Raw genomic sequence first — 72,089 nt, 5'->3', positions numbered from 1 at the left:
AATACATAACCAATATGTTGACCGAAATATATAATCATCGATCAAAAATGACAATCAACCTAAATTGGTTGGGCTCATTCAAGACATATAGGGTGATACATGTATTTTTATGAGAGATACTAGGTTGTAATACGTTTCATTGAGTCGTATGGGGCCCCGTTGTGTTTATGTACGACAATTTAACCACCATCGACCATAGCTTGTCATCCTCGATAGCAATTGAGTATCGTTAATGATAACTAACCATCATTGGCCCTAATTAATCATCATTACCAAAATTCATATTAGTCGATCTTCACAAATCAATATGGGTAGTTATTTGTCCTTATTAACCCTAATTAAAACATTAACCACGATTCATCCTCAACAACTTCAATTACCAATATTGCTAATCATTAACCACCGTAACTATTCATAATTTACCATCATTAATGGTAGTGATACTAGACACTAATCACCCTAATTTCATACAACAACCAATATTGACCCTAATTTGTCGTAGTTGACCAATGGTATCCAACATATACTGTAACTGAGCATAACTACCGCTAACTAACCTTAATTGGTTATCATTAACCGATAATAATCATAGTGGATAGCATTAAGACAGTATTGACCGTCGGTCACCATGAGTTGGTACTAGTTGATCCGTTATTGACCAATTATGACCCCCCCTTTTTTTTACTTCGGATCAATTTCTAAGAGTGTTGTTCATTAATGGTTGTACATTATGTTTTGTTAATATTTTGTTATTTTTTTTTCATTTTTTGGTTACTTTTAACCCCTATACTTTTCATGTTTTACAAATTTGTCAATAAGCATTTTTCATTTTACCCAAATACTTTTTCACTATCAACTTTTGGTCTCCTATATTTTTCATCTTTTACGAATATTTTGGTTAACGTTTTCGTCTAAATTTTGAAAGTTGTCACACCGCAACGCGCCAATGCATGAAACAAATTACATAAACACTTGAAACAACACTTTATTCAACAAACAAAATGATAAAAATATTATTTCCAATTCCATCGGCTTTTGAGTTTCGTTATGACTTCATACGTGTCATTATCACGAGCGTTAATTTGTCTTACCGTATTTTACCATTTCGAGCACACTTGGTCATCTGTATGATCGCCTGATCCTCCAGCTAAAACAAAATAGTTACAAACTCATGGCCAAAAACCAAACGTTCGTTGTTGTTCCATAGGGTCAAGTGTTCAGAAACATAGACCCAAGCATTTACTAACGCTATCTCTTCTTCATGGGTCCATATTCGTGACCCTACCCTAATTATCGGTTGGGGATGTAATTACTCTATATAAAGTGATAGTTTGAAGAGAAATTGATGTTGAAAGCGGTGCATATTAATATTACTAAATTCATAATATTGTCATCAACAACTTTTACTATTAAAAATAAACATAACCAACAACAATATAATAATAATTTATATATATAACAAAAGGTTGTAATTAGCTGTTCCTTAAAATTGAGTTGGATAGTTCCTACACAATTCCAACGAAATCTATTACTTATATTTTTTTTGTTTTCTTTGTTACGCAATTCTCACGAAAGGTTACATAAAAGCGTACAACTAATTTTTTTGTTGGAAATGTGTTGGAATCTTTGCTACGCATTTCTAACACAATTTTTTTTTGGTCATTATCTTCCTTTTGCGTAAGAAATTCGTTGGAAAGTGTTGGAAATAGCGTTTGTAAGAAATGTGTTGGAAATTTTTGTAGGAAACATTACCTTTTTCCATGTGCGACTAGATTTAACGAGAAAAATTAACGGGGTTAGTGTTAAAGGACGTGACGTGAAATAGATTTGAAACATAAAGTATGTTTTCTGCTATATGTTTGGCCAAAGGACGTCCACTAAAAAACCGTGTAAACGTAAAGAACGTCTTTTGCCATTTTGTCTAATAGTTATTTATACGCGTTACATAATTAGGTGTAATTATGTTACTAATACATAACGAAATTTCTCATTAAATAAGTTAACATTTTGCATGTTAAGGCATACAAACCATGAGCAGCATGGGTGTGAGCCCAACCACGGCGTGTTTAGACGTGAATCGCTTCCATAATTTCCAGTTTAACGTGTTTTCTATTATCTAGCCAATGTAAATTTTATTTTCATTATATTATTGGATGTTTTTATGATATTAAATATTTGAATTACATTAAAAAAATGTATATTATTTAATTCGGTTTTTCTCAAATTACTTGTGTTTTTTAAACAAAATATACAGTCTAGTTTATCTTTTTTCTTATGAAAATCATGATACAATTTAATTGGAAAAATTATATTTTATTATGAAACAACGAACAATCCATATTAAAAACGGAATCGTATAAAAAAAGGGGGAATCATGTTGAAGGCTGAATCAGGCAAAGTTGTTAAACACGAGAAAGCTTGTTTAGATAATCAACATGTCTTTCTACCATTTGCCTTTGATACATTTGGTTTTCTGGCTCCAGAGGCTGTGAAATTTTTGAGTAAGGTTCAGCGCGTCGTACACGGAACCTCTTCAGCTTCTAGGTCCCAAAGCTTCGTTTTTAGCAGGATTGACTTTGCTGTTCAAAAGGGGGTTGCGGCGCAGCTTGTTGCCCGTTTGCCTGCCACTTTATTGTAATCGTTTTATAGTAAATTATATAAAACTTACAGTGACAAACGAAAGACATTTGCAAAACTAAATGAGAAGTATTTAAAAACTACCTTGACCAAAAAAAAATAAAAAAAATAATGTTTTAGTCTCGTAAGCGTGTTTCAATCATTATTTCTTGGGCTGTTACTTTTGTCCGAAACCCGAACCCAACCCGAGAAAACTCGTACCCGAACCCGAACTAACCCGACCCGAAAAACCCAGACCCGAGAAAAGACTAACCCGAACTCGAACCGAAGTAATTTGGGGTTGTTCTCGGGTTTATAAAATTTATAAGTTTCGGGTCAACCCGAATAAACTTTTAGTTTTGAAATTAAATATATTTTTAGGTATAATTAGTTTAGTCTTAGCCATAACGTTATCAGAATCTGTAACTAATCGATTATTGTTATTACAAACTATTATAGATCGATTACTTATTGTTAATTTATGTTTTTTGTTTATTAATAATTGCGACCGTAATCAAACAACCAAATCACGCACGATTGAAGCTGATTATAGTTAGAGTTAGTTTTGCTCTTTTTTTCGATTGTTTTTATCAAGTTATGTTAGTTTATTATTTGGTTATTTGTTTTCGAGCAAAAGATAATATGTTGTTTTAATTTAACATTGTAGTGTTAAAAAAAAAATTTGTTTGTTTTGTTTTTTAGGATACTCGAAACCCGATTAATTCAACCCGAAAAAACCCAAACCCGAGTGAGATTCAGGTTGGGTTTCGAGTCAAGATTTAAAACTTTAAAACCCGAATAACCCGATCCGTAAAACCCGAAACCAGAATAACATTAAGAAAAATAGTAAGGACGTGAGGTGGGCTATATGTTTCAGATAAGTAATTGTTTAAAAATAGTAAATGACATACATTAAGAAAACAATATCATTAATTCATTATATCACTAATTGACTCACATTCACATGTGAGGACGTGAGGTGGGCTGTGTGTGGCTGATTAAACTTGCAACACGAAAATTTACCAGGTGGCCGGTGGCCCAGTGCCACTAGGCGTCTAGGCCCACTGCTCACTTTTACTCGTTTTACACCTGAAAGCTATAATAACAAGTGTATTATTATTATTATAAAATTTAAGTACTTTCCAATATGTTATATTCAATTGAATATAATAAACATGGTTGATGAACAAATTTGTTGGGAAGATAATATTGAATAATCCAGCTGGGATTAATTCAATAATTCAATCACTTTTGAGTTTTCATAAGAAAAAGTAGAGAAAAATTAAGCTGTTTCAATCACCAGCATAAAAGTGACACTGGAGTCATTTTTTAAAGGTTTTTACAAGTTTAACAATTTAATCAAAAGTTATCAAACCGATAAGTTATATGAAACTAGATATAACTACTACAAGAATATTAGATAGAAAGGGTTATCGGTGTATCTTTTTACCCGTTTGTCTTATATATTGATATAAACATTACCTTTTTATTAAATTATAGAGGATTTTTTATCAAAGATAGAAAATTTAAGTCTTTGTATTGATTTTTAAAATAGTTAGTAGCCCATCGGTTATTACTCATATTCATTTCCAGAAATTAACGTTGTAGGAGTCAGCACGTATCAAGACATGAAAACGACACGTCACAACTTTAAGTGTGTCCAGGAGTTAAGTTAATATTTCATATCATAAACCGTGTTTAAGTTCAACTATCTTTTTCTTTTCTTTTTTAAAGCGATGATATATTTCAAATAAAAATCATTAGCAAGTAGCCAGACACTCGAAGTACAAACACCAAAACAAAAAACGACAATTACTCAAACTCGAAACTACACTATAAACCTTAATCAATAGTGTATATTTTATCTGTTTGTTACCCAAAGGAAGCCCAAAGTCTTTATGATTTCAATCACTTTTTATATAAATTACACCGTCAATGTTGTTAACGATCAAGTCATTATGTGCTCTCCAAATACACCAACACGACATCCGACATATCGCTTGAAAAAAAATCTCCGTCTTAACTCAACCACATGAAATAAACTTGTGAAGATTCGTGATATCTTTAACTGAGAAAACGAAAACAGGTTATACTTTACACCATTAACCAATGATCGCCCATACTACATTTACATAGCTGCATTCAATAAACAAAATGATTTAGGTATCAACCCAACAAGTTTGAACATCCTAGGAGAACTTGTTAAGGAAGACATTAATGTGAAACTGATCCGATGGTGACTTGGGTGGTCACACACATTAGACTTTATTTTAGTTGTTAATTCCTAGATTCCTCATGAGTCATGACCAACCGGTTGGTACACCAAAGCTAATTCTTTTGGTTTACATAAGTTATTGCAAGTTATTGTGAGGTGAAAAGAAATTGTTTGTTTTTTTGTATTATTAAAAACTTTTAAAATTTAAAAGGAATATGTATTAGTTACTTTGGATGATTTTTTTTTCAAACACTTTGTTTTTCTTCGTGTTGATGCTAGTTACTTTTTGTGTAATCCCATATTATTTTCTATCCTTATTCTTTTTTCTTATTATCTTGATATCTTCTACTACTATTACTATAAAATAAATACTAACAACATATAAAAAGCTATAAAATAAAAAAGAAAAATATATAGGATTTGCTTAATCCATCCTTTTTGAGTTGACTGATAATAATCCTATCAGTGGCAGAACCGTAGTCAAAAGACCGGGTTTGCCCGAACCCAATTTTTTCGGCTTAATACAATATTATAATATTGTATCAACGAGGGAACTCATTCTTTTTTGGCAGGTGAATATTCAAACCCGTTGATTATGAAAACTTTAATTAATTTTTTTTTGTAATTAACTTTTAATATAAATATAAAATGATTTGAAAAAATTTAACAAAAAATTACTAAGTAAAAGTTAAAACTGGACCAATAAGATAATAACCCATATATAGAACAACTTAAAAGCCCAAAAATATTTAAAGGTTGGGCCAATAAGGCTAATCCAATTAAGACTTGATAAAAAAAACTGGAAAAAAAATCGATATTTGAAAGTTGCGATTAAAGATATGATGAATCGTTTTCAAAACATAAAAACACGTAGAGTGTATATATATTTTTTAGTTTATAACGACTTTCTATTTTATTGAATGTTGGTAATGTACTTCTGTTATGATAGGGATATTGCATTTTTTTTATCTGACACGACTCGTCTAAGCCCGAAAACTTTAACATCAGAAAAAAAAATCAAGCACCGAAAAATTCTAAATCCATAGAAAACAAATTCATGGCTCCGCCACTAAATCCTACCTCGTAAAATTGATGTCACCAATTCCACCTTTCATACAATTTGTTTTTCACTGGACCCTCATTGGAGCTAAGTTTTTTCAGATTTTCAAAATGATGATTTAGTGTTTTTATCAGAATGAGGATACGGGTCGATTGATGTAAAATTTACCTCGAAACAGTGCTCAAAACGACAAAATGATGTTCAATTCCGGTTTTTAAACTCCCAATTAACAAAAATCAAGTTGTTTGGAACACCGTTTCGATCGATATAAGTTTTAAATCACTCGCTTCGTATCCTACTTCCGATCAAAAGTCCTAAAGCATCAGTTTGAAATTCGAAAAACATTTAACGGGGTTAGGTTTTTTTTAATGGATATCTAATGAAAAGAAAAGGTGTGAAAGGTGGACAGTTGGCAACAAATTTCTTACATATGATTATTATCGGTCAACTTAAAAAAAGACGGAATGAATAAAATCCAATTTTCCAACTAAAAGTTAAAGAGAAAATTCTCAAAATGATAATTTGGGGGAGAGAGAATCCCTATTTATACACTTTTTTTTGAATATTTTCAAAATGTCCAAACAAAACTTGTCGGCTGTCACACATTTGTAATCGCACCAACGAGTTTCAAAAGCCAATAATATAATGTCAACAGGTTTAAAAGGTGACATCCCCAGCCATTTTAAACTCAACTAGGATTTTGGACCCGCGTTTCACGGCGGGACAATTAAACCGAAAAAAACAAATGTAAAAATGCTAAACCACGAACGCGCTGTGAGTTGATGCGAAATCAGCCTGTATCGGGTTACGTCATCGAAAGTAAACAAAAGAAATAAACATGTCAATGCCAAAAGGTCCAAAACACAACAAATTGTCAAACGTTGAACAAAAAAATCAGCATGTTACAGTTGCGAACCGACGCAAATTCGATTAGTATCGGCAGTACCAGCACAAATTGATAAACATGAATTAGTAAGCCAAAAAATCATATTTTAAAGGCGTGGCATCAAACATTGAAATGCGGATATAAAAACATGTGACGATATATTTTAATTCATGTAAAAAAATGCGGTCATTTTAAAGATATACGAAATCAAAGTTTCAAAAAATCGCGTAACCGACAAATTACATATATTAAAGTAAAACTTAAGCAATAAATATTTAAAACATGATACATATAAAAAACATTGGACTTTTAAAAAAAAATAGAGTAAATAGTAAATTGTATAGTAATTATGTGAGGGGAAGAAATCCCCCTTTAAAAAAAACATTACACACCATCACACCACACCACACCACCACCTCTAGTAAAAAACCATTACATATGATGGATTTAGAGTTAGTGATGTGACACCATTTAATTGGATGAGATGTGTGATGAGTGATGCCATCACTTCCACCACCCCTCCCCCTAATATATATATATAATTCCATTGTTCAAGACTTGTTTTAAAATAAATCTCGTCACCCAAGAATTAATTCCTTCGGTAAACCTTGAGAATATAAATGTTTCCAGTTTAATTTTTTATACAATACTATTATAATTAATTTCATTTATAATTTGTTTTTCTTTTATAAATCTTAATATATATAGTTAAATAAAATTTTGAATATACCGTTGAGACACACTTATTTTTTTTACATGTAGCATAAACTTTATTTAAAACCGAGTCGGGGTCAAGTTTTATTAAACGTTTCGATAAATTTCACCTGACTCGGTTTTGAGTAATATTTATATCGGCACGTACATAAAAATAAACTTACCTTAACGGTATATTTGAAACTTTGTAAAATGTTTAATTTTAAATGATATAAAAGAAAAACTAAACATGAGTAAAATTAGTTATAGTTATTAAATATTAAAAAAACATGTGAGTTTGGTCATGGACGCTTCATAAACTGTGTAGACGACGAACTTGAAACACTGGCATGTTTCTGATTGAATTTGAAACCTTGTTGACGTCGACATATTTGGTTTAAAACTTGTCGTCGCCAACGAGTTTGGTATGGACATTTTGAAGATATTCAAAAAAAAAATGAAATAGGGTGAAACGTAGAATCTCTTCTCTTAAATGGGTGAATCACTTGTTGTACGGTTGTACCCTTATGTTTTGAAAATTTTGCATAATGCAATGCACCTCAAAACCTTTGCAATAACACTACATGGAGCAGCCGACATAAAACACAAGTTATTCACCTGTAAAAGCAATAATGGCCCACAACCAACACCTTTAGTACATTTGCGAGATATTTGTAAAATCACTTCTCATATCCGGCTTAGTATCCGTCAGGCTTTTAAAAAACCCAATAAGTTTATTATTAGATGATCATTCATAACTTCAAAACTTCAAAAGACTACCGATTTAAAAACTTTAAAAAAAGTTGCTTGTAAATTTATACATTTTAATGAAAAAAGCTCCTATAACTATATTTAAAAGAGAGATCATTTATGTACTTTTTTAACATTTATAAGAAAACTGCATTAGTTTAATTACAAGCTTATTTAACAAAACTTCTACAACTACACATAACATTAGGTCTAAGTAATACAACTTAGTGGAATTTTATTATATCACTTATCTATTATAAGTGGAGATGTAAACGAAGTTGGGACTTGACTTGACATGTCTATACTTTAAGCTTGGCTTGCTAGCTAGACTTTCTTAAAACTCGATTTCGGCTCAAACTCAGCTCGTTTATTATTAACATTAATATATAGTTAGTTTTTCATTTTTTAATGTATGTATATATGCATGCATTTTTTTCGAAAAGTATGTATTATTTACAATTGCATATAACAATATATATATATATATATATATATATATATATTATTTACTTATTTTAACATATATAATTCTTATTACATAATCACATAATTATTATATAAAATTAAAAGGGTAAATACCATAAAAAAAACATATATACAATATTTTTCGTAGAAGTCTCTCAAGAATCTTTTATAGATAAAGTCTTTCTAAATGCTAAAATTTGGTAAAAAAAAAAAGTGTTAAAACAACTTGGAATAGGCTCCAGTTGTTTTACGTAAGGGTCCTATTTTTTCTTACGTGACTTATGTCTTTATATCCTAGTCGTTTTTTTAAAAGCAATTTAGATGACTGCCTCCATGGTGTTTAAAAAACATTCACAATTTTGCTCGAATTTAACATGTAGAGTGACTTTAATTTGTAAAATATATAGAGTGACTTTCGTGAGGAAAAACAAATAACATGTTGATTTTTAACGGCATTTACCCAATTTTAAACTATTATATTTATTATATAAACAATATGTTCGTTTAATATGGTGAGTCTAATCAAACCTGCCACACGAATCTCGAATTTCAAATCAAATTCAGTTTAAGCTCTTACTCGTTTAAACTCAACTCTTTTCAAGACTTTAGATTTATCTTAAATAACCAAACTAATTTTTTTGGAACGACGGTTTTCTCGTGTGTTAGTCCACCACAATTGAGTTTTATTGAATAAACTCTATTGTTTCCGTATATAACAATCACTTCTATGATTTTCTTAACAATTAAATAATTCAAAAATTAATTAAACTAATCAATAACCCATAATTAATTCACATACTAAGATATTTAAATTTAAATCATCTATAAACTAAGTTTTAGCTAAAACCGACAATTTTAATATTCAAATTTAAATTTCAAACTTAAACCGAAACTAACACAATGAATGTTCAATTTTAATATTCAAATTTAGACCAAAACTAACAACATAATTAATTCGTATCCTAACTAAATGTATTTACTCTAAATCTAAATCATCTATAAATAATAACCGTGTAATAAATATTGTCAAACCCTCAAGTATTAGATGTTCAATTTTTAAAATTTCAAATTTCCACTACTTTTTGACCTCATCTTATACTTCGAAAACCATTTCAACAATCATTTCTATAAATTCGGTATTCCTTGTTCATTTGTTTATATCAACATTTTCACTCTTCTGAAGTTGTTATAACTTATAACTACGACTTTGTATTCAAATTTCTATCGTTTGTTATTGTTTGTAAGTGAAATTCACATATTAATTTAATTATGTTGTCCTTATTTGGTTGTTATGCATGCAGGTTAGCTTGAGAATTGGATGTATGCAAATAGGTTAGGTGAATGATTCATGTTAAAATTTCTGTATTGTCAGTTCTACTTAAATATATTTCTTTTGTTCTTATTTTTGGTGTACCTTGAATGAAACTTAATTATTTGAATTGTTGGTATTTTTTGCAGTTCATGTTATATGTTGGACACATCTTGCTGCTACTTAGGTAGGTCAGATCATGAAGTTTGAGGACTATTCGGAGACTAGCTCGAGACATGGTAGAACCTGGTCACCAAATGCGTGTTCTGATTGATGTAAGATTTCTTGAAATTCATATTTACAATTTTATTTTTTATATGTTGAGAGCTTCCTCTATTCATGTTTACAGTTTAAGAACCATTTGGAGACTAACTCTAGCCATGGTAGGACTAGGTTACCCAAGTTCCACCTGCTCCTTCCAAGATTCAATAGACATGTTGAAGGTTTTGAGATATGCGAAAATATTGTTGATTTATTTACTTATCAAAATTATTATGATAATTATTCGATTACATCCATTGATAATTCTTACTATTTTTTTTTAATAGTTCAGTGTATCTAACATTAATTTATTTTTAGTAATTTCAATTTATGGCCTCTTAATTTGGTAGATTGGCTAACTGCATGGAAAAAGTATTCGATGGAGATTAGGTTGGCTAACTACATGTTTTGGTCATTACGAATGTATTTTAGCTGTTAATTTTCTATCATTTTTTATTTTATGTAGCTTAGACAATTCATATAAATTAATTCATTTTTATATAAATGACAATCTTTATTTTCCGTGTTAAAATTTTTGAATCTTATCTTGAAAGTTTAACAATTAGTTATTGAACTTCAAAAAAAAAAAATAGATAGTTTTTATTATAATAATATTTGCAATTATTTATTTATGTTTTTAAAATTCAAAGCTGACTACTATTGCAACAATGTTTTGTAGTTTTTAGTAGTATTCAGTCTCAACTAATTTTTCATATTTTATATTTGACTAAATTTTAATTAGCATAAATGACAAATTTAATGTAGCTGGAAATTTTAAATAATTTGCTTTTGATTATACTCGAAAGTTAATAAGCTTTGTATTAAAAACTCATTAATTTATTTAACCAATTTAATATGTGATGTATTGCTTATTTCAAATTTATATTTAAAAAATCTTAGATATTTACTATAATTACTTATTTATTTTAAGATATTCACCATCTTTAATTTTAATGATACATTTCAATCATTTATACATTAATTTATTTTTGTTTTTAAGAACTGAATTTGATCACTCTTTTTTAGTTTTAATATTCTTATATCTCAATAAACTTTACATCTTTTATATTTAATCAATTTTTAATTAGGCATAAATGTCAAGAATTGTCGATTCGTCTAAATTATTCCGACCAAATTAAAAAATAAACTAATAAACTAAATAGAAAATAAAAACTTTCCATCTTTTATATTTGACCAATTTTTAATTAGGTATAAATGTCAAGATTAATATATAAAATTAAAAAAAGAATTATCTAATGAACTTATTTTTAAATAAGGTAATGATGCTAAAGTGTTGACAATAATTTCGTGATAATTAAAAAAATTAATAGTATATTGTTTAGTTACTGAATTTTCAAGAAAAATGTAAAGTTTTTTATAATAATATTTACATTTATTTATTTATGTTTTTACAAAATCGAAATTGACGACTTTTCCAACAATCTTTTGTAGTTCTTAATAGTACTCAATGTTATCAAACTTTACATCTTTTATATTTAACCAATTATAATTACGCATAAATGTCAAGATTAATGTATACAGTTGAAAAAAGAATTATATAATGAAATTGATTTTAAATAAAGTAATGATATTAAAGAGTTTGAAACATAATTTACTGCAGATTGTAGTCGCTTTAATTAAATTTTAATTAGGGAATGACCTCTATGTAATAAAATTAAAATTAACCGGTTTAATTTTAATTATCTATATATTGTTTTAATTATACTTAATTAGTGAAATTAGTAGAATAAAAATTTATTGCTTCGATTTAACTTAATACATTTAACTAAAAAGTCTTTGAATCGAAATAAAAAAAAGTTTAATTATAAAATAATTTATAATAAAATATACCTTTATTTATTTATTAATGTTGAAATAAAACTCATAATATCTTAAGACTTTAATTGTATATTTAATTAGGTTGCTATGGTTTATTTTGTTTTTTAGATCTTGAAGCAAAATGAATTTTTTTTTGTGAAATGTCGAAGAAGTTGATGATGGGCTAATATGATTATAACATGTTCATGTCTTCATTTTGTTTTTTAATTTAGGTGTATAGTAAGTTTGTGTAAGTATTAACTTTTTATGTACACAAGTTAAATGCTTAATATTTTGGTTACAAACTTATGTTAACTATTTGTGTTGATTTAAAATGTTAGTTATGAAATTTTATGGTTGTTTATATGTTTTAAACTCATGCCTAACATGGGCTACTATTCTAAAAATATATTGGTGGGTTAGATACTTTTACATAAATAAATTAATTTCTGATCATTTATATCGATTCAAGTTAGCCGATGGTCTACATATCCTGGAGAGTAAGTTATGTTATTGTTGTTTCCTATGTAATATTTTTAATTTCCATATCTTTAATATCTTTACGAACACCAAATATAAATAACCTATAATTGTCACTAAAGTTAATAGTATTTTGTTACCCGGTTTTCTAATTTTTCTGTTTTATGTATTAAAATCCTTCATTAAGTCAGCAAAATTGAAACATCATGCTCTATAAAATTTTGTTTTATTTATATTTATGTTGTTCATCATTTTCATATTTTAATCATATTATATTATAGATTTGTTGAAAATTAAAGAAAACGGATTTTTTTGGGGTCAATCAACGTCTTCCAATAAGAGGAGTTATTCAAACGGTTAGTCATTTTAATATTTTTTAGTTAACATTTAAATGTTTTTTAATAATGCATTTTTTTTAAACGTGCAACTTCAACACCAAGAAAACTACTTATTAGCATAATGAACAGTAACATTTTATTTTAAACGTGTTAATACACTATATTGTATTAATATAATTTTTTTATTAACTAAAATATAGTAAATTAAAATTAATATGTTATTAACTAAAAATTAGGCACTTGTAACATAAACTTATAAACGATTTTTAATATATTTATTATTAACTACATTATACATTTTTAATAAACAAAGTTTTAATAACACTGAATGTATGTTTACACGTTTATTTTTTCTATTTTCTTTTTTATAAATGATACGAAACATAATTTTCAGTTATCTAATACTATTTTATTTTCCTAAAAACCATTTGAACTATGTGTTTTAATTAAGATGTGTATATGAATCAATTTATGTTAATTAGAGGCGCAAAGATATATCTCCATTATTTTTTTACTTATATTTGGTTTACTCAATTTATATTGTTTTCAAACTTAGCAACAAAATTCACAAATTTAGTTGTGGTGTATATAAAAAACAGTTTTTTGGTTTTTAATTAAGATCATACCAATTATTTTTTTATATTTTAATTTGAAATAAAACTTTCATAAACACATTATGCTAAATAAAATCAAAAAGACCGAAATTATTTTGACTCATAGAATGGTTTTAAAAGTCGGTGTGCCAATAATGTTACTAAGCAATATGGATCAGAATAACGGTTTGTGTAATGAAACTAAATTGTGAGTAATTAATTTGGGCATGTGTTTTGTTGAACTAAAAGTTATTTCAGGTACTAATACTGGTTATGGCACCTATATGATTCGTTGTTGTCTAACACCTTCAGATAAGAAACTTTCGTTTATATTGTAGAGAAGATAGTTTTTTCCAGTTGTAGTCTGTTTCGCAATGAACATTAACAAAAGTCAAGGTCAATCTCTAGCAAAAGTTGACATATATCTCAAAGACCCGGTGTTTACACATAGACAACTCTATGTAGTTTTATCAAGAGCGAAGAGTGGTGTTAAATTTTTTATATTAAACAAGGAAGACAATATTACAAATAAAGAATAAATATGGTTTATAATAAAGTCTTTTTGTAGCTTATAAATTTTACATTTTTAACCTTTGTTATGTATTAAAAAATTGTAATTTGAATGTTATTTGGGTTTATCATTGTGTTTCACAATAATTTGTTTTCGTACCAATATCATTTACAACTTTAAGTATGTTGTCGTCCCGAATAACATATAACAACTTATGTTGTCCTTCAAATGACATGTGTTTGTTCGAAAATATCAATATTTCAACCCGTGTCGTACACGGGTTAATAACCTAGTATAAACATATATAATTTATTTAGATTTTTTAGTAAGTTAATTTAATTTAAATAAAATAAAATTTATTTACAAAACTCTTAACCTTCCAAATTTCCAATCCAATCATGGATCTCCAAAGTTGACATTTCATCAAGAGGACATTGGAAGAGAATATTAAACATGAACGGTATAGATCACACTTCCACCCTTACAACTTGTGGACCAACCACAGGTGATCATAGTTGCCTTAGCTGGATATATATCTTTACTGCTTTATCTAAAAAAATATTAAAATATGTTCACACCAAGACTATATGCTGTTTAAACAAACCTTCAAAAAAATAAAAATAAAAAGATAAAAAAAAACAAAAAACCAAACATCAAAACAAAATCTTAAGCCAAAGCAAGTCAGAAAACATGGATTCCAACAAGCAAACCTTTGTGGAACAAGGTTCAGAGGTAAGTATGCAGACACATACATATGTTTGATGTGTTTTGTTACAATCTTTGTCTTTTTCATATTATTATTGTTATGAATCTTGAATATATGTTTCTTTTTTGAACTTATATTATTTAACAGATGAAGCAGCATCTGCCATCTGACACGAAGATTAAAAAGAGAAAAAGAAGTGTTAAAGAACAACCTTGTGAATCTAAATCCAAAGATAAACAGGTGATGTTTTTTTGTTTATGTTCTTGCTTTGAAATATGTGCCTAGTTCAGATTTATAGTTGTTTCAAGATTTTGGTTTGGATCTGTTAGGTTGTGTTTAGTTTGATGTTTGTACTTGATGTTGTGTTCAAGATTTTGTCCTTTTGAGTGATTAACTAAACTTGATGTATTATTCTTGAATTATTATTCTTGAATTATGTAAGAATTTTTTTTATTTTTTTTAATAAATTTTAAGTTTCAGATTTGAGGGTTTGTGGTGTTTAAGAACCCTAATCTTGTTTGATTCAAGAATCCATGTGTTAGTGTTGTTTTTCTGAAATTAGGGTTGCGAGAAGACGTTTTCGTCCGCCGCAACGCAAATCGTGTTGTAACTTTGTTCATCGATTCGGGTTGTAAAACGAGGGTTTCGTTCATCGGTGCGGCGCATGTTGAATGTGTGTTATTTTTGCTAATTCCCTTTTTGGTATTTCTTTTGATGGAATATTAATAATGTTAATCTTGTTTTCCTAACATATCTTTAGTAGATTGCTAAGTTTAATTTGAAGGTGCAAATAGTTAAGGGGTGTTTGGGATTTTTGCATATTGAAGTAGCTTATCTTGTTATTGAGTTTTAATATACAATAATAAGGTGTTTTTGATAGTGTTTGGGATTGCTTATCTAGACTCATTATTGTTACGGACTGGAACCATTGCAAGGTATGAGACTTGTCCCACATCGGTTGTATGAGCAACTGATGTGGGGTTTATAATCCCTCGTCCGTCAGACTAGCATTTGTGTTGAGTCCTAATTATTGTGAGTGGAATAAGTTGTTTTGCATAAGTGGTTTAAACTTTAAAGATGCTTATTATCAAGTGTTTACTTTTAAAAAAGATGACTTTGCTCACAAGTTCTTGAAGCATTTGACAATAGGGTGGCAATTTGTGTCGGTTTTGGGTTGACGGGCTCGTGTGACGCAACACGAACATGGCCCGTTTTATCAATTGTGTTAAGATGTTGGAATCACTACAACATGGGTAACCCAACACTAACTTGCCACGAATCTGTAGCCCGATCCGTAGGGTTGAAATTCGATCGTAACCTTATACATTGAGGCCGGGCCAAAACCAACCGACCAAACAGGCTAAAACCCGGTTTTAAATTGGTAATCCACTCTATAAAGACCTGGTTCCAACGTGATCCGGTTTTGACTTTTGTTGACTTAATCCGAACCGGTTTGGGCCTCGAACCCATTTTGTGCACCTCTACTCAGTACTCGAAACAGTAAATGCGTTGGTGGGCCGGTCTTTTTTAAATTCTTGAACGGGTCGGCAGGTTAAAATAAACTAAGCCCATATAACTAAAAGGGTACTATCGGACTCTAAGTCACAAGTCAGTGAACTTTAGGGGCCAATATTGACAAGTAGGTCATAGTTGGTTATGTTTCCTAACTGTATTCTAATTAAAATTGGTAATGTCTTCGCTAACAAGTTAAGGTTAGCTATATAAACCGTGTTATAGTTAGACACTGACACATTGTGGTAGAACACATGAGAGGCTTTTGAGTTATATTTTCTTTATAATGTATTGAGAGTTATTCAACAATCGTTTGTGTGTTATTCATTTTGGTGAGTTATATCAATTCGTTCTTGACTGGTGTTATGACGGTTAGAACTCGCTATTTTTCTTTCGTGCGTACGTCATGTCATAAAAAATAACATTTTTTACTATTTTTCTTGCAGATTATGTCAGAAAAGCCTAAAAAAAATTCGGGGTTAGTGATTTGTCAAGTTTTCATCTACTTAATAAGTACTTTCTTTGAGATCGTCACCGATTTATGCGTCTTATTGTCCATTTTAATACAGTAAAGGGAAAAAAAACAAAGATATGTGACATATATAACGATACAGAAGATCAGTTTATGTGTATGGAATGAGCAGGGTATTTCTTAGAAACTCTAGATACAGAAGTACCTAACTTCGGCAAATGTATGCTCCCGTCAAACGTTCTCTACAGTTTTTGGTTGGTAAGAATCAATAATTTAGTAAAGTTTATAAAATTCACATTTTTATTAAATCTTTAACGAAAAGTTTGATTTTTTATTTATATTTACATATTTTTACTTATTTTTATGAAATTCTTGCGCAGATTTTACCGAAGAAATTCTGTATTAAGTATATGCCTGAACATGATGCAACGATTATTCTTGTCGACGAATCGGGGAAAGAGTTCAAGACGAATTATCTTAAGCTTAGGCATGGTTTAAGTGCCGGCTGGAGGGGATTTTCAGCTGCACAAAAGTTGTTACAGGGTGACATTTTGTTTTTTCGTCTTCTCGAACCCTTCAAACTACAGGTACTTATTTATTTATTTATTATTATTATTATTATTATTATTATTATTATTTTTAGTTCCAGCAAGAATAATGGATATGCTCATTTTATCCATTTACGAGTACGATTGTTACAATGAATATAATCACTTTGATTTACTGTGAGAAGTGACAAAGGGTGATATAGTCATTTCACATGAACATACTTGTTTACTTGTTATCCTTCAAACAAGCAATCTTAGCTTTATTTTGGTTGAAGATTAATCTGGGATTGCTTGCTTGAAGGATGACAGGTACACGGGAGTACCGAGTATGTATATGTGAAATGACTAAATTACCCTTCTTACATTAGATCATCACTAAACCGGCCCAAGCCAAAGTTGGTCAAATTCTTATGACTCGAAACACTTTGTCCCAAAGTTTTTAAAAATTTTCAAATAATTACCGTGTCTTAACACGTACAAAAGTTCTATTCTTTCATAATACTCTTTTTGAGTAAATTATGTAGGATTATTTGATTTTTTTGCTTAAACCATTTATTTTTATAGGTGAAGATAATAAGAAGATATGCTCAAGAAATGATTGAAGTGGCTCTTTGTTTGATGGAAATGCATCCTCGCGTTAGAAAGTCAAGGACATCGCATTACTTCGGTATGCAACTCTGCATAACCATTTGTAAATGTTTATTTTCTGTTTTAGCCTTAAAAAATCATTTCATAATTTTCTATAATTATTTTACTTTACTCAGAGAAAACTGGGGAAGATAAGAAGGAAAAACTTAAGTGCAAAGAAGTTAATGAAGGTAAAATATTGCATATTCATATATTTTTTTATTAATTTCATATATAATTTTGTACAAAGGGCTGTATGGTAGCCTCTTAATCGGTCAGAGGTAAAGTGTGTCTGGTTCACTAAAAAGACACCGCTTATTGGTTCATGGAACCTCTTAAAGTTGGGTGGAGGGTGTGGAGCTCGGGTACCCCCCCCCCCCCACACACATACACACACGGGTACCACGGGTTTGCAGTGAACACCGCCGCCAGCCTTAAAAAACTACCCTGAGGGTAGTGCGGTATTATTCACCGAACAACATTTCTCAACCTTTTCAATTTCCAAGAAATTCTTTGAACTTTGTCCAATTAGATAATTTATTAGAAAGTTTAATTTTTTATTTGATTAAATAATTTTATAAGGGTGATTGAAAGGAGTGGCGTCAGCCCTTAGGGTAGTTGAGGGTAAAAATGAGTTGGCAGTGCAGGATTGGTCGGGTCGTAGGGTAGTTTGAGTACCTTTAGGGTTGCACTCCTTGCACCCTAATGGGTAAGTTTTAGAAACATGCTGACCGATTCAGAGACTACCTCTTAATCATTCAGGCCTCTTAATGGCTCAACACAAAGTTGCCAAATAGGCCGACGTGATTTTACTTATTTATTATAAAATAGGTAAATATTGATGTTCTAAAAGTTTTAAGGTAGATTTAAAAATTTGAATATTTTGAATGATGAATACATGAATTTACCCTTAATATATATTATTTTTGAGATTTTTGTAAATTTGTGAATTTGGTTATTTAGAAGATGAAGGTGAAGTGAAGAACCAAGGCCCACTGATTCTGCTAACAAAAAAAGGCAAGAGAACGCGTAGAAGCCCGAAAAAGTTTATAACGAAATTGTCACTAGGTTTTTGTGAAACTGAAGGGACCGTTGCAGAAGATAACGAAACTGAAAGGGTATCGTTTGCTGAACATTGTGAAAATAGCAGTGATGGCTTATGCTCAGAAGTTGTTCAAGGTAATATGTTTTTTTTCGGTTGTTTTAGCTGTTTTGGCGGTTCGTTTTATGCGATTTTGTGGTTGTATTTCAAAACGTTAATTTTTAATAGAAACTAATAATTTTGGGCTCAAATCAAACTAAAAGCTGAAAACTCGGTCTTTTGAAACCGTTCGGTTTCGGTTTTTTGGTTTTCACAATGGATTCAGTTGGGTTTCGGTTATTTTGGTTATACCATTTGGGCTTGAAAGTTTTGGGCAGAAAAAATGGTCCCGAATAATGAATTTGGGTTCGAAACTTTGGCCTAAATTTTTGTTAATTTAAGATTAGTTGATTATAATCCTAACATATTTGCTCTCGGCTAACAGAACCCTAACATCGTTAGTCACCGGTCGCCATAAAAACGTTTTTGGCCAGAAAACTCAACATTTTTGCCGGAAAGCTCCACTTGGAACACCACGACTACCACTTGAAGACCACTTTGACCACCACTTGAACACTGCCGCTGACAAGCACCATTAGGTCATGGTACCCTAGAACCACCGTCGGTTGTGCTCAAGTAGTGGTGGTTGGTTGGTGGTGGTGGTGTTCAGGAAGTGGGTTTGAGCGTTGGGGTAAGTGGTGTTCAAGTGGTGCTTGTTGGTGGTGGTGTGCAAGTGGTGGTGGTGTTCAGGTTGAATTTTCCGGTGAAAAATGTTTGAGTTTTCCAACTAAAAACGTTTTTCCGGCAACCAACAACTAACGACGTTAAGGTTCTGTTAGTCATGGATCGTTGAGAGCAAATACGTTTAAAGATGGGGCTGTCAGCAGCCAACTCATTAGTTGGGACTATTAATACTTGGAAATTGTTTAAATCCAATTTTCCTTTTTTTTTGCTACACCATATATTAATTTCTTATAAATTTATTAACCATTGTTTTCTTCAGTTTAGTTCGGTTCCAATTGGTCCGGTTCGGTTTTTTTCGGTTTTTGGCTGATAACAAAATCAAAAGTCAAAACAGACCAAAAAATCGGTTTTTGAAAAAACTTAAAACCAAACCATCGGATTTTTATTGAGTTTGGTTATTCAGGTATTTTGGTTTCGTGCACATCCCTAGTCCTTGAATATTTATGAACATTTGACTTTTATAAATAATTGTCTTTGATTGCAACTCAATTATTACTGTTTTAAAAAATATCTTTTGCCAGGCTAAAATTATATGAATAATTGAAATATGGTTGAAGAGTCTATATCAATACATATATGATTTGACTTTTAATACAAAATAATTCAAAAGGTTATAATATTATGCATTTTGAAGTCTCAATGGGCCACTTTTGACCTTATCAAATATAAGTTGCATTGCATAACATGCATTGATGTTTATGCTGCAGCGGGTCAAAATCGGGCTATTAAAAATTTTTCGCTAATAGGAACTTGATTTACTTGTGTAGTGGAGGGGCTACAAAATGGGGCGTTTTGTGTCATGTGGCGCCCAGTTAAGGGTGTAATGATATTGTAGCTCTATACACACACACACACACACATATATATCTCTCTCACACATGGTATAATAATAATAATAATAATAATAATAATAATAATAATAATAATAATAATAATAATAATAATAATAATAATAATAATAATAATAATAATAATAATAATAATAATAATAATAATAATAATAATAATAATAATAATAATAATAATAATAATAATAATAATAATAATAATAATAATAATAATAATAATAATAATAATAATAATAATAATAATAATAATAATAATAATAATAATAATAATAATAATAATAATAATAATAATAATAATAATAATAATAATAATAATACCCCCCCCTACGTCCCATTTATTGCCTAGGGGGCGGTGTTCCTTCAAAAATCGCCCCATTACGCATAACCTAACATGCATTGATGTTTATGCTGCAACGGGTCAAAATCGGGCTATTAAAATATCTTGCTAACAGGAACTAGATTTACTTGTAGGGTCCACATCAGAAATGATCAATCAGTGGCAACTGGATGGAATCGGGTGCTACAACTTAAATGTGGCTTACCGTGAGGGACCCATCAACTATCATTCAACTGTTGAAAGAATTTTTCATTTCCCAACGGTCGAAACATGAAGACTTTATAGAAAGTCAAAGTCAAAGTCAAATTTTAAAAAGTAAAAGCAAGCTTCTTGGACAAAAGCAATGAAGAGAGGCTTTTTGCAGAATGACTTTGTTTTGACTTTTATTATTATTATTATTATTATTATTATTTTTTGGTGATGATATATTATTTTTTTTTTTAAAGTTTTAGAAGAGAATGTATTTTGTTATACATAGGAAGAAGAATTATAGGTATTATTACTAGTCCTTTTTTTTGCAAAATTCTTTACTAACTTTTGTTTAGAATTGCAAGAAACATGTCCAAAATCTTGATTTTGTTGTGTTCTATGAAGCATATTATGGATTTTGATGACCTTATTTTCTTCCATTTCTTCATGATTTTTGTGGTTGATGAGCACATGTGAGCCGAGTTCGAGCTTGACTCGTTTAATTTAAGAGAGCAGAAGCTCAACTCATTTTGAGATTTATTGAGCTTTATGTCCAAAGTTCGAGCTTGGCTCTTTAATAATGTCTCAAGCCCGAGCTTGGCTCTACATGATTGGTATTAATTGTTTTATTAAGTGGGCTACTATTATATTGTAGAGCGTAAGCAAGGAAATATGAACGAAGAAATAATTCTCCAATCAGAAAAAAGCTTATTAAACTCTAAATGATCAAACCGATTACGATAGTGGCCTTTATAAAGGGTGTTTCGAAATTGTTATGCTCGTCAAATTTTCAAAATTACAAGCAAATATGAAATACTGAAATCAAGACGTCAAATTGAAACATAAATTACACAAATCAGTCGTACAACGCATAAACCTGAATTTTAAAAAGGTGAGACCGGAGACCAAACAGTGGGCCCATAATTCCACTCGTAACCTAAGTTATGTCTTTTCTTTTTTAAGTTTGGGCCTTATCTGTCGTATTTTTTTTTTATATCAAGCTGATCCATGTAAGACTCTGTTAACTCTTAGAACAACTCCTCCAACTTATGCGTGAGATCGAGGTTGAGCTTGTTTATATTCAATTCGGCTCAAGCTTTTAGCAATCCAATCTAAGGTATTCTACAAGTGGGCTCATATTGTTTATACCTCACCTTGATTAGTATTTTATATATGATTTTAAAATATCATTACCATTATAACTATATACAAATTTTACATACCATAAAAAAACTAATCGATTTCCCAACACGATTCAATACATTACTCGAATTCTAAACGTATATGTAACTGAGCAGATATTAGTCCCGGAAAAATATTATTGTCGACGTTATTTCTAAATATGTAGGTGTAAACATGTTTTTTACTAACAACTTTATAGCTTAGCTGCTTGTTGACCAGAACTCGGATCAATGCAAACAACCACCTGAAACCATACGGCAAATTGGAAATAAATAACCCCACATTTTGTGTATTGACCGATAATAATCTTATCTTTATAAATCCCTGCCAACAGTCCAACCTTTCGACTATTTTTCTCTTAATGGACCTCCGTAAAAAACACTTAACGCCATTAAGTGTTTTTTCAAATTAGGCTTTTGATTGGAAGAATGATACAAGTCGACTGATGTAAAACTTATCTTGAAACAGACCATAAGAAATCCATAAGTTTCTACTTTACCGCTTTTTATTATCTTTTATTCACTACGTTGATTATATGGTCGGGTTATTTTGAGACAAAAGTAACCTTTTATTTTAATGGGTTTATATGGGTTGAATATCGAACGGAGTTAGAACGGGCATATATCTGTTATTCAATAGTTTTTTTTAATACGTTTTCTAATCACAATTCTTATTTTGTAGATATGCAATTAACAGTGTACACGGGGATATATGTAATCGCCCCTATAAATTTCAACGAGAACTAATCGACGGCCAGAAACAAGTCAAAACACTATCCAAGTACAAAAATATTAGTCTTTTATTGTCATCAAGATTGTGATGTTATTTCCAAATGCTTTACTCAACTTGATTCATGAATATTTGCAGTCTGCTAATAATGTATGCGTCCTTTTAACCTTGTTTATCACTAACCTTAAAGCTTAGCTGTTTGTTGACTGAAACTCGGGTCAATGCAAACCACCACCTGAAACCAAAAAATCCATCATGTTATTTTTTTTATTTTTTTTAAATGTTATTTTCTGAATTAAGATACTCTGGTTAACATTCAACTACTACAAAGCGATTACAATAAAGTGGCAGGCAAACACATAAAGTTTCTAACTTTTCATTAAACCAGAAGGAAATGCCCGGTTTGAGCATACCTTGCCAACACTTTTACCAGAATGGAGATATTCAACCGCATCAGCAACCGACTGAACGCCCACAAAACTTTTAGGGTCTACTGCAACCTGATTATTTTAAAAGAAAAAAATCGGTAAATATTTAATTATGCGATAAAATATAGGGGATATACATTGATGATAAATTTTAATATTATGTAATATATTGTTATACCTTTAGTTTTCCCAAAGAGAAAAGATGAACCAGATTACCAAGATGTTGTTGCCACAAATGAGCATATTGCACAAGAAAAAATCCAGCCTGCATAAAACCAAAAAATAATTAAAAAATATTATTAAAAAAATAATAAAAAAAAACTAGAAAGATATTATTATTTATAACTTTACATACCACAGTTTGACTTTTTGCTAGTAATTTCTCACATAATCCCGTGTAGTTTCGTGGTTTCCATCCATGCTCTCCTTGATACTGAAAAAAATGACACGTTTGACTTCAGAGGTCAAAATGATATATTCAAAATTTTGAAAAAATAAAAAAATTTAAGATTATACGGAAGTATCAACTATATAAAATGATGTAACTTGAAATACCCAAAATAAATAATAAAAAAAAATTCTGACCGGGAAAGTCAAAGAAACATGAACAGATTCAAACAAAGTAGAATTACCTGAGAAATCATTCCGATGATCACCATCCGTCCATAAACCGCTAACGCATTCAAACACACATCAAACATATCGCCACCAACGGATTCATAAACAATATCAACGCCTTTCGGGAATTCCTTCTTAAGAACCTGCTCGTTTTTCAATTTAAAAAAGTTATTTCTTATGTGTATGTATATAATAAAAAGTTATAAATAACTTTTTTGAAGAAAACAAACATATACACATTTTTGATAGATTCTTCCTTATAGTCGATAACTCGATCAACTCCCAAATCTTTTAGAAGTATAGCCTTATCTTTACCTCCACAAGTTGCCACCACTTTGTTTCCAGCTAATTTTGCAAGCTACGGTTATACACGTTAGTAAAACCATCATAATTAAAATTAAGGACTATATAACCTTCTATAAGTTCAAAATTTCAAATAAAATATGTGTGTGTATAACTAGGCCTGAAAACGAACCGCACGCTTCGTGAACCGTTCGTGAACCGTTCGTCGAGAAGTTCGTTTATATAAACGAACATGAACAAAAAAATTGTGTTCGTTTATTTAAACGAACGAACATGAACACATGTTTCGTTCATTCGCTTATGTCCATTTATTTATGTTCGTTTACATATAAATAGAACATAATTAAATATTAGTTGTATGAGTCATCTACTTAATAGTTTTATATTTGTTCGTTTGTGCTCATTTAAGTGTGTTCATTTATGTTCGTGTATATTTTTTTCAGTTATGTTTGTTTATGTTCATGAACGGTTCATTTAGATTTTAAACAAACAAACATAAACAAGCACGGACATGTTCATTTTTTAAGTAAACGAACATGAACACAAATTTTTGTTTGATTAAGTGCTCGTGTTCGTTTTAAAGTTAAATGAGCATGCCTTTGTTCGTGCTCGTTCGGTTCGTTTACAGGCCTATGTATAACATTATAATAGAAGTTTAAAACAAAGATATTTTCTCAAATGCACCAACACATAACTGAAATAAAAAGTTATAAAATATTAAATTACCTGAACTGCAAACTGCCCGGTACCTCCTGCAGCAGCAGTAACAAGAACCGTCTTTCCAGACTCCATTTGTGCTGCCTAATAACACCACAATAAATATTTTACTCAAATAGTTTAATTAAAAAAAACATTTAGCGTGGCAACAACTATTAATTATTTAAGAAACAAACCTTTTCTAGAGAAATCGACGCTGTAAGTCCAGAAGTAAGCATGGCAACAACTTCGGGGTCTGGTCTCGCTACAGGCAGAATGTGTTTAGAAGGTACCTAAAATACAACACATAATTCAATACCAATTATTAATTATTAAATATTATTAAAACATAACCAAGATTTATTTTTATTATAAGTATTTAAGTCAAAACTGTCACCTCTAATACAAGGCTAAATATTAACTCAATTAGCTAATGATAATTTAATAAAAGACAAGAGATCAACATGCCATAACAAATTCGGCATAACCTCCAAAAGTCATGATTGCTGCAGGAGTACCGACTTTTAGATTTTTAACCCCGTCACTGACTGCAGCTATTAATCCTACAGCCTGCAAATTTTAAACACATGAACACAAACGAATGAAAAACTATTAGTAGTTCGGATAAATCCATGGACCAAGAAATCTTAATTAAATTTCAAAAAACTAAAAAAGGTCAAATTTTTAGATTTAAAAAAAATCTGTAGACCATGAAAATAAATAAAATTTCAAAAAGGTATTAATACTTGTTGACCTGTGTTTTATACCTCAAATCCAGCATCAAATGGAAGCCGAGAGCGGATTTCTTCTTTGCTTCCACTGAAATAACTACCAGAACTAAAATTCACCTGTCACATCATACCACAATAATACAACCTTTTGATTCAAATAAAAAAAATAAAAAAAAAATAAAGAAAATTATAATTTAAAATATGCATTCTGTGATAGGGGTGCTTGGGATCTTTTATAAGCAGATGCAACTAATCAGTTTATGCTAAGGTTAAATTTGTAAATTTGCAATCTCAAATTGTTTATTAAAACTTAAGTCCAATGACTTATTCTAAAGTTATTACTTTTCTAATTTTTACTTTTGCACCACTTATTGATAAGATAGCATAATCCATTTATAACCCATAAACTTACATCGCTTGCATTAACACCGGCATATATTACTTTGAATAGTACATGACCCGGTTTAATCGGTAACTTCAGTGGTGCACGGACTATACTTGTAGCACTGCGGAAATTGTGACTCAGCGTGCGAACAATTCTGCAAAAAAAAAAAAAAAAAAAAAAAAAACCGTCAAGCAAACCAACTCTAACAAACTATTAACGATTTTAGCAACCGGTCTCATTTTAACAAACTCACACTTTTTCAAAGCTTTGAGGTATTTTAACATTAGAATTAATCACCGACGTTAATCTTTTCTTTAATCTTGAAGGAACCACTAAGTATTTAGCTTCTTCAGTTGGAGTGGGCCAATATTCGAAACCTCTACGGTTAGTAATCCATAAACACGACCCCGCTTTACTCTCATCGGTTATAAGCTCAAATGCACCTGTTTCATTTATTAGTTGTCATGTACAACTATTTATTTACTATAGAAAAAATACGTTGTGAAGTTTAATAGCATACCTTTAATCAAATTTTCCATGGAAACATAACCTCCCATCCGTTCAATGAATCGAGAATCCACTAATTCACCCATTTCAGTTCGAATAAACTGCATACAAGTCATCAAGTTCATTGAACAAAAAGAAGCTTGCTTCTTGCAGCTACTTGATTCATATAATAAAAAAAAATAAGCAAATTGGATTTTCATAATCCTACCTTTTTACAGGTGGCCGATATTAATCTCACCTCATAAAATAGCTGCCACCGGTCTCACCTTTCACACTAGTTGTTTTCAGACCTCCGTTAAATTTTTTTTTAACTCCATTAAGTTTTTTCCGAATTTCAAACTAATATTTTAAAGCTTTTGATCAGAAGGAAAATACGAATCGATTCATGTAAAACTTAGCTCGTTTGAAACACCGTTTCTAGGTAAATTTTACATAAATCGATTCGTATCCTCCTTTCGATCAAAAGCCCTAAAACATCATTTTAAAATTCGGAAAAAACTTAACGGATTTAAGTTTTTTTTTTAATGGAAACAATTATTGTGAAAGGTGGGACCAGTGGCAGCTATTTTCTGAGTTGGGATTATTATTGGCCAACAACAAAAATGTGGGATTATTAAAATCCGATCTGCCACAAAAATATTAGTGTTAAAGAGGTTATGCTGTTTTCAATATGAAAATAACTTTTACCTCTGGACAAAGCACATTGGCACGAATTCCTTTTTTCTTGTAGAGAGCGAGCGCTCTCGTAAACATAACCACACCGCCTTTAAAAAAAATACAAAAATATTAAAAAAATATATACCATAGTTATTAAAAGCCCTCGCTTGTTGCGACCGGGCCCATTTTTCAGACGAGGCTCAATAAATGCGCTTCTAGTTCCTATGCAAGGGCTTCGCCTTGTATATGCCAAGAACACGAGAACATAAAAGCCGAGCAAAAGAAGCGCAAGGGGTGCTATTGAAACTTAGATCTAGGAGAACTCAAAAGGCATTATATTGATACATTTTGTAATTCAAGTTTTGGAATCAAATTCGAATCTTGACTATTTTAGAACTTTCGGTACTAATTAGATAATATTAAATGTTACATAATAATAGTATTATTTTTCATATACATAATATATTTTAAATGTTTTATTTAAGTGCGCTTATTTTTCCTCAGGCCCTCGCTTTTTTTTGCGCCTAGGCCCTAGGCAAGGCCTATACGCCTTGAGTGCGCCTAACGCATTTGATAACAATGATATATACATAATGTTTGGTATGTGAACTGGAAAAATATAAAACCTTTCGAAGCAGAGTATATAGGGTCAGCTATGTGTGGATATAGTCCTGCTGCTGAACCCAAATTTATAATCACACCGGGCTTTTTTGCAGCCTCCATTATTTGGATCTGCATTTAATCAAACAAAATATTAATAATAATAATAATAATGATAATCGCATTGCTGATAGTGAAGCTGAAGCATACCGCTCTGTGGGTGCAAGCGATAACTCCTAAAAGATTAACATTAACCGCATGTCTCCATGAATTTGACCCGTCTGTTTGGTCCTTAGCAAACAGTATAGGAGTAACAATACCGGCACTATTAATACATATATCCAAACCTCCATACACTTGCATATGTTTGTCAAATGCAGCAGCAACTTGTCCTGTGTAAATTATAAGTATATTATTATTACAACAATAATTTACCTCCATATTAATGTATATAACTCACCTTTGTTACTGACATCGCATTTTACAAAGATAGTGGACGGGAATTTTAATCCTGAGTGAAACTTGAGATTTTCGTTTTGTGCGAGCAATGCAACCTCTTTTCCTCTGTCTTCGGAATAATCAACAACGGTGACAAATATACCCTTTTGTGCAAGAGCTAAAGCAAGCGCTCTACCTGCAAACCGAAAACACGAGTAGCAGAAAATAATAAGAATCACATTCAGAATTACATATTTCCATAAATAATTTAAAAAATCATGCAAAATATGTCAATAATACAATATGTTCAGTTAAGGTTTTCTTGTTATGGATTCACTAGGATTAGACCGTAAATTTATGCATATTATTTTCATAATCATTATTTTACTAATCTCGTGAAAATAACGTTAAAAGTGGGGGAAGGTTATTCAGGCATCATGTGGTGGCGTTGATAGCCGAAAGACAAGGGCACATGCACCAATCAGCCGGTGTCCCGATGATTGAGTGCTATGTGCCTTATGTCCAAGGCTTGATGCAAAACTACTATCGAGCCGGGGGTCTCATCGGAAGCAGCCTCTCTATCCCTATGGGGTAGAGGTAAGGTTGTCTACATCTTACCCTCCTCAGACCCTACCATAGCATTGCTATTGGTGGGATATACTGAGTACGATGATGATGATGATTTTCATAATCATTACATGCAAAGATTCACTATCAAGTATAGATCACTATCAGTGTTGTAAAACTTGCTAGGCACTAGTCAGATGGTGGAGTACCGACTAGATTAATTGGATTGTAATAATATATGTGTGTGTGATATTAAAAAATTACATACAAAAGTTCACATAAATACTTCAAAGTTCACATAGTATACAATTCAAACATAAGCATAGCAAACCAATGAGAAAACCAAGGTCCGATTGCCTTTCAAAAAAAAAACTAAAAAAGAAGAAATTAAAAAATTTTAAAAATTCCGATTTTGACCGACTACCAATTTTTTTGTGTGTAATTTTGAAAAATTACATACAAAAGTTCACATTGACACTTAAAAATTCACATAGCATATAGTATTATAGTTCAAAAATAAACAATTAAACGTAAACATAGCAAATCAATGAGAAAACAAAGGTCCGATCGCCTTTCAAAAAAACTTAAATAAAAAAATACTAAAAAAACAGAAATTAAAAAATAAAAAAGGTCCGATTTTGACCGACTACCAGTATTGTAAAAATCTCGACTAGACGCCGATTAATCCCCGATTTGTCCAGAATTGGTCAAAATTGAAAATTTTATACATAAATTGAGATTTTACATATAAATTCTAATCCGATTAATCCCGATTAATCGCTAGTCCCGATCCCACCACCCGAACACTTTTTACAACACTGATCACTGTATTTCATGTATTCTAAATTATCTCCAATTCCATTTCATGTTTTTCAATTAATATTATTATTATTATTATTATTATTATTATTATTACTAATAATACTCTGTTTCAGTTACATGTAATAAAAGTCAACGATTGATCAATATTATCCAGAAACAGTAAACTAAACTCTAGAACAGAAAATAATAATAATAATAATAATAATAATAATAATATACAGAAACATACCAATTCCAGAAGCAGCACCGGTGACAAAAGCAGAGAGGCCAGGCTTTAGCTCCATATGAAAGAATCAAGTGTATGTTGATTGTTGTACTTGGTTGTTGAAATGATGATGTGTTGTTGAGTTTATTTATCTCTCTTTTTTGATACTTTATCACAATCTGTATGTATACTATATATGTAGTGTATATCAGGAAACATTATTATTATTATTATTATTATTATTACTACTTCCCATAACGTTGAGATATATCTTATTATTATTATTATTATTATTATTATTATTATTATTCATGGGAAAGCTTATGCCGGCAATTGGAAAGTTTGACTTGTAAAATATTACAAGGGGCCCACATACAGGCGGTGATTTCGAGAGAATTATGCTAATTTGATCCTTAAAAAATAGACAGAATTACAAATTTTGTCCTTTAAAAAAAGCCAAAAACCGGTTCGTGTCCTTTTCTAAGTTTCCTTGCAGGCGGTGTACTTTAAACTTTTTTTTTCTACACGTTATGTCCTTTACGCTAACTGGGTTAGAAAAACTCAGTTAAATGCCCTCACGTGAGACGCATGTGAGGGCATTTTTGTCTTTTCACCACCTGCAACTCCTTCCTTCTCTTCCTCTTCCTCCCTCGACGCTTAACCCCCTCAGGCTCCATTTCCCCCAACCGATTCAGATCCAAATTCAATCAAAACCTAATCCAATCAACAATGACATCACTTATACATTTTCACAGATCCCAAACATAAATCAATGGTTCATAAACAACAAGAAACACTCAAAATCCAACCTTTAACAAAAATCAAAAACACCCAGATTGCAAACGACCCAGAACAAACGACCCAGAAACAATAAAGATCCAAGCTTTAACAAAAATCAAGAACACCCGTAAAGATCCAAGCTTTAACAAACAAAAATCAATAACACCCAGATGAAATTGACCCACAAAGATTAAATCGAATGGTAACCTAAAACGATGCATAAATCGATCGATGTAGAAATTGAATCGTACCTTGTGAAGAACAGTTAGCCGCCGGTAATAGATCTACGGCGGTTGTATGGCGGTGGTGATGATGGAATGGGAGGTACAGGCGGAGCGTTTTTCCGGTGGGCTCTCCGGCTGCCGGAAAACGGCGCCGACTCGGAAGCTGAGGTTGTATGGCGGCGGACGTTGAAGCGGCGTTGAGGGAGGTTGGTGTGGTACTGGCGGTGGAGGCGGCTGTTGGAGGTTGGTGGTGGGAGGAGGCGGCGGGAGAGGAAGAGGAGAGGTGGCCGGAATTTATGGCTTAGAGAGAAAGAAGAGAGAAAGAAAAGAAAATATATATAATATATTCCCCTGTTAAAATTACAATTATGCCCATCACATGTCTGGCACATGTCATACTTAACTGACTTTTTCTAACCCAGTTAGCGTAAAGGACAAAACTTGTAGGAAAAAAAGTTTAAAGGACACCGCCTGCAAGGAAAGGACACGAACCGTAATTTGGCTTTTTTTAAAGGACAAAATTTGTAATTGGGTCTAAAAAATATACATCTTCCTGTTCGGATTGGAACCCGTTTTTTGAAAAAGTTACGATCGGTTTTAGTTCATGTTTTGCTTGGTTTTTATGGAGAAAATTATGAACCGGTTTCGAATCTACGGTATCAATCGGTTCCAAACCGATTTATACATAATCGGTTTCAAACCAGTTCGGTTAACCGGTTTGTTTGTCCACCTCTAGGCAAACCTAACACTGTATTTGTGGGTAGGGTTTCGGATAAACGAGTTGGGTTAGTTGTGGGTCGAATTTGGAAACTTGTTTAACTGAGAAAGTCGTGTTTTAGTTAGACCTGGAGAATTTATGTGATATTAAATTTAAAACTAAAAACGAAATTGAAATAACATTTTATTGCTAAATAAGTGCAATTGGTTTACATAAAATTTGATTTTCTTTGTTGATGTAAGGATATAAATTTAAAGTATTAATATATCCAAAAATAAAAATTAAAAAAAAAATCTTCTTTAAGGTAAAATAAGAGTATCGTAGTGTTTGAAGCAATTTTCAGTTTTGGTTTTGGGTTCAAATCAGTTGGATCCGCCAACCTGCGAACACGACACGCTTAACACCGCTTACTAATATTAATATTAAATAACATAGATGTTATCACAGTTTGAAAAAACAGGATATTTCTGAAAAAAAAACAAGTGCAAACAGACTTGCTAATTGGCGTCTTAATAATTTCAATAGTCATCTAAAGTGAGCTAAAAAGGTTGCACTATTAAAATGTGTATTTAGGATACCAGTAGTGGGCGCCTTCTTGGGACGAAATCCGGCGACAACCCCCCCCCCCCCCCCCCCCCCCCCCGATTTGTGGGGCGATAGGGTGGAGGGAGTTTTTATCGCATGCTTCCCTTGTGAGTATATTATTATAATTGATTGTGATTGATATATATATATATGTGTGTGTATGCTACAATACCATTACATCCCAAAAACAAAAATACACCCTTTACTGACTGCGCGTCACATGACGTAATTCGCCCAATTTGTAGCCCCTCCACTACGCATAGTCTTATAGTGAGTTGAATATTGATATACTAAGTAATTATGTATACTTTTTTAAATCTTTTTATTGTAGCTTCATCACAACCAACTTATAAACTTTTATTTTTATGTCGAATACTAAATTGATAGATTTGTTCTATTGCATCACGAAAGTGAGAGATTTTGTTTCTCAATAATAAATAAAGGGAAAATTCTTAAAATAATCCAAATAAGAAGAGAAAAAAAAAATAATCTTAACTATATCAAGATTCTTAAAATAACCCTTAAAATATGTACTGGGAAGACGCATTGGGAAAATAAACGATCATATTTTTTAACCAGTCAAAATATGACACGTGTAAAGGTACTGACACACCAGACGAGATTTTTAAAAATCTCGTCTAGTCCAACCATATTTTTAAGTTAATTAACTTTTTAAAAAACCGTCTCTCCAGACAGTTTTTTTATGTTTCTCATCTGGTACGTTCAAATTATTATTAATCCTAACTTCATCTTCTTCATATTCATCTTCTTCTTCATACCTACAAGATCTAATACCCACCTCCACGACCACCACCGCCACCACCATGACCACCACGACCACCACCGCCACCGCCACCACCATTGGGACACTCCCTAGCCATGTGACCATCCTCCCCATACATAAAACAACCACCACCGCCCCCACCACCTCCATAACCACCACCACCTCCGCCGCCGTAACGATCACCACCACCATACCCACCTCCACGTCCTCCGCCACGTCCATCTCCATTATAACCACCGCCGCCTCCGCCACTATAACGATCACCACCGCCACCGCCGCCGCCACGGGTACTCCCCTGAACCGGTCTTCACTAGATGATGAAGATGAAGAAGATGAAGTTGAAAAAAAAAATTGTATGACATTAGATCTTGTAGGTATGAAGAAGAAGATGAAGATGAAGAAGATGAAGTTAGGATTTATAATAATTTGAACGTACCAGACGAGAATAAAAATACCGTCTGGAGATACGGTTTTTTAAAAAGTTAATTAACTTAAAAATATGGTTGGACCAGACGAGATTTTTAAAAATCTCGTCTGGTGTGTCAGTGCCTTTACACGTGTCACATTTTGACTGATTAAAAAATATGGTCTTTTATTTTTCCAATGCGTCTTCTCAGTACATATTTTAAGGGTTGTTTTGGGAATCTTGATATAGTTAAGATTATTTTTCTTTTCTCTCTCCTCATTTGAATCATTTTGGGAATTTTCCCATAAATAAATGGTCACGTGATGAAAAAAGTATATATAAAAAAATCAGCTATTGAGTATTGATGCTGACATAGTGACAAGCTTTATAAATGTACATATTTTCTATTGGAAACACAATAGTAGTGAAAAATAAGGTTTTAACTTTTAAGCAAATTGTATCATTGCAAAATATTAAAAAAGAAATGTAAAATAAGATTAAGCAAATAAGAGAGTTTAATTACAAATGTTTGGGATTTATTGGAGATTCATAAGACCCCGGGTCTAGGGGTCTGGGAAAGGGATGTTTTTCATGGTATAGTGATTATTGTTTGCTGGAGACTATGAAAAGCCTGTAATGAGAGGATATTTGAAGACAAAGAATTCAAGATAGAGGAATTAGTAGGTGATATTAGGTCTCTCGGTTTTTTATGGTTCAAGAGCAGGCCCAAATGTAAGTCTTTAGTTTGGTCCAAGTGGTGTAAATTCAATTTTATGTAATTGTTGGGCTTCTCTCCGGTTCGTGGAGAGGGGTGTTGTCTCTTTGTGGCTTTGGTTGTTGTTTGTTTATAATATATACAGTTCTAAATTTTTTACAAATGTTTGGGATTGAGGTTGAAAACAACTTATTGAAAAAATCAATAAGTTAAAAAAAAGTTTGGTAATCACAAAAATATATTTTATTTAGCTTCTTGAAAAAGTTCAAAAGATGTTTCTAAAAACCATAAATCCTGTTTTTTTAATGATTTTTAAAAAAACTAATAAGTCAATAAGAATTTTTGTAACTCAATCCCAAACACAATCAATATAAAATTTCAAATGAAAATAATTAGAATGGCAAACCTTAAAAATTTGAGTCCTTGAGTTGGAGTGATGAAGCAATGAAGTGTTGATCTATTGGTAGTTGATACCCTCTAATAAAATGCTAAAAGAGTAAAAGTATAAAGAAAGCACAAAGAAGACCACTCATTACCAACCCTAACAAACTATTCAAAAAAAAAATTGGGCCTTAAAAATGTGCTAAGTTTACTAATCTTTAGTACCAATATTAAATTTTAATCATCCTATAACAATAATAGCCTTGAAGACTTGTTGAATAATAATTACAAATACTTTTTTAAGGCGTGTTGTCTTCGGTTACAACTTCTGTTTGAGTTACTACGTAATAAAAAACATGAAAAGTAACTATTCTTCCCATATCCATCGTTCAAACAGCGTCTCAACTCGCCAACAAGTTCATGCTTCTACGTTCTGAACACGACATGTTATAAATTAAAAAAAAAATAAAAATTATATTTAAATGTATATCATCTCATTCAAAGCAACACTTCTTCTTACCTTAAAATCATGCCTTTTCTTTCTAATAAGTTTTGTGGTGGTTCTCCACTCAATTTGTTCTTGTTTAATAATCTGTCACATTAACATTAGCATTACCAAACATTAATAAAAAAAATGCATAATTGTTTTTAAAACAGACCAAAGCTTTCGAACACAGCGAAACAACTTACACTTCACGAAGGTTAGGAAGCGCGCCTAGTGCATCTGGAAACGGCCCCCCAAATTCGTTTTCATCTAGGTGTCTTTTCCACGCATTTAGAAAAAAAAACGCCAATATTAAGAATCGCATAAAACCAAATGCATATTAAAGATAGTAACAATAACAATATTATTAGCACTTACAGGATTTCCAAAGCCTTCAATGGACTCAAATCAGGAATATGACCCGTCATCTTATTCGCGCTTAGCCGGCTGCATATATAATATTTGTCAAAAACCTAAGTTTTTGTTGAATTATGTAGTACTTACAATTCTTTAAGAGCAGTCAATCCTGCAATTTCTTTAGGCAATGTTCCTGCTAGTGAGAGTCCTTTAAGGTTCCTAATAATGCATATCAAACACATCAATATAACAACTTGTGTTGAACTAATGGCGGTTTAAACGACTTATAAATCGTGTATCACTTACAAACTGGTAACTCGTACTTGTTTTCCTTCAGAACAACCGATTCCCGACCAATGGTGTTCTTTTGGCAAACATGGATCACCGTTCCAATCACCGGGTGGGTTTTTTAAGCTTTGCTTCAATATTTGCAATGCAAATGCTACAAACAAGCAAACTTTATGAATACATTCATATTTTACATTACTATCTAGCAAAATTTTAGGTTAAAATAAAATCGTAGCTAAATTAGTTTAGGGTCATGCTATAGCTGCACCACCTCCATCTGATTACAACCTTGAAAACTGTTGGTCAAAACTGTCGTTTTGAACAATATTTGAACAACCGTTCATACCATTGGGGCCAAACTTTGAAAAGTATTGGTCAAATAGGCCGTTTGTCAATATCCGGCTGTTTTGACCATAGACAGTCACAATTTGAAATTCCTGGCCAAAAGACTCAAAACGGTCGTCCAAGCTCTATGCGGACAACTGTTTGAAACGGTGAGGGATTAGATGTCATTCGGTGTGTGACTGTCTGATAGATGACCCTTTTAATTTATTATGCAAAATTTGAGAGAATTTAGAAATTAGAATCACCATGGTACCATCTCGGCCATGAGTTGTTCCTGCAAGAGGCAAGATCTGATAAACCTCCCCCGCGTTAATGGTGGGGCCCACCGGCATGTCACTTCTCGGCACTAAAGTAATTTGTGTGTCACCTGAGAGCGGCCATTCTGTGCTGTAAACCGTCACACCTCTCGTCGTAACATTAAGATCTTGATAAAAAGTTTCACCATCAATGAAGACTGTGAATATTCTCCAGCTATACGGACTAGTACTCCGGTTATCCTGGAAGTACAACGCAACGTAGTATCGATTGGAAGGGAGAGGAAATGGCGGCCACTTTATCGTCAAATTCTTCCCTCTGCTCGTCGTTGATCCTGAGAAAAACACCTTCACCGGTGGCTGGTTCCAAAATTCCGATGACGTCACGTTAACTTTGGATTCGACCATAGGGTGTCCATCGACAAACGACTGCCAGTATCGATTGAACGGATCATCTGGAAAACTAGTTAGAATTCATCCAATTAGTATATATAGGGCTCCAATTACTCACAATCGAACACGTAATTGAACAAATTGAATGAATCATCAGAAAAACTAGTAAGAATTAATCCAATTATTATGTATAGGGCTTCAATTACTCAAACCCAAACACATAATTGAACAAATTGAACAGATCATCTGAAAAACTAGTTAGAATTCATCAAAATATTAGACCTAAGGCTAAATTGAACACATAATTGAATAGATTGAACGGATCATATGACTCACTAGTTAGATCTCATCAAATTAGTAGATCTAGGGCTTCAATTACGCAAAACCAAACACATAATTTGTTCAAATTGAACGGATCATCTGGAAACCCGTTTTATAGATGATCCATTCAATCAGTATCATTATTCAATTATGTGTTTGATTTTGAGTAATGAAAGCGCAAGATCTGCTAATTTGTTGAATTCTAACTAGTTAGATCTCATCAGATTAGAGATCTAGGGCTTCAATTACACATGACCAAACACATAATTGATACTGATTGAATGGATCATCTGGAAAACTAGTTTTATAGATGATCCATTCAATCGGTATCATTATTAAATTATGTGCTTGGTTTTGAGCAATGAAAGCGCAAGATTGACTAATTTGATGAATTCTAAGTTCTAAATAGTTAGATCTCATCAAATTAGTAGATCTATGGAAGTTCAAAAAGCTTGGGCTCATGGAAAAGCTCGAATAAAACTAGCTAAAAAAACTTGATTTGAAACATCATGAGCTGAATTGACTCATTTTTGTAACCGAGCCAAAATCTACTTAGGGCTCGGCTCAATCTTAATCTCATTTAACTTCAAAATTGAGCTAGAGCCTTAGCTGAGTTGCCTCGTTTAATTTCAAACCCGAGCTCGAAACCACCCTGGCTCGACTCGTGAACCCTAAATATATCCAAGGCTTTAATCAATCAAAATCAAACACAACTCATCAAATTAGTGTTTCTAGATCTTCAATTACCCAAAACCAAATACATTCATACCGTACAAAATCACCATACGACCCGAAATTCGTCCTGGCAATCGTAACCAGCCCATACTTCCCAAACTCGGTCGCATTATACACCGACGAGTCCATCTCCACCACCTCTAGAGCCGAAACAAACGGACTCAACCCATTCGAATGCTCATTACTCGCAAAGCACACACTAACCATCCCACCATTCGCCTCAACAACCACCTCATAATAAGAGCTCACGCCTTTATGATAATCATCCGTCGTGTTCACCACGCTCCAGATCGTTCCGTCAACGATCTGGTCGAACACTGGAGGCGCATTGCCTCCATCGAAGCCGCCGTAGAAAAAGGTGGTGCGGATGAGGAGTTTGGACCCTGTTGTGACGGGGACGTTGTAGCAGTGTTTGCCGCGGGTGGATGGGAAGTAACGGAGCGTGGTGAGGAGCGGGAGGATGTCGGTTCGGGTTAAGGTGGTTGGTTTGCCGGAGGTGGTGTAGGTGTTGTCTTTTTGGAATGTGGTGCCGTGGTGGTGGACGTTTTGTTTGGATCCGCAGTTGATTAGGTGGCCGCGGAGGCGCGGTGGTGGTGACGGTGGTGGTGGTGAGGCGGTGGTTGTTAGGGAGATGAAGGTGGTGATTAGAAGAGATAATAATACTAATAAGAAGGTGGTGGTGTGCATGGTGAATGGTGTTTGTTTAATTGTTTGTTAGAATTTGGTTTTTGTTTATAGTTTTGTTTGTTATGGAGGGTGTGAGGTCGTTATTGACCGTTACTAATTATACCACTAGTGTATTATTTTGGGTAATAATTCGAGGTTTTGGGATCGGTACAGTACCGGTATTTTACCGATTTATTTTGTTGTCTTCAATATCTATACTGTACCGAGCATTTTCATTATTAGTACTCATTTTTGGTAATTTTCAGTATCGGTTCTAGAGGTGCACAAACTGGGTATTTTCAGGAACCGGAACCAGGTAGGAACCAATTCCGGGTATAGTCGGGTATTTAACCGGATTTTAACTAGGTTTTCAGGTTTTTTTCGAATAGTGTAAGGTTGGGTTTTGACCGGGTATTTCCAGTTCAGGTGGGTCCGGGTTGGTTGCGCGTACAACTCTGGGGAGAAATCTAATACTAGGTCGTATCCGCGGGTAGGGTACAGGTAGGAACCGGTTCCGGATCAGGTCCAGAACCATGTAATTTGTGCACCTCTAATCGGTACTAACTATCAACAATGGCGAAGCTTGGACTTAGTCATAGCGGTGACCGAAGTCACAAATCCAGTAATCGGAGGCGACCATCCTCAATACCTATATAAGTCTTCGGACAAAATCGCAAAAATGTATCCTACTAAGCCAAACAACGACAATGATCAGGGTCACCGCATTCTCTCTTATATTTCGTCCCTGATACCAAACTCATCCTTAATTTTAATTTAGTTGTATGATTTGATGAAAAAGGTGGTGATATGACCTGTTTTGGCCTATGAGAGCTCGTAATCCAATAAAGTAATCCAGTAAAGTAAAACATTAGAATAAAAATAAGAATATAAGCGCATAATCAGTATTCTCAAAATGGTACGGAAATTGTAATATTCAATCATGATCAAGTGAAGTTCGTCCTGGAATAGTAATCCCGTTAGGAATGGTAAACCCATACCAATTATCCGTCTATGTACACACATGAGACCATAGTTGGCTATGTTGGGTCTAATAATCATGGGTATATACGAACTAGCTTATCAAACAATGCAATGAAGTGTTAATCATCATATAAAAATGCTATCACGCGTCTGGTAGAGCTTCGATGGATTATTAAAGGGGGTGTAAATGAGCCGAGTTTGACTAGGCTCAAACACAGCTCGTTTTGACTTATGAGAGCTCGAGATTGACCCGTGAATTGTTTTTTCAAGCTCAGTTTTGACTCATTTATCATTTATTAATTGATTTATATATGCTTTTAGTTATTTTTGTATAATGAGAAAGACCCTAAACGAGCTTAAGCACTACTCGAGTTTGTGTAGTACCTTAAACGAGCCAAAGGCCCAAAGCTTGGCAGTATATTGTAAAAATATTTCATAAAAGTCCCAAAAAGGCAAAACTTATATACACGAGGCTCGACAAAAGCCTAAATGAGCTATTCACACAAAGATCGAGTCGGATTCGATAACTACTCGAGCTAAATCTTAGGCTTGGAAAAACTCGGCTCATTTTGATCTTTTCATCAATTCGATCTCAAGTAGCTCGCAAGCGGCTCAACTCGTTGGCTCATTTGCAGCAACACAAATGCAACGCAAACGAGTTGATCAGCTGAGCTTAATCGAGTATGAGCCTAAGCTCAAGCCTAAAAGTAATGTCGGTTAATAAAACAACTCTGAGCTTCACTTATCGAGCTCGATCCAGCTCGTGAACCAAAACGAACATGTTATTAATATAATATTTATAATATCTTTCTATATATATTTAATAATTTTTAAGTAATCTATATATAATATATATATTGATACAAAAAAATAACTAAAAAATACAGAAAAATAATTAAGAAGAATTATAATAAAAGTTAAGTAATAAATGGTAAACAAATCGATTCTGAGCTTTAAGAACTACTCATGATACAAGTTCGAGCTCTGTGTAAGTTAAAGCGAGCCCTGCAATATCGGCAACGCGCCTACAGTTTCCTTGGCTAAGAAGAAAAGAACCTACACGTGTAGGCGTCAGATTAAAGCAACACGGAATCTCATTTATATTTATATAATAATAATATACTACACTAACTCCTATGCGATCATTCTTTCCAATTTGATATTATTATCCGTTATTTCCGATATCCACTCAATCAAATTCCGATTAACCGGAAAACCAACAAACAACCAACCATGGGTGGTTCTCACAGCCGTGAAGGCCTTAATCTCTCCGATTCCGATGACTACGAAGACCACTCACAATCAGAATCCGAATCCGATTACGAAGACCCACAACCCGATCACAAAACAACACCAATTAAAGATCACAAACCAGTAGACGACATCGAATCAAAGCTTAAGGAGCTTAAATTGAAATACTCAGCTACCCAAAACCCCAATTCGAATTTCAAGAACAAGGTGAAACTGTACCGTCATTTAGGTGGTAAATGGGTTGTTTCTGAGAAGGTTATCGGGTATCAATTCGTTAAATTAGACAAAATTGAAGATGGGTTTGACGAATCAGACGATTTTGAACATGGGTTTGATGATTTGGATGATTCTGGAAGTGGGTTTTGGGTTTTGAGAATTGGGGGTTTAGGTAAAAGTGATAAAGTTAAAATTAGGGTTAGGGTTTCAACTGATATGCAATTGAAGATGTTTGGTGAGCAAAGGAGAGTTGATTTTGTGGATAATGGGGTTTGGGCTTTGAGGTTTTTCAGTGATGAGGAGTATCGGGTTTTCGTGACCCGGTTTCAAGATTGTTTGTTTGAGAATGTTTACGGGTTGAAGGCGAGTGAGGAGAATAAGGTTAAGGTTTACGGGAAGGATTTTATCGGGTGGGTGAAGCCCGAAGTGGCCGATGAGTCGGTTTGGGATAAGGAGGATGATGCGGTGTGGAGAACGGGTACAGGTACGGGTACGGGTAGGAGAGGGAATGATTTGCTTGAGGAGTTTGAGGAAGCGGCGTCGGACGGAGGGATACAGAGCGTGGCGTTGGGCGCATTGGATAATAGTTTTTTGGTTAATGATTCGGGTGTGCAAGTTGTCAAGAATTTTAGTCATGGGATTCATGGGAAGGGTGTGTATGTTAAGTTCGATAATGGCGGTAAACGTGGCGGTATCGGTGGTGTTGGTGGTTCGGGTTTGAGTGTTACGCCACAAAAGGCGTTGTTAATGAGAGGCGAGACGAATATGGTGCTAATGTGTCCGGAAACCGAAGGGAAACCGCACGCGACGGGTGTGAACCAATTAGATATCGAGACGGGAAAGATAGTGAGCGAATGGAAGTTTGAGAAAGACGGGACGGATATTACGATGAGGGATATAACAAACGATACAAAAGGGTCGCAGTTAGACCCGTCTGAGTCGACGTTTTTGGGTTTGGATGATAACCGGTTGGCGCAATGGGATATGCGCGATAGACGAGGGATAGTTCAAACGAGTTCGCCGGTTTTGCATTGGACACAAGGGCACCAGTTTTCGAGGGGTACAAATTTTCAGTGTTTTGCTACGACTGGTGACGGGTCGATTGTGGTTGGTTCGTTAGATGGGAAGATACGGTTGTACTCGAGTACGTCTATGCGGATGGCGAAGACTGCGTTTCCGGGGCTCGGTTCGCCTATTACTCATGTGGATGTTACTTATGATGGGAAGTGGATATTGGGAACTACTGATACTTACCTTATATTGATATGTACTTTGTTTACTGATAAAGATGGGAAAACGAAGACCGGGTTTAGCGGTCGGATGGGTAATAAGATACCGGCTCCGAGGCTGCTGAAGTTAACTCCTGTGGATGCACACACTGCAGGGAAGCATAATTAGTTCCATGGTGGTAGATTTTCATGGGTAAGCTTCTTTCTTTGCTTTTATAACATTTAGTTATTAATATTACATTAGACGCCGCATATGTGAAAACTTCTTATTTGAAAGAATTAGGAAATAAATAGATTTTGTATGAGTTTGAAAAAAAATGATAAAAGATAACAATCTAAGCAGTTAATGCTGAAAAATACCGGATATCGGTTATCGTAGTGAGATATCGTTGGAATATCGGTAATTTTAATATCATGTAAAATTCATATATATATAGAAATTGAACACTAAGAATTCATATATATACCATTAACAAATTAACCTTTTGCAACTTTAAAATACTAACAATCGTAGCAAGTAGGAATTGATTAAGACTTAAAACACTAACACTGAACACAAAATTGATAACTAAGACTTAAAACACTGATATCGGGAGTATTGGTGATATATCGATTATCGGCCCAATATCGGTCAATATCGTCGATATTATCAGTACCAAAGTTTTGACCGATATTTTACCAAAAGACCGATACCATATATTTTGGTGATATATCGGCGATATCGACTACATAGATATCACACCATACATCGTGTGATACGTACATGTTACATGACAAATAAGATGTGCAAAAACATGACCGGTATCAGTTATTGCTATAATCGGTTATAAGATGTAACTTTCTTGCTAAATTGACGATAAGATATTTAAGTTAATTGCTAAGATAGTGAAAAAAGTGTGAACTTAGTTTCTTACTTGGTTAAGGGTGTACAAAAGATTTATATACCTGTCCGTCCCTGTCAAAGTGTCTTAGTTTGAAAAACACAAAGTTTAAGGTAGATTAAATTATTGTTTTTTTTTATTATACCAAATGACAATAATGCCCTTGGAGATTGGGTCCATAAATATTGTTTATTAATGTTAGTTGTGTGTGTTTCAGGTGACTGAGAGCGGGAAGCAAGAACGACACTTGGTTGCAACAGTCGAAAAATTCAGTGTGATTTGGGATTTCCAGCAAGTGAAGAACAGCGCACACGAGTGTTACAGGAATCAACAAGGCCTCAAAAGCTGTTACTGCTATAAGCTCATGACCAAAAACGAATCCATCATCGAAAGCCGATTTATGCATGAAAAGTTTGCAGTTAACGACTCACCAGAAGCGCCCTTGGTGGTTGCAACTCCAATGAAAGTGACGTCGTTTAGCATGTCCGACGGGAAAGGAAAAAGAACGCAGACGCGTTTTTAATTGGTTATCGTATTGTCGTTGTTTGTATATAGTATAGATTTGCAGGGATCTGAAGTGGTTTGTTTGTGTGTTGATGGTTGTTTTTATGTTTTTTTAGATTTGGATATTGGCTTTGTGAAAACTGAATGATTGAAGTATGTTTGGATTGTCTTTTTAAGGTTGTGTGCAGCTTAATATGGTACTTTGGATTGTATGTTTGATTTATTGACCCTTTTTAGTAAAAAAAACTATATTGGTTACTAATAATTGTGAAAAACATCATCACTCTTTTCAGTAAAAAAAACACGTGTAACGGATAATGTCACTTCAGTTATTATGAATAGGGGTGTGAAAGAAACCGAAAAACGTTCCGACATCGAGAAAACCGAAAAACCTGAACCGAAATAAAAGCCGCCAGTATGGTTTTATATTTTCGTAGAAACCGAACTAACAGTTTGGTTTTGGTTTGCATATAATAAAACCGAGTAGAAACCGAACTAACAGTTTGGTTTTGGTTTGCATATAATAAAACCGAAAAAACCGAACCGAATTACTAGATTTTTTATTTTCTTATTTGTCTTAACCTGATCATTCTCTTTAACCTGATCATTCTCTTTATGCATTCTTGCAAACTGGGTTATGTAGTTTATACTGTGAAATGTTATGGATTTGATAGTTTAATAAAGCAACAAAATGGAGTTAACATGCAATTATGTACATTAAAATGTGAATGCAATTTACAGTTGCATATTTGTGTTTGCTTCATAAGGAAAGCTTAACAATTTGAGATTAAACATGTTATATGGAGGTACATATTTAGTTAGTTGCTGCATATCTTTTCATTATAGTTTAAAATAAAAAACTGTACCGGATACATCATTTATGCTGTCATTATACCAACTTTGTCAATAGCATGCCGCATCCTAACATCTTGCATAATACAATTAGCAGCAATCAAATAGCAATGACTTTCAGATGTATCTGCAGCGTTAAAGAACGTCAAAAGCTAGCGCCGTTACAAATACAATCAATCAATCAATCAATCCCAGTGGAATCCCACCAATAGCAAAGCTATAAGTAGGGTCTGGGGAGGGTGGGATGTAGACACACCGTACCTCTATCCAATGAGGTAGAAAGGTGGCTTCGAAGGAGACCCTCAGCTCAAAGTAACATTGTATGAGAGAAAAATAAGGGGCATCAAAGTTCAATAGTAATAAAATTGGTAGTAGCACTTAGTAAAATTTAAATTCCAATACATGTATAGATAACAACATAGAAATATATGAAAAGAGAAAAACCTAATGGTGTATGACCAAAATCAGGTAACAAAAACAAAAAAAAACCCTAAGGTAATCCTTTCTCCCTAAAAATCCTTAGCCTTAATTCTAAGTCTCCAAGAAATCCTATCCTCAACCATGTTCTCAGAGAGGTTTAGGTCTAGCAAATCATGTCTAATCCTCTCATCCCAAGTCAATTTAGGACGACCTCTACCCCTCCCCCCCCCTATAGTAATGTTTTTTACGGATCTAATAGGGTTCGTCATCTGTCTTCTCTTCACATGTCCAAACCATCTCAATCTCCACTCTCTTATCTTGTCGGATATGTTAGCTACCCCTAATCTCTCCCGAAACACCGTGTTTCTTAATCGGTCTAACCTTGCGTGCCCACACATCCAGCGTAACATTCTCATCTCTGCTACCTCCATTTTCCGCTCCTGTGCCTTCTTGATGGCCCAACAATCTGTTCCATATAACATTGCAGGTCTAACTGTGACCCTATAAAATTTTCCCTTAAGTTTAGCTGGGAATCTCTTGTCGCACAGTATACCTGTGGCTGCTCTCCATCTACACCATCCTACCTGAACTCGATGGGCCACATCACTGTCTAATTCCCCATTGCTCTGGACAAATGATCCTAGATACTTGAACTTCGTTACCTGCGTAACCATTTGCCCTTCAATGGTGATCTGAACATCCTCATTGTCATTTACCCCACTAAAATCACAGTGTAGGTACTCCGTCTTAGAGCGATCAATCCTTAAACCTTTTGTCTCTAAGGCTTTTCGCCACTCCTCTAGCCTCCCGTTACAAATACAAGTTGTCAAAAAATGGATACCAAAAGGAGCCATGCTACCTGTTTGTTGACAGTCGGTAAAATGCCTCCAACAAGATTACTTCTTTAGTCTTGGTAATGAAACATTTCTAAACTAATCACTTAAAATTCATAATGTTGTTTAATGATTTTGGATATGACATCTTGCACAGAGGGTGGAGAAAACTGGCGGACAAAAAAATAATTTGATCTGGAGGTTAGATGGTGTAATAAGTGACCCTGGCTCCCAGGTAAACGATTACACAACTTCTCAATGATTTAACTTTTAAGACTTTTAGTATTTTTCTGAAATTTAATGCTTTTTGGTGACTTTTAATAGGGGTATCATTTGATTTTTATTTTGGAAGCAAATCTTCGATCCGTCAACACTTTTGTAATGTTTCCATTAACTTATATTATTACTAGCTAGATCACGTGGGTAGTTTAGTTGTTTTGTGTTTGTTTGTAGTATACAATGAGTTTGTTTGAAGATTTCATGTCTTAAATAAGAAGCTTTTGATTGATCAATCAACTTTCCCGTCGCAACGTGACAGGTCTAAAAACTAGTTTTTATTATTTATTAATTAATTTATATATGTTTTCTAAATATCTTTATATATTTTTTTGATAAATTATTGTATATAACATAATATAATATATGTAATCTAATTGTTTTATAATAATTTTGTATATAACAAGTATTATTGAAACCCCCCCAACACCCATCTTCCCCTTATCAGTTTGATTTTAAATTAGGGTTCAGTATGATCGATCATCAACATTCATCCTATTAGCGGTAATTTAGAAAATAAAATATTCAATTTCCCTCTCTCAGTTTCAAACCTGTTACGTTTAATTTTTTAATTTCCCTCTCAACTCTCAAACAGCATAACCCAAATTCAACCATTAAAAAAACTGCGGTTTTTGTTTTATTTTTTGTGCAGCTTGCAGTTTTTTATATTTTTTGTGCCACTCTACCTTCTGGGAGCAGTTTATTTGACTGGCGATCGTGTTAACAAGGATATTGCATCAGCGTTATGGTGTTTTCATCGATCTTCAGAGAAGGTATAAATATAATAACTCATAGTTTTATTATTCAAATGAATAAGTATATGTCAGTTTTCGTACAATCTCGACACTTACTGTATGCTAAAATCTTTTTAGTATGGCTTCCATATTTTATCCATATATGAAAAGTGACATCATTAAAGACGTATGCTTTTCACCTCAAAAGTAAAAAAAGTTTCAATTTTTTAGCAACAAAGTTTTTAAAGTTTTAAAAAGTTACTGAAAATGATGAAATATCATGTAGCTAAAGAACAAAGAACCATGAAACTTGTATTTTTTTTTTATGAATAGGGTCATGCTGGGGCAGCAATAGCATGTGGATCACTTCTTATTACAGTTATAATATTTGATTTTTTATAAAATTAAGCTAAAAAGTAAAATATGTGATCATTTAATTTTCATGTAAAGCCAGTGATGATTACAAACTAAATACACAATATTTTATTCTCCTAGAAAATAATGGACTTTAATTCAATATATTTTCTTTCTTCTGTTAAAATCTTTACTCCAGTCCAAAATCAATTTGATATTTTATTGTTCTCATCCAAGCTAAATTTAAAAAAAAAATAAAAAAAACTGCAGCTTTTTATATATTTTGTGCCAAGTTAACTCTTGATGTTAAACAGAGATGCAAATTCATTCCTAAACAAAATTACACACAACTCATTCCTATAGTTGGAGACAACATCAAAGTGGAATAGGGTTAACGACGCTAAAAACAAGTGTTGCTTAAACTCCTAAAGGTACATAATTAAAAATCTATATGTTAATGACTAAAGTATTATATGTTTTCTCATGACTTGTTTCATTTGTTGACAAAATTTGATATTCTAGAAGATGCTGAAGGCCGGATATTGAAATCATTTGGGTAGAAGGTGAAGTTGGAGGGCAAGAGTTAAAGAACTATACCATGATCCGTCTTTGTCACTTCAGGAACAAATAAGTTCTAGGCCAAAACAAGTGAAAAAAAAAAACAACGGAGGAGACTAGCGAAGTATTAGAATAAAGAAAAGTCTAAGGTATGAAATAGTCTTCCACTTCAAATAACATTAGTTTATTTTCTATTCTAATATTTCACTTTTCTACTGAAGACGGTAAGTGAAAAAAACAAGGCGAATCGGGCAAAGAAGAAGATGGTGCAAGTAACGGGTAAAAAAAGTTATGCTCGAGTCCATGAAGAGCTAAAGGTGATTGTATACGATGGTGCAATTGTTAATGTAGCATGTCAATATCCATTGTTAATACTCAATTTATTTTTGTTTAAACAAACATCTATGGGACAAGATCCAAGTCGATTGGAAATGTTTTGTGCATGCTTCTCCAAACATGGAACTACAAAAAATGAGGAAGCTGCAAATGCAATTGTAAGTAATATGCTTATATATTCATATACATATCTTTTCTACGCGTTCTTGATGGTGTTAAAAATACATATCTTATTTTTGTTATTATATCTAATACAGACACAAATGCAACAACTTAGTTCTAATATTCCCGACGACCGATAATCCTGGACCAGATGATGTTTTTTCTAAGGTAATGGGTAAAGATCGAAATGGTGATGCAGTCATGTATGGTCTAGGTGTTCGTGGTTTTGATGTTTGGGGTGTAATACCAAGTCGTTCAGCATGTCGTAGAAGAAACTTCCAACTGAAGTCTAAATGTGAAGAACTTACTAGTACCGTGGTCCCGTTAGAAGCCTAGGTATCCGAGATGAAAGGGTCGAAGGATGATTCTAGTGTTGCACCTTTTACATCGTCATCTTTCCCCATTGTAACCGGTGGACCTCCACGTTTACGGGTATTAATCTATATAAATCTTTAGTGTTCCACATTTTGTAACTATATTTTGCACAAAGTACATGGTCAAAAAGAGGATTAGTATGTAATTTGGATACTTTGTTAGACTTAGGATATGTAGAAGCTGCGAAATAGAGGTAAATCTTTAGCTTGTAGACTCATCCAAAAATTGATTGTAAGTTGGTGATTAAATAACGGTTACATTGGCCTACACTAGAAAACAACAATGTCTATTGATGTTTTATTTTCAGATTATTTTTTATATAAACTGTTAGCCTGCTAGTGTAAAACCTTCTTTTTGTAAAATGATTTTTGCACTATAATGACTCGAGTTTAGTATATAACTGTTTTTTGAAAACTAAAATCTAGGTCGAAGAAGTTTTCCTCAAAAACATTCTAAACCCTACTGAGCCTGTAACAAGAAGATGGGTGAAGAGCCTAGACCCAAATGAGCTAGTTGGTGGTACAGAGATTGGACCAAAATGGTGTGAGGTAAATGTTCAAGTACCAATAAAAATAGATGAAAATCTGGTGAGACCATGTGGGTTATTTTCCACAATTCAAGATTGTATTGGTGCATCCATCGCATGGCCTTGTCCATTCATCTCGGTATGTATTTGTTAAACTTGTGATACAAATAATTTTAATAACATGGAACATATTTCTTATACATGGATGGTTTATTTGTAGAGTCCGTGATGATTGAGGACGCATGATGACTCGGGATTTTATGATTTGTTTCTTTTATTACTTTTATTTTTTTTGTTGAATGTTACAAGAGTTTATGTTGGATAATGTTATAACTTATTATGTTTAGTGTTTTCGTTTTGAACAGACATATTTAACATAATGAAGTTTTATTTATTTCTATATTTAGATGTCCATAAATGTATCGTAAAATTGTGTGTGTCGACGTATAAAAAGGGTTGTATAATATGATTTGTTAGGACTTCGAATTTTTGTCCTGTTAAACGTTAGAACATTGTAAAAGTGTCATAATATGTTTTTTTTGGACGTTGTTTAAGTTGTTCATAGACATATTATGCGATCATAAAATTTAGTTTCATAATCTTGTTTGGGATATTTGGACCCTTTTCTTGGTATTATAATATTTCATCATAAAGGTCCTATAAATTAATTTTAAGGACACTTTTATGTGTATCAAAAGTTTACAATTAGGTAAGCACATGTCAAAACATTGAAAAGTGTCATAATATGTTTTTATTGGGACGTTTTTTGGGTTTTTAATGAATATATTATGCGACCATAAAATTGGTTTCATAATCTTATTCAGGATATCATGATTTTTTTTCTTGGTACTAAAATGTTACATAATAAGGGTCTTAGAAATTAATTTTTAAGGACGTTTATATGTGTATCAAAATATTAAAGGTGGGTAAGCACATGCTAAAACACTGTAAAAGTGTCATACTATGTTTTTATTCGGACACTTTTTGGGTTGTTAATGGATATTTTATGCGACCATAAAATTGGTTTCATAATCTTATTTGAGATATCAGAACACTTTAAATTCCGAGAATTATTACGACCCCTTTACATGAAACGTTTTTCTCGTTGATCCTATTAAATGAAAGGTCCTATAAAATAGCATTTTAGGACGCTTGTGTGCATATTAAAAAACCTTTTTGTTGTAGTGTCTCCGGCTAGTGAACATACCTCTTTGGTAAAACTCGCAAAATTTCGAACGGGCCCCGGGGAGGAGTTAGGGCATAATTATTGATCCGATTCTCTCTTAAGGTAATAAAATATTATATGAAAGTCTCCAATACCGAATTTCTGATCCGATTAAGTGGTTCGACCCATACTCAGTTTTTTCTCCGGCCAGTGAACATATCCCTTTAGCAATACTGACAAAAATTCGAACGGGCCCCGGGGTGGCGTCAAGGCATAATTTTTGATCCGATTCTCTTGTAGGGTAATAAAATATTGTATGGAAGTCTCTAAGACCGAATTTCTAATCCGATTCAGTGGTTCGACCCATACTCAGTTTTTTCTCCGGCTAGTGTACATACCCCTTTGGTAATACTGGTAAAATTTCGAACGCCCACCCCCCGTGTGGCGTCAGGGCATAATTATTGATCCGGTTTTCTCGTAAGGTAATAAAATATTGTATGGAAGTCTCCAAAACCGAATTTCTGAACCGATTCACTGGTTCGACGCATAGTCAGTTTTTTCTCCGGCTCGGTGAATATACCCATTTGGCAATACTGGCAAAATTTCAAACGGGCCCTGGGGTGGCGTCAGGGCATAATTATTGATCATCCCTCTCGTAGGGTAATAAAATATTGTATGGAAGTCTACAAGACCGAATTTCTGATCCGATTCAGTGGTTCGACCCATACTCAGTTTTTTCTCCGGCTAGTGAACATACCCCTTTGGCAATACCGGCAAAATTTCGAACGTGCCCCGGGGTGGAGACAAAGCATAATTATTGATCCGATTCTTTCGTAGGGTAATAAAATATTGTATGGAAGTCTCCAAGACCGAATTTCTGATCCGATTAAGTGGTGCGACCCATACTCAGTTTTTTCTCCGGCTAGTGAACATACCCCTTAGGCAATACTAGAAAAATTTCAAATGGGCCAGGGGTGGCATCCGGGATATTGATCCGATTATCTCGTAGTGTAATAAAATAATGTATGGAAGTCTCCCAGACTGAATTTCTGATCCGATTAAGTGGTTCGACCCATACTCAGTTTTTTCTCCGGCTAGTGAACATACCCCTTTGGCAATAAAGGAAAAATTTCGAACGGGCCCCGGGGTGGCGCCAGGACATAATTATTGATCCGATTCTCTCGTAGGGTAATAAAACATTGTATAGAAGTCTCCAAAACCGAATTTATGATCCGATTCAGTGGTTCGACCCATACTCAGTTTTTTCTCCGGCTAGTGAACAAACCCCTTTAGCAATACTAGCAAAATTTCGAATGGGTCCCGGGGTGGCGACAGGGCATAATTATTGATCCAATTCTTTCTTAGGGTAAAAAAATATTGTAGGGAAGTCTCCAAGACCGAATTTCTGAACTGATTCAGTGGTTCAACCCATTCTCAGTTTTTTCTCCGGCTAGTGAACATACCCAATACTTGCAAAATTTCGAACGGGCCCCGGGGTGGCGACAGGGCATAATTATTAATCTAATTCTTTCTTAGAGTAATAAAATATTGTAGGGAAGTCTCCAAGACCGAATTCCTGATCCGATTCATTGGTTCGACCCATACTCGGTTTTTTCTCCAGCTAGTGAACATACCCCTTTCGAAATACTGGCAAAATTTCGAACGTGCCCCAGGGTGGAGACAGGGCATAATTATTTATCCGATTCTTTCGTAGGGTAATAAAATACTGTATGGAAGTCTCGAAGACCGAATTTTTGATCTGATTCAGTGGTGCGACCCATACTCAGTTTTTTCTCCGGCAAGTTGCAATACTGACAAAATTTCGAACGGGCCCCGGGGTGGCGACATGGCATAATTATTGATCCGATTCTTTCATAGGGTAATAAAATATTGTATGGAAGTCTCCAAGATCGAATTTCTAATCCGATTCAGTGGTGCGACCCATACTCAGTTTTTTCTCCGCCTAGTGAACATACCCCTTCGGCAATACTGGCAAAATTTCGAACGGGCCCCGGGGTGGTGACAGGGCATAATTATTGATCCGATTCTTTCTTAGGGTAATAAAATATTGTAGGGAAGTCTCCAAGACCGAATTTCTAATCCGATTCAGTGGTTCAACGCAGACTCAGTTTTTCTCCTGCTCGGTGAACATATCCCTTTGACAATACTTGCAAAGTTTCGAACGGGTATCGGGGTGGCGTCAGGGCATAATTATTGATCCGATTCTTTCGTATATGTATAAAATATTGTATGGAAGTCTCCAAGACCGAATTTCATATCCGATTAAGTGGTTCGACCATGCTAAGTTTTTTCCCCAGCTGGGTGAACATACCCCTTGGCCCTTTGGCAATAACGACAAAATTTCGAACGGGCCCCGGGGTGGCGTAAGGGCATAATTATTGATCTGATTCTTTCGTATGTGTATAAAATATTGTATGGATGTCTCCAAGACCGAATTTCTGATCTGATTTAGTGGTTCGACCATACTCAGTTTTTTCTCCTCCTTGGTTAACATACCCCTTTGGCAATACTGGCAAAATTTCGAACGAGCCCCGGGGTGGCGTTAGGTTATAATTATTGATCTGATTCTTTCGTATGTTTAAAAAATATTGTATGAAAGTCTCCAAGACCGAATTTCTGTCTGATTCAGTGGTTCGCCCCATACTCAGTTTTTTCTGGCTCGGTGAACATACCCCTTTGGCAATACTGGCAAAATTTCTAACTGGCCGAGGGTGGCGTCCGGGCATAATTATTAATCCGATTCTTTCGTCTGTGTATAAAATATTGTATGGAAGTCTCCAAGACCGGATTTCAGATCAGATTCAGTGGTTCGACCCATACTCAGTTTTTTCTCCAGTTCGATGAACATACCCCTTTAGCAATACTGACAAAATTTCAAACGGGCCGCGGGGTGGCGTCAGGGCGTAGTTATTGATCCGATTCATTCGTATGTGTATAAAATATTGTATGGAAGTTTCCAAGACCGAATTTCTGATCCGATTCAGTGGTTCGACGCATACACAGTTTTTTCTCCGGCTCGGTGAATTTACCCCTTGGGCAATACTGGCAAAATTTCGAACGGGCCCCAGGGTGGCGTCAGGGCATAATTATTGATCCCATTCTTTCGTATGTTTATAAAATATTGTATGAAAGTCTACAAGACCGAATTTATTATACGATTCAGTGGTTCAACCATACTCGGTTTTTTCTCCGGCTCGGTGAACATACCCCTTTGGCAATAATGGCAAAATTTCGAACGGGCCGAGGGGTGGCGTTAGGGCATAATTATTTATCCGATTCTTTCGTATGTGTATAAAATATTGTATGGAAGTCACTAAGACCGAATTTTTGTTCCAATTTAGTGGGTCGACGCATACTCAGTTTTTTCTCCGGCACGGTGAACATACCCCTTTGGTAATACATGCAAAATTTGAAAGGGGCCCCTGGGTGGCGTCAGGGCATAATTATTGATCCGATTCTTTCGTATATTTTTCAAATATTGTATGGAAGTCTCCAAGACCAAATTTCGGATCCAATTCAGTGGTTCGACCCATACTCAGGTTTTTCTCCGGCTCGGTGAACATACCCCTTTGTCAATACTGGCAAAAATTCGAACGAGCCCCTGGGTGGCGTCATGGCATAATTATTGATCCGATTCTTTCGTATGTGAATAAAGTATTGTATGTATGTAACCAAGACCGAATTTCTGATCAGATACAATGGTTCGACGCATAATAAGTTTTTTCTCCGGCTCGGTGAACATACCCCTTTGGCAATACTAGCAAAATTTCGAACGGGCCGCGGGGTGGCGTTAGGGCATAATTATTAATCCGATTCTTTCGTATTTGTATAAAATAATATATGGAAGTCTCTAAGACCGAATTTCTGATCCGATTCAGTGTATCGACCCACACTCAGTTTTTTTTCCGGCTCTGTGAACATACCCCTTTTGAAATACTGGCAAAATTTCGAACGGGCCTCTGCGTGGCGTCAGGGCATAATTATTGATCCGATTCTTTCGTATGTGCATAAAATATTGTATGGAAGTCTCCAAGACCGAATTTCTGGTAGTTCGACGCATACTCAGTTTTTTCTCTCCATTTGGCAATACTGGCAAAATTTCGAACGGGCCCCAGGGTGGCGTCAGGGCATAATTGTTGATCCGATTCTTTGGTACGTGTATAAAATATTGTATGGAAGTCTCCAAGACCGAATTTCTGATCTGATTCAGTGGTTCGATCATACTCAATTTTTTCTTCGGCTCGGTGAACATACCCTTTTGGCAATAATGGCAGAATTTCGAACGGGCCCAAGGGTGGCGTCAGGGCATAATTATTGATCCAGTTTTTTGTATGTGTATAAAATATTGTATGGAAGTCTCCAAGACCGAATTTCTGATCCGATTCTGTGGTTCGACTCATAGTCAGTTTTTTTCTCCAGCTCGGCGAACACACCCCTTTGGCAAAACTGGCAAAATTTCGAACGGGCCACGGGGTGGCGTCCGGGTATAAATATTGATCCGATTGTTTCGTATGTGCATAAAATATTGTATGGAAGTCTTCAAGACCGAATTTCTGATCTGATTCAGTAGTTCGACCAAACTCAGTTTTTTCTCCGGTTTGGTGAACATACCTCTTTGGCAATACTGGCAAAATATCGAACGGGCCGCGGGGTGGGTATAATTATTGAACCAAGTCTTTCGTATGTGTATAAAATATTGTATGGAAGTCTCCAAAACCAAATTTCGGATCGATTCAGTGGTTCGACCCATTATCAGTTTTTTCTCCGGCTCGGTGAACAAACCCCATTAGCAATAATGGCAAAATTTTGAACGGGACTTAGGGTGGCGTCAGGTCATAATTATTGATCTGATTCATTCGTATGTGTATAAAATATTGTATGGAAGTCTCCAAGACCGAATTTTTGATCCGATTCTGTGGTTCGACCCATACTCAGTTTTTTCTCCGGCTCGGTGAACATACCCCTTTGGTAATACTGGTAAATCTTCGAACGGGCCGCGGGGTGGCGTGAGGGCATAATTATTGATTCGATTCTTTCGTATGTGTATAAAATATTATATGGAAGTCTCCAAGTCCGAATCTCTGATTTGATTCAGTGGTTCGATCAAACTCAGTTTTTTCTCCGGCTCGGTGAACATACCCCTTTGACAATACTTGCAAAATTTCGAACGGGAATCGGGGTGGCGTCTGGGCATAATTATTGATTAGATTCTTTCGTATATGTATAAAATATTGTATGGAAGTCTCCAAGACCGAATTTCATATCCGATTCAGTGGTTCGACCATGCTAAGTTTTTTCCCAGCTCGGGGAACATACCCCTTGGCACTTTGGCAATAACGACAAAATTTCGAACGGGCACCGGGGTGGCGTAAGGGCATAATTATTGATCTGATTCGTTCGTATGTGTATAAAATATTGTATGGATGTCTCCTAGACCGAATTTCTGATCCGATTTAGTGGTTCGACCATACTTAGTTTTTTCTCCGGCTCGGTGAACATACCCCTTTGGCAAAAATGGCAAAATTTCTAATGGGCCACGGGGTGGCGTCAGGGCATAATTATTGATCTGATTCTTTCGTATGTGTATAAAATAGTGTATTGAAGTCTCCAAGACTGAATTTATTATCCGATTTAGTGGTTCGACGCATACTTAGTTTTTTCTCCTCCTCGGTTAACATACCCCTTTGGCAATACTGGCAAAATTTCGAACAGGCCCCGGGGTGGCGTCAGGTTATAATTATTGATCTGATTCTTTCGTATGTATATAAAATATTGTATGAAAGTCTCCAAGACCGAATTTCTGTCAGATTCAGTGGTTCGCCCCATACTCAGTTTTTTTCCGGCTCGGTGAACATACCTCTTTGGCAATACTGGCAAAATTTCGAACTGGCCGAGGGGTGGCGTCCGGGCATAATTATTAATCCGATTCTTTCGTCTGTGTATAACATATTGTATGGAAGTCTCCAAGACCGGATTTCAGATCAGATTCAGTGGTTCGACCCATACTCAGTTTTTTCTCCAGTTCGATGAACATACCCCTTTAGCAATACTGACAAAATTTCAAACGGGCCGCGGGGTGGCGTCAGGGCGTAGTTATTGATCCGATTCATTCGTATGTGTATAAAATATTTTATGGAAGTCTCCAAGACCGAATTTCTGATCCGATTGAGTGGTTCGACGCATACTCAGTTTTTTCTCCGGCTCGGTGAATTTACCACTTTGGCAATACTGGCAAAATTTCGAACGGGCCCCGGGGTGGCGTCAGGGCATAATTATTGATCCCATTGTTTCGTATGTTTATAAAATATTGTATGAAAGTCTACAAGACCGAATTTATTATACGATTCAGTGGTTCAACCATACTCGGTTTTTTCTCCGGCTCGGTGAACATACCCCTTTGGCAATACTGGCAAAATTTCGAACGGGTCGCGAAGTGGAGTCTGGGCATAATTATTATACCGATTCTTTCGTATGTGTATAAAATATTTTATGGAAGTCTCCAAGACCGAATTTCTGAACCGATTCAGTGGTTTGACGCATACTCAGTTTTTTCTCCGGCTCGGTGAACATTCCTCTTTGGCAATAATGGCAAAATTTAGAACGGGCCCTAGGGTGGCGTCAGACCATAATTATTGATCCGATTCTTTCGTATGTGTATAAAATATTGTATGGAAGTCTCCAAGACCGAATTTTCGATCCGATTTTGCGGGTCGACGCATACTCAGTTTTTTCTTCGGCTCGGTGAACATACCCCTTTGGCAATATTGGCAAAATTTCGAACGGGCCCCGGGGTGGCGTTAGGGCATAATTATTGATCCGATTCTTTCGTATGTGTATATAATATTGTATGGAAGTCACCAAGAACGAATTTCTGATCCGATTCAGGGGTTCGACACATACTCCGTTTTTTCTCCGGCTCAGTGAACATACCCCTTTGGCAATACGGGCAAAATTTCAAACGTGCTGTAGGGTGGCGTCTGGGCATAATTATTGATACGATTCTTTCGTATGTGTATAAAATATTTTATGGAAGTCACCAAGACCGAATTTCTGATCCTATTCAGAGGTGCGACGCATACTCAGTTTTTTCTCCGACTCGATGAATATATCCCTTTGGCAATACTGGCAAAATTTCGAAGGGAACCCGGGGTGGGCATAGTAATTGAACCGATTCTTTCGTATGTGTATAAAATATTGTATGGAAGTCTCCAATACCGAATTTTTGATCCGATTCAGTGGTTCGACGCATACTCAGTTTTTTCTCCGGCTCGGTGAACATTCCTCTTTGGCAATAATGGCAAAATTTAGAACGGGCTCAAGGGTGGCGTCAGGGCATAATTATTGATCCGATTCTTTCGTATGTGTATAAAATATTGTATGGAAGTCTCCAAGACCCAATTTCTGATCCGATTCTGTGGTTTGACGCATACTCAGTTTTTTCTCCGGATCGGTGAATATACCCATTTGGTAATACTGGCAAAATTTCGAACGGGCCGAGGGGTGGCGTTAGGGCATAATTATTTATCCGATTCTTTCGTATGTGTAAAAAATATTGTATGGAAGTCACTAAGACCGAATTTCTGATCCAATTTAGTGGGTCGACGCATACTCAGTTTTTTCTCCGGCACGGTGAACATACCCCTTTGGCAATACAGGCAAAATTTGAAACGGGCCCCGGGGTGGCTTCAGGGCATAATTATTGATCCGATTTTTTCGTATGTTTACCAAATATTGTATGGAAGTCTCCAAGACCAAATTTCGGATCCGATTCAGTGGTTCGACCCATAATCAGGTTTTTCTCCGGCTCGGTGAACATACCCCTTTGTCAATACTGGCAAAAATTCGAACGAGCCCCTTGGTGGCGTCTTGGCATAATTATTGATCCGATTTTTTCGTATGTGAATAAAATATTGTATGTAAGTAACCAAGACCGAATTTCTAATCCGATACAATGGTTCGACGCATAATAAGTTTTTTCTCCGGCTCGGTGAACATACCCCTTTGGCAATACTAGCAAAATTTCGAACGGGCCGCGGGGTGGCGTTAGGGCATAGTTATTGATCTGATTCATTCGTATTTGTATAAAATATTGTATGGAAGTCTCCAGGACCTAATTTCCGATCCGATTCAGTGGATCAACCCACACTCAGTTTTTTTTCCGGCTCTGTGAACATACCCCTTTTGAAATACTGGCAAAATTTCGAACGGGCCTCGGCGTGGCGTCAGGGCATAATTATTGATCCGATTCTTTCGTATGTGCATAAAATATTGTATGGAAGTCTCCAAGACCAAATTTCTGGTAGTTCGACGCATACTTAGTTTTTTCTCCGGCTCGGTGAACATACCCATTGGGCAATACTAGCAAAATTTCGAACGTACCCCAGGGTGGCGTCAGGGCATAATTATTGATCCGATTCTTTGGTACGTGTATAAAATATTGTATGGAAGTCTCCAAGACCGAATTTCTGATCTGATTCAGTGGTTCGATCATACTCAATTTTTTCTACGGCTCGGTGAACATACCCCTTTGGCAATAATGGCAAAATTTCGAACGGGCCCAAGGGTGGCGTCTGGGCATAATTATTGATCCAGTTTTTTGTATGTGTATAAAATATTGTATGAAAGTCTCCAAGACCGAATTTCTGATCCAATTATGTGGTTCGACTCATAGTCAGTTTTTTTCTCTAGCTCGGCGAACACACCCCTTTGGCAATACTGGCAAAATTTCGAACGGGCCACGGGGTGGCGTCCGGGTATAAATATTGATCCGATTGTTTCGTATGTGCATAAAATATTGTATGGAAGTCTTCAAGACCGAATTTATTATACGATTCAGTGGTTCAACCATACTCGGTTTTTTCTCCGGCTCGGTGAACATACCCCTTTGGCAATAATGGCAAAATTTCGAACGGGTCGCGGAGTGGAGTCTGGGCATAATTATTATTCCGATTCTTTCGTATGTGTATAAAGTATTGTATGGAAGTCTCAAAGACCGAATTTCTGATCCGATTCAGTGGTTCGACACATACTCAGTTTTTTCTCCGGCTCGATGAACATTCCTCTTTGGCAATAATGGTAAAATTTAGAACGGACCCAAGGGTGGCGTCAGGGCATAATTATTGATCCGATTCTTTCGTATGTGTATAAAATATTGTATGGAAGTTTCCAAGACCGAATTTCCGATCCTATTTTGCGGGTCGACGCATACTCAGTTTTTTCTTCGGCTCGGTGAACATACCTCTTTGGCAATACTGGCAAAATTTCGAACGGGCCCTGGGGTGGCGTTAGGGCATAATTATTGATCCGATTCTTTCGTATGTGTATAAAATATTGTATGGAAGTCACCTAGAACGAATTTCTGATCCGATTCAGGGGTTCGACACATACTCCGTTTTTTCTCCGGCTCAGTGAACATACCCCTTTGGCAATACAGGCAAAATTTCAATCGTGCTGCGGGGTGGCGTCTGGGCATAATTATTGATACGATTCTTTCGTATGTGTATAAAATATTATATGGAAGTCACCAAGACCGAATTTCTGATCCTATTCAGGGGTGCGACGCATACTCAGTTTTTTCTCCGACTCGGTGAATATATCCCTTTGGCAATACTGGCAAAATTTCGAAGGGAACCCGGGGTGGGCATAGTAATTGAACCGATTCTTTCGTATGTGTATAAAATATTGTATGGAAGTCTCCAATACCGAATTTCTGATCCGATTCAGTGGTTCGACGCATACTCAGTTTTTTCTCCGGCTCGGTGAACATTCCTCTTTGGCAATAATGGCAAAATTTAGAACGGGCCCAAGGGTGGCATCAGGGCATAATTATTGATCCGATTCTTTCGTATGTGAATAAAATATTGTATGGAAGTCTCCAAGACCCAATTTCTGATCCGATTATGTGGTTTGACGCATACTCAGTTTTTTCTCCGGATCGGTGAACATACCCATTTGGTAATACTGGCAAAATTTCGAACGGGCCGAGGGGTGGCGTTAGGGCATAATTATTTATCCGATTCTTTCGTATGTGTAAAAAATATTGTATGGAAGTCACTAAGATCAAATTTCTGATCCAATTTAGTGGGTCGACGCATACACAGTTTTTTCTCCGGCACGGTGAACATACCCCTTTGGCAATACAGGCAAAATTTGAAACGGGCCCCGGGGTGGCGTCAGGGCATAATTATTGATCCGATTCTTTCGTATGTTTATCAAATATTGTATGGAAGTCTCCAAGACCAAATTTTGGATCCTATTCAGTGGTTCGACCCATACTCAGGTTTTTCTCCGGCTCGGTGAACATACCCATTTGTCAATACTGGCAAAAATTCGAACGAGCCCATGGGTGGCGTCATGGCAAAATTATTGATCCGATTCTTTCGTATGTGAATAAAATATTGTATGTAAGTAACCAAGACCGATTTTCTGATCCGATACAATGGTTCGACGCATAATAAGTTTTTTCTCTGGCTCGGTGAACATACCCCTTTGGCAATACTAGCAAAATTTCGAACGGGCCGCGGGGTGGCGTTAGGGCATAGTTATTGATCCGATTCTTTCGTATTTTTATAAATTATTGTATGGAAGTCTCCAAGACCGAATTTCTGATCCGATTTAGTGGATCGACCCACACTCAGTTTTTTTTCCGGCTCTGTGAACATACCCCTTTTGAAATACTGGCAAAATTTCGAACGGGCCTCGGCGTGGCGTCAGGGCATAATTATTGATCCGATTCTTTCGTATGTGCATAAAATATTGTATGGAAGTCTCCAAGACCGAATTTCTGGTAGTTCGACGCATACTCAGTTTTTTCTCCGGCTCGGTGAACATACCCATTTGGCAATACTGGCAAAATTTCGAACGGGCCCCAGGGTGGCGTCAGGGCATAATTATTGATCCGATTCTTTGGTACGTGTATAAAATATTGTATGGAAGTCTCCAATACCGAATTTCTGATCTGATTCAGTGGTTCGATCATACTCAATTTTTTCTACGGCTCGGTGAACATACTCCTTTGGCAATAATGGCAAAATTTCGAACGGGCCCAAGGGTGGCGTCAGGGCATAATTATTGAACCGATTTTTTGGTATGTGTATAAAATATTGTATGGAAGTCTCCAAGACCGAATTTATGATCGGATTCAGTGGTTCAACCATACTCAGTTTTTCTCCGGCTCGATGAACATACCTCTTTAGCAATAATGGCAAAATTTCGAACGGGCCCCGGGTGGCGTCAGCGCATAATTATTAAAGCTAATTCTTTCTTAGGGTAATAAAATATTGTATGTAAGTCTCCAAGACCGAGTTTCTGATCCAATTTAGTGGGTCGACGCATACTCAGTTTTGTCTCCGGCTCGGTGAACATACCCCTTTGGCAATACTGGCAAATTTTTAAATGGGCCCCGGGGTGTGTCAGGGCATAATAATTGATCTGATTCTTTCGTATGCTTATAAAATATTGTATGGAAGTCTACAAGACCGAATTTCTGATCCGATTCAGTGGTTCAACGCACACTCAGTTTTTTTCCGGCTCGGTGAACATACCACTTTGACAATACTTGCAAAATTTCGAACGGGAATCGGGGTGGCGTCTGGGCATAATTATTGATCAGATTCTTTCGTATATGTATAAAATATTGTATGGAAGTCTCCAAGACCGAATTTCATATCCGATTCAGTGGTTCGACCATGCTAATTTTTTTCCCAGCTCGGTGAACATACCCCTTGGCACTTTGGCAATAACGACAAAATTTCGAACGGGCCCCGGGGTGACGTAAGGGCATAATTATTGATCTGATTCTTTCGTATGTGTATAAAATATTGTATGGATGTCTTCAAGACCGAATTTCTGATCCGATTTAGTGGTTCGACCATACTTAGGTTTTTCTCCGGCTCGGTGAACATACCACTTTGGCAATAATGGCAAAATTTCTAACGGGCCCCGGGGTGGCGTTAGGGCATAATTATTGATCTGATTCTTTCGTATGTATATAAAATAGTGTATTGAAGTCTCCAAGAATGAATTTATTATCCGATTTAGTGGTTCGACGCATACTTAGTTTTTTCTCCTCCTTGATTAACATACCCCTTTGGCAATACTGGCAAAATTTCGAACGGGCCCCGGGGTGGCGTCAGGTTATAATTATTGATCTGATTCTTTCATATGTTTATAAAATATTGTATGAAAGTCTCCAAGACCGAATTTCTGTCTGATTCAGTGGTTCGCCCCATACTCAGTTTTTTTTGGCTCGGTGAACATACCCCTTTGGCAATACTGGCAAAATTTCGAACTGGCCGAGGGGTGGCGTCCGGGCATAATTATTAATCCGATTCTTTCGTCTGTGTATAAAATATTGTATGGAAGTCTCCAAGACCGGATTTCAGATCAGATTCAGTGGTTCGACCCATACTCAGTTTTTTCTCCAGTTCGATGAACATACCCCTTTAGCAATACTAAAAAATTTCAAACGGGCCGCGGGGTGGCGTCAAGGCGTAGTTATTGATCCGATTATTTCGTATTTGTATAAAATATTGTTTGGAAGTCTCCAAGACCGAATTTCTGATCCGATTCAGTGGTTCGACGCATACTCAGTTTTTTCTCCGGCTCGGTGAATTTACCCCTTTGGCAATACTGGCAAAATTTCGAACGGGCCCCGGGGTGGCGTCAGGCCATAATTATTGATCCCATTCTTTCGTATGTTTATAAAATATTGTATGAAAGTTAACAAGACCGAATTTATTATACAATTCAGCGGTTCGACCATACTCAGTTTTTTCTCCGGCTCGGTGAACATACCCCGTTGGTAATAATGGCAAAATTTAGAACGGGCCTAAGGGTGGCGTTAGGGCATAATTATTGATCCGATTCTTTCGTATGTGTATAAAATATTGTATGGAAGTCTCAAAGACCGAATTTCTGATCCGATTCAGTGGTTTGGCGCATACTCAGTTTTTTCTCCGGCTCGGTGAACATTCCTTTTTGGCAATAATGGCAAAAATTTAGAACGGGCCCAAGGGTGGCGTCAGGGCATAATTATTGATCCGATTCTTTCGTATGTGTATAAATACTGAATGGAAGTCTCCAAGACCGAATTTCCGATCCGATTTTGCGGGTCGACGCATACTCAGTTTTTTCTTCGGCTCGGTGAACATACTCCTTTGGCAATACTGGCAAAATTTCAAACGGGCCCCGAGGTGGCGTTAGGGCATAATTATTGATCCGATTCTTTCGTATGTGTATAAAATATTGTATGGAAGTCTCCAAGACCGGATTTCTGATCCTATTCAGGGGTGCGACGCATACTCAGTTTTTTCTCCGACCCGGTGAATATACCCCTTTGGCAATACTGGCAAAATTTCGAAGGGAACCCGGGGTGGGCATAGTAATTGAACCGATTCTTTCGTATGTGTATAAAATATTGTATGGAAGTCTCCAAAATGGAATTATTGATCCGATACAGTGGTTCGACTATACTTTGTTTTTTCTCTGGCTCGGTGATCATACCTCTTTAACAATAATGGCAAAATTTCGAACGGGCCCCGGGGTAACGTTAGGGCATAATTATTGATCTGATTCTTTCGTATGTGTATAAAATATATTATGGAAGTCTCCAAGACCCAATTTCTGATCCGATTCTGTGGTTTGACGCATACTCAGTTTTTTCTCCGGATCGGTGAACATACCCATTTGGTAACACTGGCAAAATTTCGAACGGGCCGAGGGGTGGCGTTAGGGCATAATTATTTATCCGATTCTTTCGTATGTGTATAAAATATTGTATGGAAGTCACTAAGACCGAATTTCTGATCCAATTTAGTGGGTCTACGCATACTCAGTTTTTTCTCCGGCACGGTGAACATACCCCTTTGGCAATACAGGCAAAATTTCAAACGGGCCTCTGGGTGGCGTCAGGGCATAATTATTGATCCGATTCTTTCGTATGTTTATCAAATATTGTATGGAAGTCTCCAAGACCAAATTTCGGATCCGATTCAGTGGTTCGACCCATACTCAGGTTTTTCTCCGGCTCGGTGAACATACCCCTTTGTCAATATTGGCAAAAATTCGAACGAGCACCTTGGTGGCGTCATGACATAATTATTGATCCGATTTTTTCGTATGTGAATAAAATATTGTATGTATGTAACCAAGACCGAATTTCTGATCCGATACAATGGTTCGACGCATATTAAGTTTTTTCTCCTGCTCGGTGAACATACCCCTTTGGAAATACTAGCAAAATTTCGAACGGGCCGCGGGGTGACGTTAGGGCATAGTTATTGATCCGATTCTTTCGTATTTGTATAAAATATTGTATGGAAGTCTCCAAGACCGAATTTCTGATCCGATTCAGTGGATCGACCCACACTCAGTTTTTTCTCCGGCTCTGTGAACTTACCCCTTTTGAAATACTGGCAAAATTTCGAACGGGCCTCGGCGTGGCGTCAGGGCATAATTATTGATCCGATTCTTTCGTATGTGTATAAAATATTGTATGGAAGTCTCCAAGACCGAATTTCTGGTAGTTCGACGCATACTCAGTTTTTTCTCCGGCTCGGTGAACATACCCATTTGGCAATACTGGCAAAATTTCGAACGAGCACCTTGGTGGCGTCATGACATAATTATTGATCCGATTCTTTCGTATGTGAATAAAATATTGTATGTATGTAACCAAGACCGAATTTCTGATCCGATACAATGGTTCGACGCATATTAAGTTTTTTCTCCTGCTCGGTGAACATACCCCTTTGGAAATACTAGCAAAATTTCGAACGGGCCGCGGGGTGACGTTAGGGCATAGTTATTGATCCGATTCTTTCGTATTTGTATAAAATATTGTATGGAAGTCTCCAAGACCGAATTTCTGATCCGATTCAGTGGATCGACCCACACTCAGTTTTTTCTCCGGCTCTGTGAACTTACCCCTTTTGAAATACTGGCAAAATTTCGAACGGGCCTCGGCGTGGCGTCAGGGCATAATTATTGATCCGATTCTTTCGTATGTGTATAAAATATTGTATAGAAGTCTCCAAGACCGAATTTCTGGTAGTTCGACGCATACTCAGTTTTTTCTCCGGCTCGGTGAACATACCCATTTGGCAATACTGGCAAAATTTCGAACGGGCCCTAGGGTGGCGTCAGGGCATAATTATTGATCCGATTCTTTGGTACGTGTATAAAATATTGAATGGAAGTCTCCAAGACCGAATTCTGATCTGATTCAGTGGTTCGATCATATTCAATTTTTAATTCGGCTCGGTGAACATACCCCTTTGGCAAAAATGGCAAAATTTCGAACGGGCCCCAGGGTGGCGTCAGGGCATAATTATTGATCCGTTTTTTTTGTATGTGTATTAAATATTGTATTGAAGTCTCCAATACCGAATTTCTGATCCGATTCTGTGGTTCGACTCATAGTCAGTTTTTTTCTCCAGCTCGGCGAACACACCACTTTGGCAATACTGGCAAAATTTCGAACGGGCCATGGGGGTGATCCGATTGTTTCGTATGTGCATAAATATTGTATGGAAGTCTTAAAGACCGAATTTCTGATCCGATTCAGTAGTTCGACCAAACTAAGTTTTTTCTCCGGTTCGGTGAACATATCCCTTTGGCAATACTGGCAAAATATCGAACGGGCCGCGGGTTGGGCATAATTATTGAACCAATTCTTTCGTATGTGTATAAAATATTGTATGGAAGTCTCCAAGACCGAATTTCGGATCCGATTCAGTCGTTCGACCCATAATCAGTTTTTTCTCCAGCTCGGTGAACAAACCCCTTTATCAATAATGGCAAAATTTTGAACGGGACTTAGGGTGGCGTCAGGGCAAAATTATTGATCCGATTCTTTCGTATGTGTATAAAATATTGTATGGAAGTCTCAAGACCGAATTTTTGATCCGATTCTGTGGTTCTACCCATACTCAGTTTTTTCTCCTGCTCGGTGAACATACCCCTTTGGTAATACTGGTAAATCTTCGAACGCGCCGCGGGGTGGCGTGAGGGAATAATTATTGATTCGATTCTTTCGTATGTGTAAAAAATATTGTATGGAAGTCTCCAAGACCGAATCTCTGATTTGATTCAGTGGTTCGATCAAACTCAGTTTTTTCTCCGGCTCGGTGAACATACCCCTTTGGCAATAATGGCAAAATTTCGAACGGGCCCCGGGGTTGCGTCAGGGCATAATTATTGATCCGATTCTTTTGTATGTGTATAATATATTGTATGGAAGTCTCCAAGACCGAATTTCTTATCCGATTCTGTGGGTCGACGCTGAGTCAGTTTTTTCTCCGGCTCGGTGAACACACCCCTTTGGCAATACCGGCAAAATTTCGAACGGGCCGCGGGTGGTGGCGTCCGGGCTTATATATTGATCCGATTCTTTCGTTTTTGTATAAAATATTGTATGGAAGTTACCTAGACCGAATTTCTGATTCGATTTAGTGGTTCGACGCGTACTCAGTTTTTTCTTCGGCTCGGTGAACATACCCCTTTGGCAATACTGGCAAAATTTCGATCGGACCTCTGGGTGGGCATAATTATTGAACCGATTTTTTGGTATGTGTATAAAATATTGTATGGAAGTCTTTAAGACCGAATTTATGATCCGATTCATTGGTTCAACCATATTCAGTTTTTCTCCGGCTCGATGAACATACCTCTTTAGCAATAATGGGAAAATTTCGAACGGGCCCCGGGGGTGGCGTCAGGGCATAATTATTAAATCTAATTCTTTCTTAGGGTAATAAAATATTGTATGAAAGTCTCCAAGACCGAGTTTCTGATTCAATTTAGTTGGTCGACGCATACTCAGTTTTGTCTCCGGCTCGGTGAACATACCCCTTTAGCAATACTGGCAAATTTTCAAATGGATCCCGGGGTGGCGTCAAAGCATAATAATTGATCTGATTCTTTCGTATGTTTATAAAATATTGTATGTAAGTCTCCAAGACCAAATTTCGGATCCGATTCTGTGGTTCGACCCATACTCAGTTTTTTCTCCGGCTCGGTGAACATACCTCTTTGGTAATACTGGCAAAAATTCGAACGAGCCCCGGGGTGGCGTCAGGGCATAATTATTGATCTGATTCTTTCAAAGGGTAATAAAATATTGTTTGGTGGTCTCAAAGATCGAATTTCTAATCTGATTCAGTGGTGCGACCCATACTCAATTTTTTCTCCGACTAGTGAACATACCCCTTTGGTAATAATGGCAAAATTTCAAACGGGCCGAGGGGGTGGCGTTAGGGCATAATTATTTATCTGATAATTTCGTATGTGTATAAAATATTGTATGGAAGTCACTAAGACCGAATTTCTGATCCAATTTAGTGGGTCGACGCATACTCAGTTTTTTCTTCGGTATGGTGAACATACCCCTTTGGCAATACAGGAAAAATTTCAAACGGGCCCCGGGGTTGCGTCAGGGCATAATTATTGATCCGATTCTTTCGTATGTTTATCAAATATTGTATGGAAGTCTCCAAGACCAAATTTCGGATCTGATTCAAGGGTTTGACCCATACTCAGGTTTTTCTCCGGCTCGGTGATCATACCCCTTTGTCAATACTGGCAAAAATTCGAACGAGCCCCTGGGTGGCGTCATGGCATAATTATTGATCCGATTCTTCGTATGTGAATAAAATATTGTATGTAAGTAACCAAGACCGAATTTCTGATCCGATACAATGGTTCGATGCATACTAAGTTTTTTCTCCGGCTCGGTGAACATACCCCTTTGGCAATACTAGCAAAATTACGAACGGGCCGCGGGGTGGCGTTAGGGCATAGTTATTGATCCGATTCTTTAGTATTTGTATAAAATATTGTATGGAAGTCTCTAAGACCGAATTTCTGATCCGATTCAGTGGGTCAACCCACACTCAGTTTTTTCTCCGGCTCTGTGAACATACCCCTTTTAAAAACTGGCAAAATTTCGAACGGGCCTCGGCGTGGCGTCAGGGCATAATTATTGATCCGATTTTTTTGTATGTGTATAAAATATTGTATGGAAGTCTCCAAGACCGAGTTTATGGTAGTTCGACGCATACTCAGTTTTTTCTCCGGCTCGGTGAACATACCCATTTTGCAATACTGGCAAAATTATGAACGGGCCCCAGGGTGGCGTCAGGGCATAATTATTGATCCGATTCTTTCGTACGTGTATAAAATATTGTATGGAAGTCTCCAAGACCGAATTTCTGATCTGATTCAGTGGTTCGATCATTCTTAATTTTTTCTTCGGCTCGGTGAACATACCCCTTTGGCAATAATGGCAAAATTTCGAACGACCCTAGGGTGGAGTCAGGGCATAATTATTGATCCGGTTTTTTTGTATGTGTATAAAATATTGTATGGAAGTCTCCAAGACCGAATTTCTGATCCGATTCTGTGGTTCGACTCATAGTCAGTTTTTTTCTCCAGCTCGGCGAACACACCCCTTTGGCAATACTGGCAAAATTTCGAACGGGCCACGGTGTGGCGTCCGGATATAAATATTGATCCGATTGTTTCGTATGTGCATAACATATTGTATGGAAGTCGTCAAGACCGAAATTCTGATCCGATTCAGTAGTTCGACCAAACTCAGTTTTTTCTCCGGTTCGGTGAACATACCCCTTTGGCAATACTTTTAAAATATCGAATGGCCGCGGGGTGGGCATAATTATTGAACCAATTCTTTCGTATGAGTATAAAATATTGTATGGAAGTCTCCAAGACCGAATTTCGGATCCGATTCAGTGGTTCGACCCATAATCAGTTTTTTCTCCGGCACGGTGAACAAACCCCTTTAGCAATAATGGCAAAATTTTGAAGGGACTTAGGGTGGCGTCAGGGCATAATTATTGATCCGATTCTTTCGTATGTGTATAAAATATTGTATGGAAGTCTCAAGACCGAATTTTTGATCCGATTCTGTGGTTCGATCCATACTCAGTTTTTTCTCCGGCTCGGTGAACATACCCCTTTGGTAATACTGGTAAATCTTCGAACGGGCCGCGGGGTGGCGTGAGGGCATAATTATTGATTCGATTCTTTCGTATGTGTATAAAATATTGTATGAAAGTCTCCAAGACCGAATCTCTGATTTGATTCAGTTGTTCGATCAAACTCAGTTTTTTCTCCGGCTCGGTGGACATACCCCTTTGGCAATAATGGCAAAATTTCGAGCGGGCCCCGGGGTTGCATCAGGGCATAATTATTTATCCGATTATTTTGTATGTGTATAACATATTGTATGGAAGTCTCCAAGACCGAATTTCTGATCCGATTCTGTGGGTCGACGCAGAGTCAGTTTTTTCTCCGGCTCGGTGAACACACCCCTTTGGCAATACCGGCAAAATTTCGAACGGTCCGCGGGGTGGCGTCCGGGCATATATATTGATCCGATTCTTTCGTGTTTGTATAAAATATTGTATGGAAGTTACCTAGACCGAATTTCTGATTCGATTTAGTGGTTCGACGCGTACTCAGTTTTTTCTTCGGCTCGGTGAACATACCCCTTTGGCAATACTGGCAAAATTTCGAACGGACCCCTGGGTGGGCATAATTATTGAACCGATTTTTTGGTATGTGTATAAAATATTGAATGGAAGTCTCCAAGACCGAATTTATGATCCGATTCAGTGGTTCAACCATACTCAGTTTTTCTCCGGCTCGATGAACATACCTCTTTAGCAATAATGGCAAAATTTCGAATGGGCCCCTGGGTGGCGTTAGGGCATAATTATTAAATCTAATTCTTTCTTAGGGTAATAAAATATTGTATGAAAGTCTCCAAGACCGAGTTTCTGATCCAATTTAGTGGGTCGACGCATACTCAGTTTTGTCTCCTGCTCGGTGAACATACCCCTTTGGCAATACTGGCAAATTTTCAAATGGGCCCCAGGGTGGCGTCAGGGCATAATAATTGATCTGATTCTTTCGTATGTTTATAAAATATTGTATGGAAGTCTCCAAGACCAAATTTCGGATCCGATTCAGTGGTTCGACCCATACTCAGTTTTTTCTCCGGCTCGGTGAACATACCCCTTTGTCAATACTGGCAAAAATTCGAATGAGTCCCGGGGTGGCGTCAGGGCATAATTATTGATCTGATTCTTTCATAGGGTAATAAAATATTGTTTGGAAGTCTCCAAGATCGAATTTCTAATCTGATTCAGTGGTGCGACCCATACTCAATTTTTTCTCCGCCTAGTGAACATACCAATTTGGCAATACTGGCAAAATTTCGAAAGGGCCCTGAGGTGGTGACAGGGCATAATTATTTATCCGATTATTTCTTAGGGTAATAAAATATTGTAGGGAAGTTTCCTAGACCGAATTTTTGATCCAATTCAGTGGTTCAACGCACACTCGGTTTTTTTCCGGCTCGGTGAACATACCCGTTTGACAATACTTGTAAAATTTCGAACGGGAATCGGGGTGGCGTCAGGGCATAATTATTGATCAGATTCTTTCATATTTGTATAAAATATTGTATGGAAGTCTCCAAGACCGAATTTCATATCCGATTCAGTGGTTCGACCATGCTAAGTTTTTTCCCAGCTCGGTGAACATACACCTTGGCCCTTTGGCAATAACGACAAAAATTCGAACAGGCCCCGGGGTGGCGTAAGGGCATAATTATTGATCTGATTCTTTCGTATGTGTATAAAATATTGTATGGATGTCTACAAGACCGAATTTCTGATCCGATTTAGTGGTTCGACCATACTCAGTTTTTTCTCCGGCTCAGTGAACATACCCCTTTGGCAATAATGGCAAAATTTCTAACGTGCCCCGGGGTGGCGTCAGGACATAATTATTGATATGATTCTTTCGTATGTGTATAAAATATTGTATTGAAGTCTCCAAGACTGAATTTATTCCGATTCAGTGGTTCGACGCATACTTAGTTTTTTCTCCTCCTCAGTTAACATACCCCTTTGGCAATACTGGCAAAATTTCGAACGAGCCCCGTGGTGGCGTCAGGTTATAATTATTGATCTGATTCTTTCGTATGTTTATAAAATATTGTATGAAAGTCTCCAAGACCGAATTTCTGTCTGATTCAGTGGTTCGCCCCATACTCAGTTTTTTTCCGGCTCGGTGAACATACCCCTTTGGCAATACTGACAAAATTTCGAACTGGCCGAGGGGTGGCGTCCGGGCATAATTATTAATCCGATTCTTTCGTCTGTGTATAAAATATTATATGGAAGTCTCTAAGACCGGATTTCAGATCAGATTTAGTGGTTCAACCCATACTCAGTTTTTTCTCCAGTTCGAAGAACATACCCCTTTAGCAATACTGACAATATTTCAAACGGGCCGCGGGGTGGCGTCAGGGCGTAGTTATTGATCCGATTCATTCGTATGTGTATAAAATATTGTATGGAAGTCTCCAATACCTAATTATTGATCCGATACAGTGGTTCGACGCATACTCAGTTTTTTCTCCGGCTCGGTGAACATTACTCTTTGGCAATAATGGAAAAATTTAGAACGGGCCCAAGGGTGGCGACAGGGCATAATTATTGATCCGATTCGTTCGTATGTGTATAAAATACTGTATGGAAGTCTCCAAGACCGAATTTCCGATCTGATTTTGCGGGTCGACGCATACTCAGTTTTTTCTCCTCCTCGGTTAACATACCCCTTTGGCAATACTGGCAAAATTTCGAACGAGCCCCGGGTGGCGTCAGGTTATAATTATTAATCTGATTCTTTCGTATGTTTATAAAATATTGTATGAAAGTCTCCAAGACCGAATTTCTGTCTGATTCAGTGGTTCGCCCCATACTCAGTTTTTTTCCGGCTCGGTGAACATACCCCATTGTCAATACTGGCAAAATTTCGAACTAGCCGATGGGTGGCGTCCGGGCATAATTATTAATCCGATTCTTTCGTCTGTGTATAAAATATTGTATGGAAGTCTCCAAGACCGGATTTCAGATCAGATTCAGTGGTTCGACCCATACTCAGTTTTTTCTCCAGTTCGATGAGCATACCCTTTTAGCAATACTGACAAAATTTCAAACGGGCCGCGGGGTGGCGTCAGG

General features: G+C 35.6%; 3 protein-coding genes and 1 pseudogene across 4 annotated transcripts; 2 read left to right on the top strand and 2 right to left on the bottom strand.

Annotated features, from left to right (window-relative positions):
• The first annotated feature begins 14,400 nt into the window (after positions 1 to 14,400).
• LOC143631385 (uncharacterized) lies at positions 14,401 to 21,272 on the top strand. Its single transcript, XM_077100165.1, has 9 exons — positions 14,401 to 14,727; positions 14,849 to 14,941; positions 16,660 to 16,691; positions 16,783 to 16,943; positions 17,066 to 17,272; positions 17,798 to 17,900; positions 17,998 to 18,051; positions 18,824 to 19,039; positions 21,005 to 21,272. Exons 4-9 carry the CDS (start codon positions 16,908 to 16,910, stop codon positions 21,142 to 21,144), a joined length of 756 nt encoding a protein of 251 aa, XP_076956280.1. The 5' UTR covers positions 14,401 to 14,727; positions 14,849 to 14,941; positions 16,660 to 16,691; positions 16,783 to 16,907; the 3' UTR covers positions 21,145 to 21,272.
• A 1,677-nt stretch (positions 21,273 to 22,949) lies between these two features.
• Positions 22,950 to 30,088, bottom strand: LOC143631425 (uncharacterized). The gene is made up of 18 exons (XM_077100198.1): positions 29,952 to 30,088; positions 28,356 to 28,529; positions 28,106 to 28,287; positions 27,922 to 28,027; positions 27,326 to 27,402; positions 26,652 to 26,739; positions 26,385 to 26,574; positions 26,159 to 26,285; positions 25,783 to 25,863; positions 25,484 to 25,585; positions 25,213 to 25,308; positions 25,046 to 25,120; positions 24,255 to 24,374; positions 24,031 to 24,159; positions 23,754 to 23,831; positions 23,577 to 23,663; positions 23,384 to 23,470; positions 22,950 to 23,205 (listed from the first exon to the last, which is right to left on the bottom strand). Exons 1-18 carry the CDS (start codon positions 30,004 to 30,006, stop codon positions 23,155 to 23,157), a joined length of 1,905 nt encoding a protein of 634 aa, XP_076956313.1. The 5' UTR covers positions 30,007 to 30,088; the 3' UTR covers positions 22,950 to 23,154.
• A 5,339-nt stretch (positions 30,089 to 35,427) lies between these two features.
• Positions 35,428 to 38,384, bottom strand: LOC143631405 (putative LRR receptor-like serine/threonine-protein kinase PAM74). Its single transcript, XM_077100176.1, has 3 exons — positions 37,732 to 38,384; positions 36,248 to 36,711; positions 35,428 to 35,803 (listed from the first exon to the last, which is right to left on the bottom strand). The coding sequence occupies exons 1-3, from the start codon at positions 38,382 to 38,384 to the stop codon at positions 35,664 to 35,666; spliced, it is 1,257 nt and encodes a 418-aa protein (XP_076956291.1). The 3' UTR covers positions 35,428 to 35,663.
• A 2,118-nt stretch (positions 38,385 to 40,502) lies between these two features.
• On the top strand, positions 40,503 to 43,601 carry LOC143631424 (protein CYPRO4 pseudogene; annotated as a pseudogene). The gene is made up of 2 exons (XR_013153354.1): positions 40,503 to 42,233; positions 43,139 to 43,601. The product of XR_013153354.1 is annotated as a protein CYPRO4 pseudogene (transcript).
• The last annotated feature ends 28,488 nt before the right edge of the window (positions 43,602 to 72,089 follow it).

Source organism: Bidens hawaiensis, unplaced genomic scaffold (genome assembly GCF_021521415.1).
Source record: "Bidens hawaiensis isolate Kalapana, Puna unplaced genomic scaffold, B.hawaiensis_p1.1 tig00006068_1, whole genome shotgun sequence".
Taxonomy (NCBI): domain Eukaryota; kingdom Viridiplantae; phylum Streptophyta; class Magnoliopsida; order Asterales; family Asteraceae; genus Bidens; species Bidens hawaiensis.
The sequence above is the reverse complement of the archived record's forward strand: the minus strand, read 5'-3'. Positions and strand labels throughout refer to the sequence as shown.

What these genes read in the sequence shown, in the direction of transcription:
- LOC143631385 (XM_077100165.1), top strand. Translation starts at nt 16,908, where the DNA reads ATGCTCCCGTCAAACGTTCTCTACAGTTTTTGGTTG. An exon ending in TCGAACCCTTCAAACTACAG is followed by an intron (nt 17,273 to 17,797) that starts GTACTTATTTAT and finishes TTATTTTTATAG; the next exon opens with GTGAAGATAATAAGAAGATA. An exon ending in AAGGACATCGCATTACTTCG is followed by an intron (nt 17,901 to 17,997) that starts GTATGCAACTCT and finishes TACTTTACTCAG; the next exon opens with AGAAAACTGGGGAAGATAAG.
- LOC143631425 (XM_077100198.1), bottom strand. Translation starts at nt 30,006, where the DNA reads ATGGAGCTAAAGCCTGGCCTCTCTGCTTTTGTCACCGGTGCTGCTTCT. An exon ending in TCATCGGAATGATTTCTCAG is followed by an intron (nt 23,832 to 24,030) that starts GTAATTCTACTT and finishes CATTTTTTTCAG; the next exon opens with TATCAAGGAGAGCATGGATG. An exon ending in CTGGTAAAAGTGTTGGCAAG is followed by an intron (nt 23,206 to 23,383) that starts GTATGCTCAAAC and finishes TTTTGGTTTCAG; the next exon opens with GTGGTGGTTTGCATTGACCC.
- LOC143631405 (XM_077100176.1), bottom strand. Translation starts at nt 38,384, where the DNA reads ATGCACACCACCACCTTCTTATTAGTATTATTATCTCTTCTAATCACC. An exon ending in TCGTATGGTGATTTTGTACG is followed by an intron (nt 36,712 to 37,731) that starts GTATGAATGTAT and finishes AATTCTAACTAG; the next exon opens with TTTTCCAGATGATCCGTTCA. An exon ending in AACAACTCATGGCCGAGATG is followed by an intron (nt 35,804 to 36,247) that starts GTACCATGGTGA and finishes GCTTGTTTGTAG; the next exon opens with CATTTGCATTGCAAATATTG.